This window comes from Gossypium hirsutum, chromosome D03 (genome assembly GCF_007990345.1).
Source record: "Gossypium hirsutum isolate 1008001.06 chromosome D03, Gossypium_hirsutum_v2.1, whole genome shotgun sequence".
Lineage (NCBI taxonomy): Eukaryota > Viridiplantae > Streptophyta > Magnoliopsida > Malvales > Malvaceae > Gossypium > Gossypium hirsutum.
Genome location: NC_053439.1, coordinates 21164122 through 21236210, shown reverse-complemented (window position 1 = coordinate 21236210; position 72089 = coordinate 21164122). Strand labels below are relative to the sequence as shown.

Here is a 72089-nt window from a genome sequence, read left to right as displayed (position 1 = left end):
TTAATAAGATTTAATTTCATATTTTATTCATCCTCTAAGTCGATCTCTACAATTTTTGGTGATTTTTCAAAGTTAGAGTACTGTTGCTGTCCAAAACTGTTTTAGTGTATGATGTTAATTACCATTTTTCCCTAAACTTTCAATAAATGATAATTTCATGCCTGCTCAATTAACCTCTCAATTGAGCTGATTTTTCTCAATTAACACTTTATCCCATCACTTTAAACTACTTTATAAGCTTTGGAAATCAGAATTTTAGCACTAGACTTTAATTCCAAACTTTTTTTTACAATTAAGTCCTACAAATCAATTTCTATTGAAATTACCTAATAAAATCATCTCATAAACAAATTAAAGCTTCAATTTCATCCTATTTCATCATAAAATTCCAGTACATATTCATAGCAACTTTCAAATTCATTCATAAAATCAAAAACTAATGAATTTAGTAATAGGACCTAGTTGTAAAAGTCTTAGAAACATAAAAATTACAAGAAAAAGGCAAGTATTAACTCACTTGGTGCAAAAATTATGAAAAACCAGCTTGAAGAAACTCTTAGGACATTTTTGGCTGATGGCAATGCAGAAAAATAAAGAGGAATCTAGATAATTTCACTTTAGTCCTAACTTTTAAAGCAAAATTTGCAATATTCCAATTTTACCCTTAATTCTTCAATTCTCCTAATTTTTCTCAGCGTATGCCGCCCAAAATATCTCTTTTTGGGGTTATTTTCAATTTATGTCCCTCTTCATTTAACAATTGAGCTATTTAACCATTCTAGTAACATTTACACCTTTTTCAATTTAGTCCTTTTCACTTAATTGACTACCCAAACATTAAAATTTTCTAACGAAATTTTAATACCATATTACTAACACTTCATAAATATTTATAAAAATATTTTTGACTCAGTTTTACCAGATTGAGGTCTCAATACCTTATTTTTACCCAATTTCTTAAATACTTTCTTTTTCTAACTAACCACTAAATCGTTAAAATTTTTCTATCGATATTTTCATACGATTTTCCTATCATACCAATATTCATGAAAAAATATTAAAATAAATTTCTCATTAAATCAGATTTGTGGTTACGAAACCACTATTCTGATAACCTTGAATTTGGGCCATTACTTGATAAAGACAGCTGAAGAAGGTTGTGTTTTTTAAAGTCGCCAAAAATCGAAATGAGATTCTGTAACACCCGTTACCCTAGACCGTTGCCAGATTCGAGCTCGAGGCATTACTTTACTTAACTTATTAGTTCAGGGCAGTCACTAAATCATTTATAACTCGATCTACGGAACTCGAAATTTAAATCCGTAAATTTTAACTGAAACTAGACTCATATATCTCCTTACCATAAATTTTTCAGAATTTTTGGTTCAGCCAATTAGTACAGTTTATTAGTTAAATTCTCCCTTGTTTCACCACTCGACTGTCCTAACCTCTTGCCACTAAAAATATGTTTTCTCATTGTAGGATTTTCATATGGTGTTCTCACTTGTTTCTACAGAAAATAGACTCAATAAGGAATCTAGACATATAAATTATAACTCATAACTATTTTTTTACAATTTTTTGGTGATTTTCTAAACTCATAACAAGGGGATTCCAAAAACAGTTTTGACCCTATCTCACCAAAATTCACATATCTCAAAATATAAAATTCCTTTTGCTTAACCGTTATTTTTCCATGAAAATAGACTCAACAAGATTTGATTATATATATCATACATCCCTTAATTCATTTTATAATATCCTAAGTGATTTTTCAAAATCATGTCACTACTACTGTTTGAAATCTGTTTCTTTGCAATTTATTACTCTTTCATGATTTCTATGCATAATTTATCACATAGACATGTATAACAACAAACACCTTCATACTTAGCCGTTTTGACCTCCATTCATCATTAGATATTTACACATCATTCTTTAGCAAAATCATAATACAACATTCAAAATAAGTAAGCCCATATACATGCCATAGTTCAAACATAGTTCATCATAAAATACCGAGTCGTTATGGTTGATAGTGTGGACGATCTCCGGTGTCTTTAGGATCCTCGACTTTGATTAAAAATGCTATATAAAAAGAAAATAAACAAATTAAGCATAATTCTTAGTAAGTTTACAAGTAAATAAATAGCAACATTGAACACAAATAATAATACCAAGTAACATAATCTTTAATTTCCTCTTTACTTAATCTCTTACTCATTCACTTACTTGTATACTTAGATAACTCATAATTATGACTTACTTTTCTCTTGCTGAAATGTTGATTCTCAATGGGTAACGTAATATACTCTTAACTCTTATAACTGACTTGAACTTGCCATTTATGCTTTTAACCGAACTTTCATGGACATAAGTTATTTACTAGCCCGTTGAGCCACATTGGAACAATAAGGATACTTGGGTCTCTTTCTGATAACAATATGCCAAAGCCATGTCCCAGACATGGTCTTACATGGGATGTTTCATGTACTGCAAATTCCATATCCCAGATATGGTCTTACATGGGAGTTCTCATATCGATGCCCATGCCATGTCCCAGACATGGTCTTACGGGGGGACCTCTCATCTCGGTGCCAACGCCATGTCCCAGACATGGTCTTACATGGGACCTCTCATCTCGGTGCCAATGCCATGTCCCAAACATGGTCGTACATGGGACCTCTCATGATCTCAAGGATGGCAATGCCATGTCCCAGACATGGTCTTACATGGGATATCTTTACCAAAATGTCATGACATTTGTATCCAGTACATTCCTAATGTTTCCACGGGGCTTGTATCACTAATTCTCTATCATCTCATACTTGAGTCAACATTAGATAAATTCATGAAATAAATATATAATTGCTGGAAAATAACAACATTAATAATAATTATTAAAATATTACATTTATTTACCGTAAACTTACCTCGATACCAAATATAGCCAAATCTATCACTTAGTCTTCAATCTTATTCTTTCCTCGATCTAACCTCGAATTCCATTCTTCTTGATCTATAATAGCAAATTTAACTTATTTAATACTCACATTCATTAAAACAGCCCTCGACTCTAACTTTAGAAAAATTACAATTTTGCCCCTAAACTTTTACATAATTACACTTTTGCCCCAAAGCTCGGAAATTAAACTTCATCTCTTATTCTTATGTTTTACAACATGCTAAACATTTTTTTCTTCTATGACAACATCAAATTCTCACTCTAACATCTGCTTATGAACATTAGGTATTTTACCGATTATGGAGTTTTACTCGTTTTCGCTTAAAATTGACTAGCAAAAGTTGTTTAACATAATTTCTAGCTTCATATTATACCTTAAAACATCAAAATAAAAACTTTTCACCTATGATTATTTTTCCAAATATAAACTCTAGGTTAAATTATTGCTAGAAAAAGCTAAATTAAGCTACCGGGATCTCAAAAACGTAAAGAATATTAAAAACGAAGCTTGAAATCACTTACTATGAGCTTGAGAAAGTTTGAAAACCCTAGCTATGGTGTCTTTCAAATTTTGGCAGCAAGCTTGTTGGAGAAGATGATATTTTTGCCATCTTTTTCCCTTTTTATTCTTTTTATTATTCAATGACTAAAATACCCTTCATTAAAACTTTAGTTATTTTTATCTATGCATGCTTATTTTTGTCCACGGAAATTTTATGGTCTAATTACTATTTAAGGACCTCTACTTTGATTATGCACTTCAAATAAATCCTTTATCATCTAAAACTCATATTTACCCACTTTTGCAATTAAGTCCTAATAGGCAATTTAGGCATGCAATCAATAAAATTTCTTATCAATACTCTAATACTTATATCTAATCACTCGATAAATCATAAAAAAATTAATAATAATTTCTCTTTAAATCGGATTTGTGGTTACGAAACCACTATTCTGATAACCTTAAATTTGGGCCATTACAGATTCAATAAGCGTATTTGTTGGTGAATTTGAAATAGAAGATCAGTACAATGATAGCTACCCGTTGTGGAAAGCAAATGTTAAGATTGTTTTATAAATTTTCGATTTTAACAAATTCGTTCAAGTTCTCGAAAATGGAGCTTGAAGATGATAATGATAATCTAGGGACAATCATAGCAATTTATTGCCCCTATGATAAAGAATCCAAGCCCGGTTGAGTTGTTCGTAGAGATAGCTGATTTGAAACCTGTTCAAGTTGTAATTCTAGTAAGTCAGCGCTTTGGATTTGATTTTGATCTTAATATCAGCTAGGAAGATCAATCGAGCTGCGAAGGGTCACTAGAAACTCCCGAAAATCCAAACTACGGTGGATGTTCATATAATATCCCAATCTTGTATCCTCGTCTAAAGATTCATCCAGAGGTATTGGGCACCATAGCAGCTGGTGATAAAGGGTCTGATAATAAAGATTAGTCCCACCATGATAAATAAAGATTTTAGTGACTCTGATTTGGATGAGATCCCTAAAAATAAAGACGATGAAGGCATGATGGAAGGTGAAGATGTGCACCTCCATTCGACTAGGAGCATGGGATCTTGTATAGTTATCCATAATAATCTAGGATCCTTCATGTCTGACTTAGATCCTGATGCGACACATGCACACGAGTTCCCCAAATATCAAGATATTATGCCTACTTACCTACTAGATGGAGAATCGGACGCTGAAGAGTTGTTCGTAGGACAACAATTCAATAATAAGAAAGACAGTGTAAATACAATAAAACAATACATCTTGAAGTTGATTGTTGACTACAAAGTCACGAAGTCTACACAGTCTTTATATGTTGGAGAATGCATGAAAGCTTCAAGTGGCTGTAACTGGTGTATTCAGGCTGCATTAATGCCGTGGACTCAGATGTGGATAATTAGGAAAATAGAAGGTCCTCACACATGCACAATCGCTCGTATGTCGCAAGACCACTGAAAATTGGATGTAAAAACCATATGCAACTGCATTATGCCTTTGGTGAAAGAGATGCCCATCATCCCTGTATTAGTCCTTCTTGTAGAATGCAAGCTCAATTCAAGTACATGGTTTCCTACAGGAAGCCAGGGTGGGCGAAACAAATGGCAATGGAGCATTTGTATGGTGACTGAGAGGCATCATACAACAAACTTCAAGGTTGGATAGTCGCTGTAATAGGCCAATTTAGCCCGGGCTCACAAAACAAAATAAACCCAAAATAATAAAACAAAGTCCAAGTCCAAACCAACATTATATCATTTGGCCCGATCGGAATGACCCATTACTTGAAATGTTTGAAGGTCCATCTACAAGCTTGACGCATATGGAAACATAATCTTCAAGGATATGCAATATTAAAAGATATGATTTTGTAATCTTAGAGATTTAATTTGAGGATACCCTTTAATCTTAGTCGTTGATGTAATTGATCTGTAACGTTGGATTTGGGGAGGCTCAACTATAAATAAAGGCCTCTCCCCTCATTGTAAAACACTGGAGTTTGGAGCAATAATAATTCTTAAGAGCACTCACTCAAATTTCCCCTCTCTTGCGTTTTTATTTTTTGTGGCTTGTTCTTATTTTGTTCTTCGTTTCTTTTTAAGTTGCTTTCATTTGAGTTGGATTTTGGTGGAGGAATTTCGTTGAATCTTCATATTGTGAGAGTTAGACTGACTTAAGCGTTTGTTTTAACCTTTCTTATTTATCCATTTAATTGTTTAATCATTAATTATTCTTTTACTTTTATTCGTTTATTTATCCATCAACTTTCTTATTTACATATTGTTCATTCATTTAACCATTCTTATCATTCTTTTATTTTCTTCCATTAATTATATACTTTATTTGTTTTTAATATTATGTCACACATGTTGTTTATTTTTTAAAAAACTCGTGTTATAAATCATCCATTTTAAATTGTTTGATTATTTGCTTTAAATTTTTTTCCATATATTATCAATTGTAAATTTTTTTATACTATCTATTTTATATACCATTTATTTTTAAGATGTTTTGTGTATAACTTGTTCTAAATTCCTTATTACACAATATTTATTTTTAAACTCATTTATATATTATTACTTTAGATATTACCTATTTTCATTTTTATCTATTATTTATTCCAAACTTATACATATATTACCTATTTTTTATATATAATTTATTTATTGATTTGTATATTGTTGATTTCAAATTTCTTTTTCCCTTATTATTCATTTTCAAATTCATTATTTTTAAATTTGTTTATATTTTATTTTGCCTTATTTTTTTTATTTTATACTATTTGTTTTAAATTCATTGGTCTTTGATTATTGATGCTAGTATTTAAATAATTGCCATTATGTGTTTCATAAATTGTTTATTTGTATTTTCATATTGTCGTTTTTTTATCAAAGTTTTTACGCATCATTTTAATATTGCGTCAATTTCCCCAATTTTAAAAAAGAAAACTTTTAAAAATAAGGCAATATTTAATACTTTGGAGCTTTGAGAAAATTGTGCCCTAACTTACTAGGTTTCAATTTTTTTATCCAAATAACCGAATATCCTTTTTAAACTTTAATGCATGAGACAAGCTTAGTTTCGAGGGTTAAAATGGCGTATCCTAACTTACTGGATGTGACATCTTATTACTTCGGGACAATGAGGTCTTAACATCAAATTCGATTTATTCAGGTTTTTAAAGAGGATCGTATTTTAAAATCTTTTCAAATTTTCGACATTAGGACGTTAATTAATCAATTAGGTACTAATTTTTGGGCGTTACGAGGGTACTAATCCTTCCTCGTGCGTAACCAACTCCCGAGCCCGTTTTCTCGAATTTTGTAGACCAAAATCATTATTTTAATAAATCAAAAAGTTTTATTAAAATGATTAATCTCAAACCCGGTCACACCTCGAAAAAATATTGGTGGCGACTCCATTTTCGTTTTAAAAGTCGACCTCGTTTTTCATAATAAAAATGGTTTCGACAGTTTGGCGACTCCACTGGGGACTATAAGAGAGTCAAGTCGTAAATTGATTAATTTTTGTCTTTTTTGTCGAAAGTTGAAATTTTGGTTTTTAACATATGATCCTCTCATTGCATTTCATCTATTTTGAGTTATAGTTTTCATCATGTTTTGTATTTTAAATTTTTATAACTCCACACATTGCATTGCATGACCGTTGGTCACACCCTTTTAAGTGGGAGTGAGAAGCTTCTCCTTCGTGAGGTTTTCACCTTCGTTCAGGATAGTGGATCGCTTTCGGGATACATCCATACCTATGTCTTCGTGAGATTTTCATCTCCGTACAACCATAGGGAAATGTATTCCCCTGAATTGAACTAAGTCCATATGAGCCTATAATGGGTGAGGATCGAGGAATCTGAAGGTTCAGGTACCCTTGCCTTAGAACCGAACATCATATAGAGAGCCCTAAGAACCTACTCTAGGTAAAGCCGCGCCAAACCCTACTGGTCACCCAGATAGGTGTTCTATTCTGTTGTTTATTTCTTCTGTACTGACGTATTTTGTTTTGTTTTGTTTATGATTGCTTTGCATTTTCATTGTAGAAAAGAAGTGTTGGTTCAAATTTGATTGCTAAATAGAAAAGCTTGTCATGGAAAACGAATTTCTTGATAAAGTGGAATATAATGCGATTGACCGAATATGGTCTGATTAAACACAACGAGAGAAGGCTGGAAGTTCATGGAGGAATATACGACTATGCTTCATTTCCTGAGGATTCAAACCGACAAAGATTATTAGAGAGCTGTCACATCTTAAAGAAACTAAAGAGCATCGCGGGGTGAGCAATGGGTCGAGCCTCGGATCAAACAAAAAGGAAATAGAAGAGACAGAGTTTGAAAAATTCGTAAGATTTGATCCTAGCATCTGGATATGAAGAAAAATATCAATGTCTTCGCCTGGAATATGAGGGCAAAGCCGCATATGTAATCCGTTTTATGTAAAGAAATTGACTTTCTAGAAAAGTTGTTCTAATGGAATTGAATTCAGAATCAATACCTCTATTTCTTTTTGCATTCATTCCATGCATTTGCATTACATTGTATCATATGCATTAGATTTTCACAAAAGGACCCTAATTAGGTAAAATTATTTCAGTTAACCTGGGAATCGAAAAAAGTCTATTGACTAAGCATCGTTATGGTACTTGCGCAAGAACAAAAGTAATGGACCAAAGATTGGAAAGGTTAGAACATATTCAAAGAGAAATTCAAGACCAGTTGCAAATGCAAATGCAGGAGCAATTGACCAAAATTCAGTAAGATATGAGGGACCAAATGTTAGAGTCCCAAAAGAATAAGATGGATCAATTGACCCAATTGTTAACCGGGGGGCTAGAAAAAGGGAAAAACCCTATGGTCAATTTTGGAGATGATAATTACGAACCTTCGGGTTTCACCCCAATAATTGCTCAAACACAACCTGAGGTGTACCCACGAGGACCATTTGTTACGATCAGGCCTCAACAATATCAGGCCGGTACCTCTGTACCAATAAACTACCCGATACGCTCAGTTTCTAATCCGAGGAATAATCTAACTAATTCCGTTGTCCCTAATCTCGATGAGGTGGAAGAAATGGAAAAGGCAATGGTAGATCTACAGAAACAACTTAAGAATCGATGTAGATGGCTGGAAGAGAAATTTAAAGCAATGGAAAATGCTGACAACCATTGCGGGGTTGATGCTAAGGACTTGAGCCTGGTCCCAAATCTAGTACTCCCGCCAAAGTTTGAAACTCCAGAGTTTGAAAAGTACAACTGGACTAGTTGTCCTGAAGCTCACATCACGATGTTCTATTGAAGGATGACAGGATATGTTAATAATGACCAGTTATTAATACATAGCTTTCAAGACAGTCTGATCGGGTCAGCAGTAAAATGGTACAACCAATTAAGCCGTGCTAAAATTAATTCATGGAAGGACTTAGCGCAAGCTTTTATGAAGCAGTATAATCATGTAACAAACATGAAACCCGACAGAACTACTTTACAGAATATGGAAAAGAAGCAAAGTGTGAGCTTCAGGCAATATGCCCAAAGATGGAGAGAGGTAGTAACACAAGTCCAGCCACCACTTTTAGAGAAAGAAATAACGATACTTTTCATCAATACTCTGAAAGCCCCGTTCATCACCCACATGTTGGGAAGTGCTACCATGAGCTTTTTAGATATGGTAATGTCCAGTGAGATAATCAGTGGGAAGATAGTCGTAGGAAAAAGCGCCAAAAGATCAACCCCGAGAAATAGGGAAAATGAAGTGAATAACCTGAGCACCAGGCATTCCAAATCAGTCACTGTAAGTCAGCCAAGGACCGTAACTACTAGCTATCAATGCTCTTTAAGGCAGGAATCTAACTCGATGCCAAATACACCCTTCTCGATGACATATAATGAGCTGTATTAGAATCTTTTTATTGTGCATGTGGTGTCTCCGTCCTACTCAGAACCTGTGCAACCTCTGTTCCTAAAATGGTATAATGAGAATACCCAAAGTGAGTACCACGTTGGAATAACGGGTCACTCAATCAAAAACTGCACTACGTTTAAAGAGTTGGTCAAAAGGTTCATTAAAATGGGAATTGCGAAGTTTGACGTTTCATCAGAACCTAATAACTTTGATGAGGCAGTAAATGTGATAATTGAAGGAGGAGACAAGAAAGTTACGACTCACTGAAGAAGTCAAAAGCCCAGAGGGAATATCAGAGAATCTGAACATTAATGATGTATCCGAAGAGGGAACCGGGGAATAAAGTTTCCAAGCCCTTGCATACTTGGGAGTGTTTTGAATAATGGGACTATGGAAGAGATCCATGTATTTTTAGAGATAATCTAGAGTAATATTCCAAACACACTTGTTGCTTTAAAGCCTAGAGGCAATAAGAATCCTTTTGTGAAATAAGCTTGTGTCCAAAATCTTTATTTCAATAAAATTCATCTTTTTGAGCAAAAATTCTTTCATTATTTTCATTTATAGATTCTTTTATTCTTTTGACTCTCTTTTAAATATTATTTTATTCTTCATTCATACAAATAATTGTCCTTAGATTTATTTATTCTTTGGAATTCGCCTTTATACCTACAATAGGTCTTCAGATATCAATGACATTAGCAATGTTGCTACTGACTCAGAATCTCCTTTTGAGTAAGATATGTGTCTAGGGGGATCTCAGGACTTTGAATATAACTAAGATTGTAACCTATCTCTTGATTTGTTAAGGATGGTAGAACAAGATGAAAAAATAGATCCTACCTTACAAAAGTCAGTGGGCAGTGAGCCTAAGAGAAGAGAAAGAGATTGGAGCTTGTCTTACCATCGAAACAAAGCGAAACGTCATTAAATTATTCCAAGAATTGAAAGATGTTTTCACATGATCATATCAAGATATGTCTGGCTTACTAAGACCTGTGGATGCTGTTAAGGCTAAAAGGTCCATAAGTGTGTCACAAGGACACATACTAATGGTTTTACGATAACCAAGTTAATCACGAGGTTTCAGTACTGCTGATCCACCATAGAATGGGATTACATCAGTTATGCCGTAAATACCAATTTGAAGAAGATAAAACCTATGTGCCTCCTCCATTTCTTCATAAATTTTCCATATGTAGGACATGGATGTGATGGGGACAATCTCGTCAAAAGCTTTTAGCCAATATCAATTCATCTTTGTAGTCTTCGATTACTTCACTAAGATGGTAAAAATAGCTTCATATGCCAATGTTACAAGGTTGAAGTCATTAAATTCCAATTTAAGAAAAAAAGATCAAGCGCCGATAAAGAATGCCAAAAAGGACAATGTCAAAAGTTTATAGTCTGTTCATAGATCAGATGCCATAGGCAGCCAAAAAAGAAAAAATAAAACAAGGATCGTGGGAAAAATGACCGAGACTTGTAAAGATTGGCATAAAGAAGTTACCATTTACCTTCTATGCTCATCAAACGTCGACCAGGACCTTTGCCGGGGCAACACCTGGCCCATTGGTTTATGAAATGTTAAACCCAATCAAAGAAAAAAGGGTTAAAAGCTATCTGCCACGGTCAAATGATGCGAGCTTACGACAAAGAGGTTCATCCTAGAGAATTCCACAAGGGGGACCTGATGTTGAAAAAGATCTTTCTTGTACAAAAGGATTTTAAAGGAAAGAGGATGCCAAATTGGGAAGGACCTTATGTTGTAAAGAAGGCCTGTTCTGGAGGAGCATTGATATTGATCGAGATGGATGCCAAAGACTAGCCCAATCCGGTGAATTCAGATTCAGTCAAGAAGTACTTTACCTGAAAGGGGAGAGGCCAAAGTGAAAACCCGCAAAGGGCGCCTTGAGACAAAAAAATCAAAAAAATAAAAAAAATAGAAGAAAGAAAAAGATGAAAGGCCAAGGCGAAAACCCACAAAGGGTACTTTGAGGCCAAAGGGGTTTTGAGTTAAAACCCAAAAAGGGCGGCTCAAATTTTGATTGAAAGTGGGGCATATGGTAGTCTTGCTATGCCTGAATTAACAATGAGGAAGTATGCTACATCTTAGGGCATTGACAAAGTACTCCAGATCCCCTAAACACATATTAAGCTCAAAATGGTCCTCAAGAAGTTCGTACAGAGAAGCTCAAGCTGCGATATTTGGGGCACCTAGTTTTCCATCTTACCCATTTTTGAATTTGCTATCTTTGATTACCTTATTCATTTCAAGATGCGCCCCAATCAATTTCTTTTTATTGTCTTAGCTATCTTTGATTAATTTAATTATTTCGAGCTATGCTCCTAATTAATTTCCTTCTTGTCCATTATTATGATCTTTTTCAAGCATTTTATATCGAAATAACGATTAATGGACTAATAATACTTTTTCAAAGGAAGTTTTGCATATTACTCTAGAAGTTTCTAAATAATACAGGAACTTGAAACATGACTATTGTTTAGAATTCACCAAGTTTAAAGGTTGAAATATCTGAGAAGGAAAAGTCTAAATTAATACTAACTCTTTGGATTTTGTTGTTAGAAGTATTGATTGAACAAAATGACAAGATATCGTGTTGGTGATAAAGCTTCAATAAAAAAGCAAGCAATGATCACCGAGTAATAGGAAGAGGTTTTTTCTTGGAGAAGGAAATTCTACAATTGTGCATAAACATTTGGTATGACACCCTGAGAATGGTGTAAGGATTCACATCCTATATCCTTGAATTGCAGTAGGAGAGGATTGAGAAAGAATCAGATCTTATACTCCTGAGCTACAGTGGGAGGAAAATGGTACAAATTTTATGTCTCAAAAGTGCAGTGGATTGAACCTTGAAGATTACAGTGGGGCAATCTAATTAAGTAAAATATGAGTGTTTCTACGGAAATACCTGCCGAACAAGATGGTGTTCTGACGTGTCAGTGATAGAGCCTTAATGAACAACGAGCAATAACAACTCAAACATTAAGATATCATTTTCATGACATTTTACATTCATGCATACACATCTAGTTAGGAAATTTTGATTTATTCCGATCATAGCATCCTAATCAATAGGCATAAATAGGCCCATGAAATGGATTCTACAAGTCATGTTCCTCAGAGAACAGATCGGTGAAACCACAAATCCTATCTCCCTGAGGTTGCAGTGGAGCAGATTAAAGTTACAAGTCTTATCTGCCTAAAATTGCAGTGGAGCAGACTGAAGAAAGTAAGTCTTATTCCCTTGAAGTTGCAGTTGAGCAGACTGAAGATGGAAAATCTTATCTCCCTGAAGTTGCAGTAGAGCAGATTAAAGCTAATAATCCTATCTCCCTAAAGTTGCAGTGGAGCGGATTAAAGTTACAAGTCTTATCTCCCTGAATTTGTAGTGGAGTAGACTGAAGAAAGCAAGTCTTATCCCCCTGATGTTGCAGTGGGACAGACTAAAAATGGTGAATCTTATCTCCCTAAAGTTGCAATGGAGTAGATTAAAGCCAATAATCCTATCTCTCTGAAGTTGCAGTGGAGCAGATTAAAGTTACAAATCCTATCTCTTTGAAGTTGCAGTGGAGCGGATTGAAGTTACAAGTCTTATTGAAGAAAACAAGTCTTATCCCCCTGAAGTTGCAGTGGGGCAGACTAAAGATAGTGAATCTCATTTTCCTGAAGCTGCAATGGAACAGATTAAAGCTATAAATCATAGATCTTATCTCTCTAAGTTGCAGTAGAGTAGATCATGGCAAATTTTATCTCCCTGAAGTTGCAGTGGAGCAGATTAAAGCCAATAATCCTATCTCCCTGAAGTTGTAGTGGAGCGGATTGAAGTGAAGTCTTATCTCCCTAAAGTTACAGTGGAGCAGACTGAAGATAGCAAATCTCGTTTCCTTGAAGATTGCAGTGTAATAGATCAAAGCTATAAATCATAAAATCTTATCTCTCTGAAGTTGCAGTAGAGCAGATCACATCAAACTTTATCTCCCTGAAGTTGCAGTGGAGTAGGTTGAAAATATCAATCTTATCTCCCTGAAGTTGCAATGAATCAGATTGAAGCTACTAATCCTATCTCCCTAAAGTTTCAGTGGAGTGGATTAAAATGATGAATCCTATACCTCTGAAGTTGTAGTAGGTCGGATTAAATCCCCATGACAAGTTTTATCTCTCTAAAGTTGCATCGGAGCAGACTAAAGATAACATATATTGTCTTCCTGTATTGGCAGCGAAGTAGATCAAAGACATCAGCCTTGCCTCCCTGAGTTTGTAGCGGAGCAGAATAAAGATAGCAAATTTTGTCCTCCTGTATTGGTAGCGAAGCAGATCGAAGACACCAGCCTTGCCTCTCTGAGTTTGCAGCGGAGTCGACCGAAAATAGCAGATCTTGTCTTCTTGTACTAGCAGTGAAGTAGATCAAAAACACTACCCTTGCCTCTCTGAGGTTGTAGTGGAGTAGGTTGAAGGTTGTAGATCCTGTCTCCCTAAGCAGTAGTGGAGCAGATCAAAGACGACGAATCTTATCTTCCCAAGGTAGTAGGGAAGCAGATTTAAGCCACCAGTCCTATCTCCTTAAGCAGTAGTGGAGTAGGTTGAAGATTGTAGGTCCTGTCTCCCTAAGTAGTAGTGAAGTAGATCGAAGACGACGAATCTTATCTTTCCGAAATAGTAGGAAGCGGATTTAAGCCACCAGTCCTATCTCCCTGAGCAGTAGTAGAGTAGGTTGAAGATTGTATATCCTGTCTCCCTAAGCAGTAGTGGAGCAGATTAAAGACGGCGAGGCGTATCTTCTTGAGGTAGGAGGGAAGCAAATTTAAGGCACCAGCCTTATCTCCCTGAAGTTGCAGAGGAGCAGGTTGAAATTACCAATTCCTACCTCCTTGATGTTCCAACGGAGAAGATCGAAGCTAGAAATCTCTTCTCCTTGAAATCATATTGGAGCAGATAGAAGCACTAATTCCTATGCCTCTGAAGATGCAATGGGATGGAATGAGACTACTTGAAGAAGACGAGCACTCAAAGAAGTCAGAACCCTGCAAGATCGAGCAAAATTTGCCTTTTTATAGTCTTTGCTCCATTCTCGTTACACGATAATGAGCAAAGAGGGGCAACTATAATAGGCCAATTTATCCCGGGCTCACAAAAAAATAATAAACCCAAAATAATAAAACAAAGTCCAAGTCCAGTCCAAAATAATATCATTTGGCCCAACCGGAATGACCCATTACTTGAAAAGGGTGAAAGTTCATCTAAGCTTGACGCATATGGAAACATAATCTTGAAGGATATGCAATCTTAGATATGATATGCAATCTTAGAAGATATGATTTTGTAATCTTAGAGATTTAATTTGTAGATACCCTTTAATTTTAGCCGTTGATGTAATTGATCTGTACCATCGGATTTGGGGAGGCTCAACTATAAATAGAGGCCTCTCCCTTCATTATAAAACTCTGGAGTTTGGAGCAATAATAATTCTTAAGAGCACTCACTCAAATTTCTCCCTCTCTTGCGTTCTTATTTTTTGTGGCTTGTTCTTATTTTGTTCTTCGTTCATCTTCGTTTCTTTTTAAGTTGCTTTTATTTGAGTTGGATTTTGGTGGAGGAATTTCGTTGAATCTTCATATTGTGAGAGTTAGACTGACTTAAGCGTTTGTTTTAACCTTTTTTATTTATTCATTTAATTGTTTAATTATTAATTATTCTTTTACTTTTATTCGTTTATTTATCCATCAATTTCTTATTTACATATTGTTCATTCATTTAACCATTCTTATCATTCTTTTATTTTCTTCCATTAATTATATACTTTATTTGTTTTTAATATTATGTCACACATGTTTATTTTTTAAAAACTCGTGTTATAAATCATCCATTTTAAATTGAATGATTATTTGCTTTAAATTTTTTTCCATATATTATCAATTGCAAATTTTTTTATACTATCTATTTTATATACCATTTATTTTTAAGATGTTTTGTGTATAACTTGTTCTAAATTCCTTATTACACAATATTTATTTTTAAACTTATTTATCTATTATTACTTTATATATTACCTATTTTCATTTTTATATATTATTTATTCCAAACTTATACATATATTACCTACTTTTTTGTATATATAATTTATTTATTGATTTGTATATTGTTGATTTCAAATTTCTTTTTCCCTTATTATTCATTTTCAAATTCATTATTTTTAAATTTTTTTACATTTTATTTTGCCTTATATTTTTTATTTTATACTATTTGTTTTAAATTCATATTTTTTTATTTTATACTATTTGTTTTAAATTCATTGGTCTTTGATTATTGATGCTAGTATTTAAATAATTGCCATTATGTGTTTTATAAATTGTTTATTTGTATTTTCATATTGCCTTTTTTTTATCAAAGTTTTTACGTATTATTTTAATATTGCGTCAATTTTCCCCAATTTTAAAAAAGAAAACTTTTAAAAATAAGGCAATATTCGGTATTTTAGAGCTTTGAGAAAATCGTGCCCTAACTTACTAGGTTTCGATTTTTTTATCCAAATAACCGAATATCTTTTTTAAACTTTAATGCATGAGACAAGCTTAGTTTCGAGGGTTAAAATGCCGTATCCTAACTTACTGGATGTGACATCTTATTACTTCGAGACAAGGAGGTCTTAACATCAAACTCGATTTATTCAAGTTTTTAAAGAGGATCGTATTTTAAAATCTTTTCAAATTTTTGACATTAGGACGTTGATTAATCAATTAGGTACCAATTTTTGGGCGTTAAGAGGGTGCTAATCCTTCCTCGTGCGTAACCGACTCCCGAGCCTGTTTTCTCAAATTTTGTGGACCAAAATCATTATTTTAATAAATCAAAGTGTTTTATTAAAATGATTAATCTCAAGGTGACCTAATCACTCCTCGAAAAAAGATTGGTGGCGACTCCATTTTCGTTTTAAAAGTCGACTCCGTTTTTCAAAATAAAAATGGTTTCAACTGTCGTGATGTGAGAGTATGTGTGGGTATAGTGACAAATTTGCAAATAGTGCCACATAAAGGTCTGGACGGCGAGATACAACCTGAGAGATGAGTTTTCAGCTGATTCTTTTGGACATTTGAGCCATGTGTTAGGGCATTCCCTCACTTCAAGTCATTGCTGCAAGTGGATGGCACTTGGCTCTACAGTAAATACACACAAATACTCCTAAGTGTGGTTGCACAAGACAGCAACCGGAATATACTTCCTATCGCTTTCGCCATCGTGGATGAGAAGAACTTTGAGTCTTGGGAATAAATATTTCCTGACAAATCTACGGAGGCATGTTGTCAGGCAAGACAACATTTGCCTTATCTCAGACATATCAAATGGACTACTGGCTGCGATAAGGCATTCGGGAGTTCTGTGGTGGTCCGTTTATTATATCCGACACATCGCGACAAACTTCCACAAATATTATAAGAATAAAGAATGGCGTAAAGAACTTATGAACATGAGTAAAAAAATGTTGTTCCAAAATTGATATGTCCATATTTTATTTTTTATACTAACCAGAAAGTTTATCAATGCATGTTTTTTTAATATCTATTTTAAAAAATCATTGGTTCATATTTTATTATTAATCTTTTTTTTAAATTTTATTAGTTTGTAAATTTTTTAAAATAGATTTTCAAAATTTATTAGTTGGCTTTTTTTAAAAAATCCTAAATTTATCACTCTGTAATTTTTTGAAATATTGGTTTGAAACTTTTCGGTTTGTATTCTTTAAAAAGAAATCTCAAAATTTTTCCAGTTGATTTTTTTAAAAATTTTACAAAATTTATCAGTTTTTTTGTGTAATTTTTTACAAAAATTATTTATTCGTACTTGATATCCGATAATTTTTCCAAAATTGCATACGTAGGGTACGAGCTAGAACCATGATAATTCAAGCAAAGGTTCATGAAACTTGAAGCTCAGATGACGGGGTTACAAACAAATCTCCGGCAGTGGTTAGGTAGAATGGAGCATTGGCAGCGGACTCAAAGTTACGATGATGGATTTGGTTATGGTCAAATGACGAACAACCTTGTAGAGGCAGTTAACTTCGTCTTGAGGCGTACACGTCATTTGCCAATTTTTGTAGTTTTCTTGGCAACATTCTATAGGCTTTCCACATTGATGCCAAAGATAAGGCTAAGACAAGTAAAATAGATAGAGGTCGGGTAGGCCATCCAAAAGGCCATGGCAGTCAATGCTAGAAGGGTGCACACAATGAATGCAAAATTGTATTCTCGCGACTTGGAGTCTTTCTAGGTTCAAGAGTACATCGACCATCGCCCGGGTCTTCCGCTTAGGTCATATGCAATTGATCTACAAAATAGGCCTTACAAGTGTGGTAAGTTCTAGAGTATTCGATATCTATGTGCCCATGTTCATGTAGCGTGTGCGAAAACTAACCTAAATGTCGAACAATTCATAAACGATGTCTACATAATGCAACGTACATTGCGTATTTAGAGAAACGAGTTTCCCATAATGCAAATCTCTTGAAAGTACCACCACCTGCTTTCGAGATGCTGGCAGATCGCAGTCTCTGTAGACATCTTAAAGGTCGACCACATATGACGAGGATTCGTGGTGACATAAATGTCAGGGAGACTGGCAAACCCAAAGATTTTGGAGTGTGCCGAAGATTCGGCCACAACCGATCTACTTTACCACATCATGTCTATTGTGTTGGCCCATTTGGACCCGACCGGTCCAGACATTTCGCGTCGCCCATGTCGTACGGGTGGCTCCAACCCCGTCAGGTTTGGACCTACACCTTCCTACGCGTGAGGCAGGGTTACAAGCTTAGTCATTCAATTACCCTTATAGAAAGTTCACATATATAAACACATCTCACACTTGGTATCTAACCAATGTGGGATCTAAGCCTTTACTTTTCCTCAATAATATTTCCAAGTAGCTTACTTTAAGCATCAATTTATCACTCATCACTCAACATTTTGAGCATATGATATACCGTTGTAAAGGTCCCATGGAGTAGAATATGAAACCATAATTTTACGATTCAACTCTCCACTTTTACCTATCGAGAATATGCCTCAAAATTCCCATAAAAGAAAATTTTCCAATAATCCCCCACATAAATGAAAATTGATAGTTTTATCAAAAAACATTGACTCGATGTGGTGATAGAATCTACGATCGTTAGTTGCATAGGATATGTACGTATCCACCCTTGAACCTTCCATTGCGAAAGTATATTTACTTTACTAGCTGACCAGTAGACATGATGTCCTTAAACTATTCTGCCTTTTGTGAAATCGATGATATACCTTACACAACTACCTCATTGGCAAGGTTTCAGTTCTCATGGGTATGTTCATAAAGCCGTGAGCATCTCCTGGTTCTGCAAGAGTTTGAGAGAACTATGCCCCAATAGTCTCCTTAAAGCGGTCCCACTTCACTCCCACATAGGTGACTTATGTTGTTCGGCTCATCGAAACACACAATGGTCATTAAAAGCATTACTTAACCTATCCCATTTTTAATCATTGTTTACATCATAGGAACAGACTAGGGATAAGTACCCCCACAGTAACCTCACAAGGTTTATGCAATTAGGTTGTCCCTTTGAACCTAGATCTTGGGATCTCCAGTCAACTAGGTAGGGTTTTCCTTCACATAATGCCTTTAATTTTCATGGGATTTAGTCCCATTCCTTTTGATGTTTTATCAACATGATCTCATTTTAAGCCTTTAGTTAGCAGATCTGCAATGTTATCTTTTGATTTTCCAAATTCAATAGAGATAACTCTGTTTGAGATCAGTTGTTTTAATGGTATTGTGTCGACGATGCATATGTTTCGACTTACCATTATACGATACGGTAGTAAGACACCCCTAACACTTTCAAGTGGTTGTAGGATGGTTTTCTACCTTTCCATAACTCATGTGGTGTCTTGTCCCTTTTCTTGTGAGGTACCTTATTTAAAAGGTAATTTACTCATAGAAACACTCCCCCACATTTCATGTGATAACCCAGATCTTTTTAGCAGTGCATTCATCTTTTCCTTTAGAATCTGTTTTTTTCTCGGTTACTCTATTTGAGGAAAGGATGATGGTGTTATTGAAATGATTCAATATATCCATCACCATGATCACTTAATCTTTTTATTAAGTTGGTTTTCAACTTCTTGCTTATAGAGAATAAATTCTCTTCGTCTTAGCTCTTAAGCAAATATACATAGCAATGAAGGTAATAAACATTTTTATTCATTCCTCTTGTTTAAAAAAGCTTTACAAGCATTGATGTGTATTAGATCAAGTGGTTTTTTACCTTTATTAATTTGCCTCAACACATGTTTCACATTTATAATTATAATTATTATGAAACAAAGGAATGTGCTATAAGTTAATTAATGTACCTAAAGTACCATAAATAACATATCTGAGCCTACTATGCCATAATTTAAATGGCTTAAGCATATAAACAGAAAAAGAATAACAGTTTTATTCATAGTTAGGCACATAAGTCCATATCAGACACTTCTTTGGAAATTTCTTCCACAACATTAGCCCTGTTAGCTCTAACTTTCTTTAGTATTCTACAGTCGGATGACTTGTGCCCCATCTTGTTGCAATTGAAGCATTTTCCTTGAAATTTTTGCTTATTGGAAACACCACATTTCGGTCCCAATTTAGACCCATTCTGCGATTGTTTTCCCTTCTTAAAGTCTTTCTTGACTTTTATGACGTGTGGCCTAGCAACATTGTCATTTGCTGCTTTGTTGAGCCTTTTTTCCATACCTCTAAATTCTTTTTCAATCAGAAGTCTAACAATTAGGTCTTCCACTAACGTTTCCTTTCTTTTGTGCTTTAGGTAATTCTTGAAGTCATTCCAAGCAGGAGGCAACTTCTCAATAATGGCTGTCACTTGGAAGGAATCACTTATTATCATCTCTTCAGCAAGAATTCTATGAATGATCAGTTAAAGTTCCTACACTTGATTAATAACTAATTTAGAATCAACCTTAACACCTCTATACCCAACTTGATTACTGGATCAAGTATAGAAGTGCCATTGGTTTTCAGATACTCTAATAATAATATCTAAATAAAAATAACATTATAATTTGTACATATTAGTTTCATTGTTCTAGTATATTGATTATTGGTATTCGAGATAAGTTGAAATAAAAATTTTCAACCATTTCTACATTTAGAACAATATATTAAAGTGAAAGAAGGGTAATTGTGAAAAATAGGGAACATGACTATGTGGAGTTCAGTAACTATGTTTAAATTTGAAATTCAAGGGATAATTTACCAAATTAATTCCTAAAGTTTACCTAGTTTAACCCTTGTTCACATATCAAATTTTAAGGCAATATAGTTCAAATATAAATCGTAATTAAGTATTCTAAAATCTAGTTTTCTTATATCACTTAATTAACTAACTTTTAAACTATTTCATATGAATTAAGCAAACATCGAGTTTCACATTTAAGTCCCATCACATTCAACCTTAATACACACACGTAGGTACATGCCATTTACTAAAACAATAGAAATTAATACTTTACCCCTTTCTCGGATCCACTGATGTGATGAGATGAGGTACTTTTAATCTTCAAAGATCCATTTTTCCTCTAGTTTTAACCTACGCGTACAAACACACGTTAAGCTATTGCTAGCTTAGTAAGTACAACTAATATTTAGATCATAATCTATATTATAAATTATAACTTATTTATTATTACTACACAGAATCATTTAAATGACCAATTTGTATTCATCATACATAATTTACCAATCGATTCACTTATTCTTACAATTAGGTCCACTTTTATTATTATTTACTCATTAACACCAACTAAACATATTGATTTAATTATCGTCTATATAATACTAGAATCACATGATTTATTTTAAAATTCTCATTTGCTCCATTTAGCTAAAATTTCAGATAATTTACTCTACTTATTTCAACCATATATTTTCTTATTTTTCTCAATTTCAAATATTTTCAACACATATAATCTATATAATTCAATAATCACTAAAATAATTCTGTACCTTTTTCAGAGGCCCAGTAGACTAAACAGAATGCTTAGGATATATGAAACTGATACAGAGGTGCAGTAAAGTGCACTAACAGAACAGTAGGCACCGAAGTGCAAATCACTAAGTACCAAAGTGCAAAACAGTAGGCACTAAAGTCCAAAACGATAAGCACCGAAGTGCGAAACGGTAAGCACCAAAGCGCAAGATGATAAACGCGCTAAAATTTCCTTAATGGCATGCCATATATATCCCAATAGTTCTAATCTCGTCTACTTGGGCAAATTATATTATGCACACATATCACTTTTACACTTTCGCATAATACTTTTACATTTTCTACCATTTAATCCTTATAACAATACTTCATATAATTATATATTCCTCTTTCATTAACGCATGTAACTTGTCTCAATATTTAATAATCTTCCATAATTTCACTAATAATTCTTATTATAAATTTCACTGATCACTTTTACTTATTTTACAATTTAGACCTCATCATGACATTTTATGTAACAATATCTTTTTCTTTCAATTTCGTGTACAACATATTTCAGTTCTCTATTTAATTTCCATATTCCACCATAATTTCTTATCACATTCACATTCACATGTCATTTTTGTTTTTATTTTCTAAATTTTGTCTTTGAGGCATCAAATCCACAAATAAAATCTACAATTATTTTTAATACATGTAACATGTTTCACCAATTAATATAATTTCCATAATTCATCACTAATATTTATTTTTTTTCATGTTATTTTACGTTTTTAACACACTAATCCTCGTCTTTCATTTTTTTTCATCAAACATGTGTACATTATTTCACATATTTCTCTTCATATTTACCTGCACCCATATTTTGGTGCTGCTTGTGGTAGGTCCAACACCCATATTTCTGCTTTTTTTTTGTACCATTTTGGTAAATAAAAAATAAGATATAGCATTTTGGTATTTTTATTTTTTTTTGAATTATTTTAGTAAAAAACCCCAAGAAAAGATTTTGATAAAAAAAATTAACTTAATAGATGTTCATTTTTAATTTAGGCTATACTTGGCGGGCTCACTTGAATATTTTGTAATTATTATATAAAAAATAGTTTTTTAAACAAACATGTCATTACACACAAAAAAAAAAAACAGGTTTGATCCATACAAGACAAAACGCACAAGCTAAAAAAATCCATAGAAGACAACGCAAAAATATTAGAAATTCGTGTAAGAATCGAAGGTCAGCAATCTCAAAGTTGAAATCGAAGGTACCAAGAGCATTCTTTGTTGAATCAAACGTTCATTGCCAATCATTAGTGCAAAAAGAGACTCATGCTAGTAATAAAGGAATAGCCATCACGGCAAATTAGAAAAACCATGATGGGAATATGTCTCCCTTTTAGGTCCTCACTTACTCAACAATGGATTCACCTGTACTAGCTTGACACAAAGGTGAAAAAGCTTAAAGTTAAGCACAAACAAAACTAGGAAAGCTTGAAGGGGGCCATCGAAAGTTACATCTCTATAATCGATGCCATCGGCACCCACAAAAGCACTAGAGCCCCACCCCCAATCAAGGGGAAGGCCAAAGGCATCGTCATTGACCATAAGGCCCCCTCCATCCAAACTCCTCACCTAAGATGCAAGTCCAATTTGTTTTTATGGATCCGAATACTGCTTATTCAGATAACAAACTCGGATGTCGGAACCCAAAATCTGAATCTGTGTTGCACAACAGGTGAGGTTTTCTTCTAAATCAAGTTGGCTTCATTTTTGTGTTGGTTCTTAGCCAAATGTAGGTTGAACAACGGTAAGCGTGGCATTAGTACTGTTCAGGCGGCTCTGTACTTTATTTTGAACATATTAGCTTTTTGTTTTGAGAAAAAAGAATAAAAGGGCAGAAGAGAGTGAAAAAGAGGAAATGAGGAAAAGAGGAAAAAAAATTAAAGGTTTTATTCACGTCTTTTAAGAGGGTGATGTGGATTTAGAGTTTAGAAAAAAAACAGTGACACATCAACATATAGTCCGCATCAAATTTCTGTCGTTTTGGGGTAAATTACTGCGCGAAATGAGGTATGTTTCGGGGGCGAAGTGCCTATATACCCATCAATTTTAATAGGTGATATCTCTGGAATATCATCTTTGTAATACCAAATAACTGATTAAGATTCAGGATAAAGAGAACTAGCGTATTATTATAAACTGGTAGGGTTTATTCCCAAGCGGAATGAGTTGAGAAAATTATACAAATAATTTAGTGCAAAAAAGGCTAGACTTAGGTAAACTATGTTGACTTGATTCAGCTTTTGTAGCGACGACAGCAGAAATGCAAGGCAAGTAACACCGCACAAAGGGGGGCAGGGAGCAAGCAACAACACCCTTCAGAGCTCATCCTGAAAAACCACACAAATGACTTGTTATTGGATAATCTACCCGATTCTGCAGGTTGTCTTCAATCATACATACAGTCATCACATAAACTGGGGACCAGATTCGGAATAAACTGATTGATTTTCGATAGAAAAATAGGTAAATGGAAAAAAACAATTCTGATTTACTTCTTCAAGAAATTATAAGATATCTAGGGATTGTTAGGAACGGAAGGGTTAAAGTCATGAAGTGATAATAATTTGGAAACATTCCCGTACAAGATAGCATGTTATGATGAACAAATAGGTCAAGTAGAGGTTGATACTTACATGAAACTCATCAATATCACGTGGATGCTGCAAAGAAAACATCTCTGTTAGAAGTTTGATTGAAAAGTTGGATAAGATAAGCATTCAATATCAAATTACAAAATCCAGTTGAATTTGTTTCTAATATCCACTTTCATCTCCCTATTTTAAGCACATGCACATATCAAAGTATTAGAACATTAATGATCTTGAAAGGAAATAAGGTTTTAGGGACATCATTAGCCGCAATTCGAATCTCCAACTACCATATTCTCTATGGACAAATTCACAGGCCCTGCTACATTTATGTGATCCCAAGCTATCAGGATGCTAGTGCTTCAAAGTTAAAAAAGGCATCTGAAGTGCCTGAAAGATTACTCAATCAGGAGGTTATCCTATGTGATATCCTCGAAAACATTGTGTAACACCATAAATCAATCTCTAGAACATCATAAATGCTGTGTAAAGCATGTCAAGTGTTTCAATTGTTAATGCCACACATTAGCAGAAAAATAGTTTAGTAACTATCAACTAGAAAGATCCATGACATTAAGGACGATACAATAAGCCCTTCCTGCCCTTCCCTAGGAAACTACAAGAAACTAAGTGAATGAGGGAAAAATTCTCCATTCTGAATTTCTATTCTCCAAATCTCTGGTCTCCTTGGATATGTAAAACGATTGGTTTAATTTCAGCATCAATCATCCAAGAGAAATATCTATCTTGTATTACAAAGAGACATGTATGTGCTGAAGCAAAACCTTAATTTTGGGCCTACACAAACACTTAAATCCAGAGAAACAACAACCAAATAAAACCCACATGAATAAGGTCTATTTCTGAAAGTTTCACCTAGGTAGTAGTCCTGCAAGGTTTCCATATTTTTCTAGTTTGGAGACTCAAGTTTGGCAAACAAGCTTGAGAAAAGAAATTCAGAAATGTGAATTTGTTGCCTGATTTATTTTAGTTTCTTGGTCTTTTTAACATTGTTGTGAGAAGAACAAAATAAAAAGGTTATAGAATGAGAAGAATACAAACCCTTCGGTATTTGTCTCGATAGCGATCACTGTATCGTCTATCATAACCCCTCTCTCTTCTTCTTCTCTCTCCTTCCTCTCTAGCTCTTTGAGCTTCCTGTAAATGTTTGATGCAAATCTATTTAAAAACACAATTCAAGAAAACCAAGTGCATAGTAGAATTTATGGATGAATATGGGGAGCAAAGGTCTGTCAGTAACCTCTTCCTCTCGTGCCTTTCTCACTTTCTCTGCTTCTTCAAATGCCTCTTTTTCCACCTGAAAGCTCAAATTTAGAAAACTACCTTCTAGTAAAAGGATAAAACTATCCTCTAGTAATAAAAGGAGAATGAGAAGGGCACACCTCCCGATTGGCAAACACTTCATCTACCACTTGTTTTGCATACTCTGGATCATCACAGATCAATACATTGTCGAAAACTGAACCAGCCTTCACCTGCACAAAATAATCCAATTTGCATCATAAATCAAGCTATCCCAAATTAGTAAACTGATATCTATGAATGTTAGAACTACCTGCCAAACTTCAATGCCCACATATTTGATTGGCTTGAGCACATACAGATCAGGATCATCTTCAAACTCTGGAGAGAAAACAATATCATTCAATTTTTTGTTGCAAATTCTTCAATTAAAAGGTTCTTGTCTTGAACAGATATATGGAAATATAAAGATTCATTGCGGAGTACCTGGATTGTCAGTATAAGGAATCTTCCATTTCCCTTTATAATTAGGATTCTTGATTTTCTGTAGTGAAAAAGCAAAGACTGTATTGATGAGAAGCAGCTGTCAAAAAATTAGGCCTCATATTTACTTGTTAGAATGAAAGCAAACCTTAGGTTTCCATGGTCCTTTGTATTTTGGATTCGGTACCTTTGGTGCTTTCCAAATACCATCCTCTTCTTCATCCCAATCATCAGGCTAACCAATGAAAATACCATGAATTGATTGTAAAACCTTGAAATATGAGAAAACATGGAAAACATAGGAGCACATGGCTAATGGCTTAATATTTTTGCTTCGTAGGTAAGAAACTAACCTCTTTAGCTTTAGGATCAGGAATTTCTTTTGGAATCGAATCATAACCCTGCAACACCAAAAGATGCTTAGTTAGGCCTATTTTGCATTTATATATATATATATCAAATGAAAAACCGTTGAGAATAGAGATGAAATAATGACATGAAAAGTTACCTCAGGTTTCGTGGCACTGGGATCTTCAATGTATTCTCTATCATCCCAGTCCGCAGGCTGCAAAAGATGGAAATTTACAGGTTTTAAAATTTGAAGTTTAAGAAAACAGACCTTAAGAAGTAAGCCTGAAAATCATAGTCAATATTGGAAATTAGATTCTAACTGAGACAGTTTAACAATGTACTGTTCAGTCTTATGGAGAAATGCTGAGGTCACAGTCAGTATTGTATCTAAGATTTTCTAAGGAAAAAAGTAACACAGGTACTAATAAAATATAGGAGGCTTCTAAGTGCAAGTTGCAACCTTTGTAGCTTTGAGATCTTTGATTTTACGGGGAGGAAGAATATCCCAGTCCGTATACATGCTTCCAGAATCCCTTTCACGATTATCTATGAGGATACTATAACTTGCATCTGGCCTAAGAATGAATGTGTAGAAATGAGTCAACTTGTCTGTTTCACATTCCAATTCCTTCTTAATAGGGTAATTCTGGCCCTGGTAAGAAAGTATAACATGGAGCTTCTTTGTTTGTGTGCCACAGATATCTGGCCCAAACATTAAGCTGCAGGGTTAAAAAGAGAGATTAGCCGAGTTTACTCAAGTGGCTGGTAAGAAAAGCTTCCTAGAACAATATCAAACCTATATGGTGTGTCCCCTCCAAATTTCTTTTGATTGACAAATCCGGAGAGAAGCTTCATGTAACCGCCACCGCATTCAATGTCCTGCTCAAACCTTATGGAATACTGGATGACCAATGTCCTGTTTTTATTTGTAAACTCAGGGATCTTTGCGGATATTGCAAAATGTTTAGCATCACCAGACGTCTGAATACCTACAGAATTATTTATAGTCATTGTCAAAATGAAGAGACAACCGGGCAAAAGTTAAATTTATCAGCGAAAAAAAGCATCTCAGGTATCATTCTGTTGAAAACTCTTTTCATCCTCAACTTGATCGCAAGGTTGACACGATTTAAGTTCATTTATTCACCAAAATTCTCTGTTTTTTTTTCCAAACAACACAATCAATTTGGAATAAAGCAGCAGGAGCTAAAAGCATACCTTTATCGTCAGGATCTCCAGACCACTTTCCAGGTGTGTGCTTAAACGATCCTGCTTTTCCTTCACTTTTTTTCCAGTCAGATTTTACCCAACGACTTTGCCATCCGTCTGTTCACAACATCAGGTGTTACCAATGTAGTTAAAAACCCATACGAGTTCCATATATTGCAAGCCAACTGAGAGCAAGTAATATAAAATCACAGAAAACTCGTTACTTCAACGGATGTAGAATGACACCACTTAACACTCACGTCAACAACCTCAAATGGGTAGCCAGAAACAACCCGGACTCGATACCATATTAAACATCCATTGTAAAACCAGTTTATAATATGTATCCATCCAACTAATTTTAATACCTTTTGTTTTTTTGTTTTTTCTTTGTTTTTTTTTTCCTTTCTCTGTTTGCTTGAAAACTTACAGCAAGAAAAGACCAAAAACCTAACAATCTTACCGCACTATCCATTAGGCTTATCACATCTGAGGAAGGCTGCAAAATAAATAAACCAACTACAACTCAAATAAGTTTTGATTTGGATAAATTTTTCGAGTTCAATTTTATTCTGATTCAGGAGATTCTTATCATTTCGGAAAAAATTACACTCTAATTCAATTTTTTTATACAAGTTTAAATTATAATTTTTTATAAAAATTCAGTTGACTTTTAAAATTTTTTGGTCTTCCTTTTCGGTGTTCTTTGGGTGTCGAAACAAACAAAAAGGGAACCCTGTCATAATATTCTTGTCTTATTTCTTTCCCTTTCGCATTAATCTATAAAAGAAAGAGTTCAAGGAAAATCATTGAGCTTTTATAAATTACAAGTAAGATTGAATGATTTGTTTTTTGAGGACTGTTTATCTGCAATAGCAGATCAGAAGAAACGATCAGAAATTAAAATTTTAACTTCAAATATATTGGTTGACTTACGCAATACCTTAGTCAATGTCTTGACATATCTACCGAAGAAAAAACAGGAAAAAAATAAATGTAAAAGGGTGTCGTATTTCAATCCCAACTACATTTTTACTTCAAAATTCCCATATCTTCCCACAACCAAGCAGAAAATAAGGGGAAAAAATTACTGCAGTTAGTTAACAACCCGACAAAGATTTTCAGTTGATGACGTGGCGAACTGAATTCATAAAATTTTCTTTTAAGGAAAAAACTTTAAGAGATGTTGCAATGAAAAGCATGCAGGGAAAGACAGTACCTTCGAAACGCTCTTCAAAAATGATCTCTGAAATAGAAAACCGAAACAAAAACAAAAGTATAAGCGGTTTAAGCGTGACAATAGAAGAAGAATGTCGCGCCATTAGTGGGGGACGAGATACCACACACTGCCTGCCTACTGAGAAAGCTTGGGATAGTTATAGAATGTTTGCAAAATTATTCACCCTCACTGTTTCAATTATTTACGGTGATGGCATGCATTATTTAATTAATTCCAAATGCTTGCTTTTTTAGATGAATATAGGAGGGGAGGATCGAGGCCAAAAGACAGCCATAGCCATTGTTTTCCCTTTAATTACGTTAAGACCCCACATTTTTGTAATGATAGCCAATGAGAAGTGAGGACGACGTTGCAATGTCCAATTGTCTTACAAAACGCTTAGAAATCTGAACAAAAAATAAATATATCACATCACTTTCAATTTGATGGTTTTTTTATATTTTATATTTTACAGCTGTGAATAAAAACAAATTGATTTTAGTGCTTTAAATCCATTATAATGCTTCTTTATAGAGGTTTTATAAGTACAATTAGAGCTAAAATACAAATTTTAGAAATACATAGTTTATCCTTTTTCATTTCTCTTGAAAACAAGTATCTTTGATCTTTTTCATTTCGTTCCCTCACTTGGAGGTTTGAGATAGAAAATTACAACTTTTTAATTAAGCATGAGGATGTAAAATTGACATAATTTTTAACTTTAATTCTCAAATGGGTGGTTGTTTTAGTCATACTATTATTAATAATAAGGTTTAAGAAAGAGCAAGAATTCAATGACATGAGCATCACAAAACTCGTTTCTAGGAAACTACACTTGGGAGAAGCAAATGTTCCAACTTTCTTGTGTTTTTCCCACGTCCCAACCCAAAGGAAGGGGGCAACAGGGGCATTTTTGAAGATTCTGGGAAGTTCAAGGGCAACACTCCGTTCGTGGTCTTTCCTTGTAAATGGGTTTATACTTTGTAGACTATTCATTGACTGACTCCTTCAAAGTCAAAGTCTCCCCTTGGGTCTCTACTCACCGTTGATATTAGGAACAAATAATAGCCACTCAGTTTATACGTTAATATATGATTTCTTGTAACAACTTCAAAAAATTTCTCACTTTTAAAAATAAAATATTTAACATTATATTTTTAAATTAGTATTTTTAAATATTAAAGATATAAATGGTGGTAAGGGTGTATTTAATAAATTAAAATTTTAAGTACGGATTATTTAATGCTAAATTTTATAAGTATTGAATTTATATTAGAAATTTTTTTAGTAAATTAGTAAATATAAGTGTTGAATATAATCATATTGTTTGATAAAAGTAGGTATTGATTTTTAAAATATTAATTATTTTTAATTTTAACCTTATTAATATGATTTTTTTATTTTATTTTAGATAGTTTTAGATGAAAGATAAATATGATAATTTGAATATCTCGTTTTTAAAAAATAATTTATTTCAATTTTTAATAAAAAAATTGACTTAATATTTTCTACATTAAGTGATAAGTAGTTACATACTTTTTTTGAAATTATTTCAAATTGGGCTTTTATTAATAAGATAAAACATCTGTACAAAATAAAAATATATACCTATTATCCTAAGAAAAACGGCCCAAGATTTCAGATGGCCAAAGTTAAACAAATATCTAGATATTATTAAAGGATACTCTAGAAACGACACTTAATGTGCTGAACCATTGCCCAATCAGAATTTGCTGAAATCTGTCTTCTCCTCTTTCTATCATTTTATTGCCCAGTTGATGATTTCATTTTTCAAAACTTTCCTTCTGAAACATTTCATTTTCTTTTTTGTTTTGAAACTTTCTCTCTTCCATTCTTCATCTCCTGAAGCTTTCCTAATCTGGTTCACACACTCAATCATACCTTTTTTTGCTCTTCGGCATACTCAGGGACCTCCATTTCCAGGTATATCTCCTCTTTTCTTCTTAGAGTTTCTGTTGCAAGAATATGTGCAAGATTATTTGCAGATCTTGGTGTATGTTGGAATCTGATATTATTGGAGCCACTTATTTTCTGTTGGATATCATAAATATATGCCCCTACCAGTGCTCGATCTTGACCATTTGTGTTGCATTTCTTTATTATTGCGAGGGAATCTCCTTCAAAGATGATTGACTGCCATCCCTTTTCGACTTCTATTTGAACTACTTTCCAACAGGCTATTGCTTCAGCAGAAAATGCAGAAGTTATGTCATTGTGGATCTTTGAACAGGATAAAAGAACTTTTCCTTCCGCATCTCTAGCCACAATACCTGAAGCTGAACGGTTCTGACTCTCATTGTATGCACCGTCGAAGTTAATCTTAATGAACTCACAATGTGGGTGCCTCCATCTTTTATTTTCTGTTATTATTACCGATTTTCTTTTTTCAAAACCAGTAAGCTTAGTAATGTAGTTACTGATAAAGTTTGCAATTTCTTTTTCATTACTGATTTTGTCCTCGTGTATTCTTTTGTTTCGATCTCCCTATATGGCCCAAAGTGCGCGCAGAAAAGGCGACCTTGACAAGGGATGAGATGCTCAAACACCCAGGTAAGCCACTGTACGAAGTCCATGCTCTGATTCATTATAATATTCTGAAGTGATAGTGTTGTCCATACTTCCACTGTAACAGGGCATTCTCGAAATAAATGGTCCATTGTTTCAGCTCTTTCTCCACATCGGGGGCAACTTGTGTTGATTGATAACTTCATGTATTGCATATTCACCTTTGTAGGCAAATAATTCCATGATAGCCTCCAGATTGTAATCTTTATTTTTGTTGGTAGATTCAGGCTCCAAAGTTTTTTGTAGAATTTTTTGTAGATGGTTTGTAAAACATAAGCTCTAAGATTTTCATCCGAACTCTGTAATAGTTTATAGGCACTTCGGACCGTGAATTCACCCGACAATTCACCTCCTCAAATGAGGAAGTCCTCATGAGGTGTTCGTGCCAAGGGGATTCGAAGGATTCTTGCAGCATCTTCTTCTGTGAAGGTACTATTTATCAGCTCCCTCTTCCAAAGTCTATTCTTACTATCAATTAACTCATTTACTTTAAAATCACGCATAGAATTGGTCGTTGTTGATAATCTAAAATTAATTGCATCTGGAATCCAAGCATCATCATTAATGGATATATTAGTACTCGTACCAACCCTCCAGCATAGTCCTTTTGCCAATATAGCTTTAGCTGCACAAATACTTTTCCACACATAAGAGCAAGAATTTCCCAAACGGGAATTTAAAAAATGGTCATTTGGGAAATATTTGGCTTTAAATACTAGCGTAACGAGAGCATTCTGGTTATTAATAATCTTCTATCCTTGTTTAGCTAATAATGATATATTAAAATTGAGCCATATTCCTAAAACCCATACCCCCTCATCTTTAGAACTGCACATAGCTTTCCATTGGCACCAGTGAATTCCTTTCTTTCCTTTACCTTTTTGCCACCAAAATCTAGCAAAAATATTTTCAAACTCCCCACATAGTGATTTTGGTAGAAGAAAGCATGTCATAGCATAAGTTGGTATTGCTTGAAGTACTGATTTTATGAAAACCTCTTTTCCCCCTTGAGATAGAAATCGTGTACTCCAATTTTTGATCCCCTGCTTAATCCTATCCTTGAGGTTCTGAAAAGATTCCTTCTTTTTCCTTCCTACCACATTAGAGAGTCCTAGATATTTCTCCATATTTGTCGAGCGTCTTATTCCCATTTCAGTCGAGATGTCTTCTTTGTCCCTTTCCACTGTATTAGAGCTAAAGAAAATCATGGATTTATTAAAATTCACGTATTGACCAGAGCAAATCTCATATTCCCTCAAAATATCTTTTAAAATCTTTATTCTACTCTTTGTAGCTTCGCCAAACAAAATACAATCATCTACAAATAGTAAATGTGAAATCGCCAAGCCCCTTCTGCTAGCCTTAACTCCTTTTATCAAACCCTCTTTTGTTGCTATCCTGAGTAAGGACGAAAGTCCCTCACTACAAATCAGAAAAAGAAAAGGACTAAGTGGGTCACCTTGTCAGAGTCCTCTAGTAGGTTTGAAAACATTGCCTCTCCTCCCATTGATGGTTACTACGTAAGAGACTGTAGAAATACATATCAGAATTAGTGACACCCATTCCTCTGCAAAACCCATACGAAGTATCACTTCCTTCAAGAATGCCCACTTAACTCTATCGTAAGCTTTACTCATGTCTAGCTTCACTGCCATGAATCCTTTTTTCCTCGTTCATTTTTGGCGTAGTGTATGTAGAATTTCATAAGCTATCAACACATTGTCGGATATTAGCCTTCCCAGAACGAACGCACTTTGAGCATTGTCAATACACCTTCCAATAAATTCCTGAAGACGATTAGCAATAGTTTTGGCTACAATTTTGTATATAACTGTGCATAGACTAATGGGTCTGAAGTTAACAAGATTTGTGGGGTTGGAGATCTATGGAATAAGTACTATCTCAGTTAGGTTTAAAGCTTCAAAATCCTTGCTGTCATTCAAAACTTTCAAGCAAAAGGTTTCAATATCTTTACCCACAATGTGCCAGTATTTTTGAAAAAATAGTGCCGGAAAGCCATCGTAGCGTGGTGTTTTTGTGGGCCCCATTCCTTTTACTGTAATAAAGATCTCTTCTGCCATATATTTTGCCAATAGGGTTGTGTTGATGTCTGAAGAAATGCTATTGTTAATGCCTGTTAAAAGATAGGATAGATTCCCTACTCCATTGACGAAAATAGATTCTGGAAGTACTTTGTAGCAGTCTCATTTATTTCTGGTTCCTCAAAAATTTTCTTTCCATTATCTGTGTCCAGTCTGTTTATTGTGTTGATTCATTTCTGCATTGAGGCATATTTGTGGAAAAATGTTGTATTCTTATCCCCTAGCTGAAGCCAATTGGCCCGTGCTCTTTGTTCCCAATACATTTCATATTTATCAATCTCCATATTCAGATTAATTCTCGTATCAATTATCTATGTCATTATATCATCATCTCTTTCTTTCTCCATTAAATTTTCTAACTCTTTTGTGAGCTTGTTCGTCAACCCCTTTCATATATTCTTTATTGATCTTGCCCATCTTGACAGACTGATCTGTAGTCTTTCAATCTTTTCAAAAATAGATCCATTTAAGGACTCCCATGATTTCTTAATCTCCTCTTCAATCGACTCCTATGTGGTCCACCATGTTTCAAATTTAAATATTGGGTTTCCCTTGAAACTATTTTTATTAGTTGTGCTGATAAAAAAGGGGCAATGATCTGAAAGTAAAGACGTTAAATGATGTATATTGCCTCTTGGAAAGAGTTTCATCCATTTTTCATTTGCAACACCCCTATCCAGTCTTTCTTTAATATTCGTTTTCGGTAGATTCCCTCTCTCCCATGTATACTATGCTCCCGTATAGCCCACATCTATAAGTTGGCATTCTTTTAAGACTTCACAGAATGCTATCATCCTTTTCTCCTCCCTTAGTTGGCCTCCCCTTTTTTCGAAAAAGTACATTATTTCATTAAAATCTCCACTCACTAGCCATGGGTGATCTTGTTCCTGACCCAAAATTCTTAGTAAATTCTATGAGGCATTTTTATTGTGTATATAAGGTGACCCATAAAACCTAGTGAATCTCTATTCTTTACTAACACATTCTTCTTTGATCAACAAATCAATATGACTCGTCGAGAAAGATTTTAGACTAACCTGAATCTCCTCTTTCCATGCTAGGCAGATCCCTCCTCGCGTACCTACTACTCCTACATCAAACCCATTCATAAAACCACACCTACTCTTAATTTTCTCCATACGTCTTTCATTAACTTTAGTCTCCATGAAGAAGACCATTTGGGGGTTATTTTGCTTCAGTAAAAATGAAGCCTTCGCACTGCCCGTAGACTCCCCAATCCACGGACATTCCAGCATATAATTTTCATTGCATCTGATCGGCTTGCCTTTTGGCAGCCGCTGATCTATTTTGGTTGGGGTTGTCTACCAACAAATTTGTTTCAGCCTCATTTATTAAATCCTGTCCACCATATCTCATCCTTTTTGCTCATCTTCCCGAGTCTCTTCTATACCGTAATCATCATATTCAATCTCTGCCAATTTCTTTTTCTGCAATTTACTTTCTGCTCCATAATATTTCATCACTCCCGCTAGTTCAATTCTTTTCCAACTGGATTTCCTGACTGGTTTCAGTATATCTTCGTCTGTTTTGCTTCTCTCTGTCTTTTTTTCATCGATTTCTCCTTCCTTTTGCATCTTTATCCCTGTTCCTGTTGCTGTCAACCAAGAATCCTCTTGTACTCCTTGAATCATATCGCTGCTTTTTTCACTATATAAGTACGTTTCCTGGTTCTCCTTGATACTTCCTGTATACAAACATTGTGGTTGTAGTTTTTTTGATAGAACATTAAACTTTAAACTCTCTCTTCCAACCAAATTTAATTCTGTTTTTAATGCCAAAGAGAAAGGTAGATCTTTTCTAATTCTATTTTTTTCTGAAGGTTTTATTACTGTGCATTCTTGGACACCATGCCCTAATCTTCCACAACCAAAACAAAATATCGGTAATTTTTCATACTTGAAAGGGATCCAAACTCTATTCCCATTGCCTATTGAGACAAATATACCCCTACGAAGGGGTTTCTGTACATTTAATTTAATTCTAAGGCGACAGAACTCACCATTAACTTCAGATCTGAGAACGCCTCCAAAAGTGACCCCTATAGCATGCAAGAGGTCTTGTTTATCAAATTCTGGTAAGCACAGCCCAATCTTAATCCAAAATGGGGATAAAGCAAGCCTGATTTGATCTTTTTCCACCGGTTATCAATCGATCAAAGATAACTAATTTTTTCCTGAACAACCATGGCTAACCTTCCATAACAGTTTCTAAATCTTCCTCCAATTCAAACACAATCAAAAAAAGGTTTTGCCCTACCGATTGGATCTCAAACTTTTTCTTTGTTTTCCAGATGCTTTTCATCTGCGCCTTGAAGCTATCCAGATTGTAGGATTTCTTTGTCCAAATAGTGCAGATTAGAGTTGGTTTGTCGTTTGGTTCCACCATCGAGCTTTTGACTGATAGCTGAATAAGTTCCTCTGCCAATAGGGAGACCTCGTCTCTCCCAAACCCGTCGTTGCCACCACTTTCCGTCATCCCAAGCCGCAGCAGCCACTGTTTTCGCTAGGATACCAGGGATAGCACTCTTGGCTACTAGGGCACTTTCTAAGTAGTTACATACTTACTCATCTTATTCAATACTCTTTTATTGAAAATTTTATATAAAGTAAAAAAATTAAAATAATTATCAAACACATTTAAATAAATCCTAAAATCAAACAAATCCTAAATATATAAAAATTTTCAATGATTCCAAATATATATAAAAATTCTAAAATAAAAAAATAAAAAAATTATAAACATATATAAACTCTAAATATATATATATGAAATAACTAAATTTTAACACAAAAATTAAAAAATTGGGTAACTTCTGGTTTTCTTATTCATCGTGCTCTTCAAATCTCTTTGACGGTATTAGATAATGCACAATATTCTCAACATTTAATATTAATTAAGTTGAAATTAGAAAATGGTGAACTGAAAACCCCATACAGTGCAAAACCTCAATTGAAAAATGACGACAACAATTTTATGAAATAATGGAAAGTATTTAGATGAGATTCGATTCGAAAAAATTGAAAAAACAAATTTAATTTTAAGTTAATCGAATTGAGTTATTCGAATTTCAAGTTTGAGTCGAGTTAAATTTTACAATTCGAATAACTTGAATAATTCGAATAATGGATTGATGTAAATAGGAGTGAGTAAAATTTTATTCAATTGGAAAAAATTAAAAATTTCAAGTTAATCGAATTGAATTATTCGAGTAAACTCAAATAAGTAATTCAAGTTTCGAATTCGAATCGAGTTGAATTTTACAATTCGAATAATTTGAATAATTCGAATAACAAATTGGTGTAAATACCACTTTGATCTCTATCAATTTTGAAAATGAACAAATTGGTCTCTCTTAACAAAAATTATAAAAAAAATTCAAATTAATTTTTAAAATTCAAAATATTTATAAAATTTCTAAAATTCATATTTTTTATAAAAATATAATAATTTTAAAAAATTCTAAAGAATATATAAAGAAATTTAAAAGTTCACAAATATTCTAAAATAATAATTTTGGAGACCTAAATAAGTTCATTAATGATTCAAGTTTATAATAATAAAGTATCTTATTTTTTATTATTTTGCTTTGAAAAAGTTTTTATATATATATGGTTTTAAATTTATGTCCTCCAACATGGAATTAGTTATATTATAACAAGATTTTAATTGTATTTTTGTAGCTTAATAAACTATAATAAAATAAATATTTTATCTTGTTATAACAAGATCTTAGTTATATAATTTTTTTAATTTAGCTCGAACAATTTCATTTGATTCAATTCGACTCAAATTTTATTTTACACAACTCGAAAATATTTCAAATCGAGTTAGGATGATAAAATAGGACTCGTCAACTCAATTAACTCAAAATTTTGTCACTTGATTCGATCAAACGCTCACCCCTAGGTGTAAATACCCTTTCGGTCCCTGTCAATTTTGAAAATATGCAAATTGCTCACTCTCTCAACAAAAATTTCAAAAAAAAAAAATTCAAAAAGATTTTCAAAATTCAAAATAATTTTTAAAATTAAAAATATTTATAAAAATTCCAAAATATATATGTTTTAAAAAATTATAAAAAATATATATATAAAGAAAATTTAAAAATTAAAAATTTTCTAAAATAATAATTTTGGGACCTAAATGAGTTAATTAATATTTAAGTTTATCATATTAAAGTATTTTTTTTTCTTTGAAAAAGTTTTCAAATAAATATGGTTTCAAATTTCTGTACTCTAACCTAGAATTAGTTATACTGTAGCAAAATTTTAATTCGACATGTTTAATTTTTTAATTTAACTCAAACAATTTCACTCGATCGGATTTAACTCGACTTGAATTTCATTTCACTCGACTCGATTCGAAAAATTTTTAAATTGAGTTAGGATAATAATATACGACTTGTCAACTCGATTAACTCAAATTTTTTTCACTCGATTCGATCGAACGCTCACCCCTAGCTTGAACCCAAAGAAAAGAAATTTCATGGTAAAAGTACCGGGAAAGCTTGTACTTAAGGGTGGATTGCATTTTGACCCATTTACTAAGAATGGGTAAATTAGACCTTATACATTTTAAAATATGCAGAGCCCCTCCATTAAATTTTTCTGTTAAATAATGACGTGGAACATGCTGAAAATTATTTTTTTTATGGGTAAACTATAAAAATAGTCACCCAACTCTGACTTTAGTTCTATTTTGGTATCTCAACTATTAATTTTTTGATTTAGTCACTAAACTTTTCGAAATTAAATATTTTAGTCACTCTAAGCTGATGTGAGCTTTTTTATTGGTGTAGTAACAAAATTAGCCCTATAATATTTTTACATTCTATCAATTCGATTCTAAATATAAAAAATTCAACAAATTTAGCCATCAATGTTTACAAATTTTTTTTATTTTAGTTCTAATTCTAAAAAAATTAATAAATTTGGTTCTCAAGATTGACAATATTTGTCAATTTAGCCCTCAATGTTTAAAAAAATTATTTTTAACCCTTTATAATCCATCGATTAACCCATATCAAATATTAAAATAAGAAAAAGAGCACACTTTTTCAAGTCACTCGCAACAATAATGTTTACTATAATTTAGGATTCACATTGGACTAAACCAATTGATTTGGAACCTATCTGGGATAAATTACTACATTACTCACTGAACCGATAACATTTTTCATGTCATGCCCTAAAATATAGGGGGTTAATTGTAAGGAATAATTAAGAAATGACCTAGGTTTGATGGTTAAGTTGTTAATGCATTTATTAGAGATTATAGGTTTAAACCACTTCTCTCCCCATTTCTTTATTTTTAATTTTCAACAAACTTGGATGAAAACCACAATGAACAAGTATTATTTGGAGTAAAAACTAAATAAGAAATAGGTCTTAGGCCTAATGGTTAGCATGTCACTCCTCCCCTTAGTTTTCCCAAGTTTGAGCCACTCCATTCTAAAAAATGTTTCTTTTATTTTTCTTTTAATTTTTGACCCAAAATTTTGGGTTATTTACCGTTGTCGCCCGCCCCTAGGATTTCAAATCCTAACTATTCAATCATCCTTTTCCTATTAGAATTAGATTTACTTCTTTATAAATTTTAGTCAAATTCCTTTCCATTTTCTCTTTATATTTCTTTTTTTTTCTTTCCCCTTTTCTTCACATCAAAATTTCCATCTAAATTCTGAAAACTATTTTGCTCTCTCAAATCAAATCATTCACCGTTCTAACGCTTTTTTCTATCGACTTGTAATTAACGTCAACAACACCCCTAGCTTTGCCAAAAATTGGTAAGTACATCTCGGTCCCGATGAATAAATCCCGAATTTTTATAGAATTTTTATTCGACGATAATCTTTCAACCCAATTAAACAATCTTTTTCAGTTCTTGACAAATCTCTCGATAATCTTGATAAATCTTGAAATAGATTGTTAACTCATGTAAAAATGTTATTTGAAGGACATGTTTTAGGTACATCAGATCAGATTTGAACATGAGGGACGTTGTTCAGGCTTCTAGTGAAAGGTGTGTGTTCTTTTACAAGTAAATTGAGGCAAACCATGTCTAGGAATAGGGATACACAGTTTTCCACATGGGTGTATGGACCACACGGCCCACCACACGGCCATGTGCCCTAGAAACCCTAGTGTAGTTCGTGAACCACACGATAGACTCTTCCACACGGCTGTGTCTACCCTGTAGGTTATTTTTGCATTTTCCATATGGCCATAGCCTGTTACACGGCCTAGCCACATGACCTATTGCCTTCCACACGACCATGTGACCCTTGTTTTATAAATTTTCTAATTTTTCCCAGAAATTTATATGTTTAGTTTAGCCCTTGTATATGCCTTGAATGGTTCTTAAGAGTTTTTATTTGCTCAATTAAGTCCTTGATATTGTGCTACTCAGAAATTTGTGATTTAATTATTGAAGTGCTATGGTTATATCTTATGTGGTAATAGCCCGTTTTCAGTAATATCAGAAACAGTGGTTTCGGGACCATAATTTTGACAAGTGAATTATTATTTTATTATTTATTTATTGTCTACGGGATTATATTTAGGTTGTATTAAAATTTCGTTAGAAATTTTGATGTTTAAATGATTAGTTAGGTAAAAAAGGACTAAATTGTAAAAAGTGTAAAAGATGAGTTGTATTAGTTAAAAGGGTCAAATGGCTACGGAAATGAAGGCTAATGGACGTGAGTGATAAATATACCAATTAAAGGGTTAGTGGATGTGCATGGACAATGTTTTATTGAAATTATTGATAAATGATAAGAGTAAAGTGCTAATTTAATAATTAAAAAGAAAATCAAGTAAGAAAAAATGAAAACAAAGTTATCCTCTTCATGATTTTTTCATTTTAGAACTGAAATTCACCATTGAAGAGGAAAAAAGCTTCGGTTTTGATTTCTTCTTGCATGGTATGTGTAACAGCCCTTTTTTTTGGGTCAACTCAGAACAGTGGTTTCGAGACCACGAATCTGATGTCAAAAAATTTATTTTATTAATTTAATAATTAAAGTATGATATTATGATTGTGTAAAAATTTCGTGAAGAAATTTTATCATTTGGGTGCTTAATTTGATAAAAAGGATTAAATCGCGTAAAGTGCAAAAGTTGTGTTCTATAAGCTAAAGGTGTCAAATAGCTATAGAAAATTAAAGTAAAGGTTTTTATGTGGCAAATAGCCCATTTATGAGTTATTGGATGATAGTAGAGTGACATTTGGTGTAGTTACTAATGTTTTTAAAGGTTAATTTTGGTATTTGATAATAAAAGATAAAATAAATAAAACAAAGTTAATTATCATCTTCTTGCATCCAATTTACAACCAAAAATGGAGTTTGATACAGCCATGGATGAGCTTGACTTTCGGCCATGGTATTTTTGCTCAAATAGGTATGGATTTTGATCTGTTTTTAATGATTTCTACATTTTTGATATCGTTGCAACTGGTACTAGCTAGCCCGTGTCTTCGATTTCAAAACTATTAAAGATTTTGATGGTTTCCATTGATGAGCTTATGTTTTCTTTGATGTTTAATGGTGAAATATGAATATTTGATGTTAGATTTTCATGTTTTATAAAGTGATTTTTTGATAAAAATGCAAATTAGGGATTACATTGTGAAATATTGAAATTATGTGGTTAAAAGTGTGATTATTTGGAAAATGTGGGCTGCTAAGGCAATAAGAAGAATTCGGCTAAGCATGGGTAGGATGAAATTGCATGAAATTGTGATTTTGTGATAATGACTAAATTGCAAAACTGTGAAATAATGGGGAAAAAGTATAATTTTGCCAAAATATGTAAATTGTGTTAAATTTAATGAATTAATGATTAAATAAGCAAATTTTGTTATTATATAGATTGAGAAAAATGAGATTCAGATCTAGAACGGGGGAAAATAAAGTATTAGATTAGTCGACCTAATTCGTCGTTACAGCGAATGAGGTAAGTTCGTATGCTAATAATGTATTTAAATTGTGTTATAAATGCTTAATTATTATTGAATTGAATTGAATGATGAATGGTCATGAATACGAGTCGAAATTGACAGAGTTACGACGTCCAAAAGCCTCGTATGAACCTTAGGAATAAAATAAGATACAAATGTCATGACATTAGGATTACTGAGAGGTGATAACATGTAAGACCATGTCTGGGACATTGGCATTGTATTGTGATTACGTGTAAGACCATGTCTAGGACATTAGCATCGTTATATGATTTCGTTTAAGACCCTGTCTGGGAAGTGGCATCGATATGTGATAACATGTAAGACCATATCTAGGATATGACATTGTATGAGCTATTATGATTTCTGAGTATCCTTAACGATTTCGAATGGTTCAACGAGAAAAGTCAAGACGAGAATGAAAGTACAATCGAATTAAGTGATACAAATACGTACAAAATCTAAATGAGAATCAAATGAAGGTAATTTGGTAAGTTCTTAGTGTATCATGTATATGAAATATGATGTGTTATGAGGATGTATGGAAATGGAAATGAAATTTTATGAAATATATGAATGAAATGCTATGTGAGTTGAATGCCAAATTGAAGCATTCATGGATGAAATGTTGGTTATATGCATATTTGAGACTCTAACCTATTGAGGTGTATGTGTGATAGGCATTTGAATATTCGATTTGGACATATTGATTTAATTGATTAAATTATGCAATGTGGTAAGTTCGTATAATTAGAATACTTTCATTTAGTTGCAATTGTATGAAATAAATATGTATACATATATGTGAATTGAATGGTTGAAAAAATGATATTGAATTGCTTAATTTGAAATGTACTGAGTAATACCGAACCCCGTTTGAACTATAAAAAATTGTAAGATAGAAGTGACATGTTATTAGGGTTACCGTTTTGGTCGAGCTCCTTTGTTGCGGACTCACCACAACTCATATGAGCTTACCGATATATAAGCTCTTATGAGCTTACCGTTTCAGCTCGATAGAGCTTACCATTCTTCAGTTCGGAATGAGCTTACCGATCATGGCTCGAAAGAGCGGAAATGATAATGAATTGATGGATTACCGATTAATGCACATAATGTGTATCACTCGAGTATCCTTTGATGTTTCATTAGGTTCAACGAGCATTATACTGTTACCGATTATATGATTGAGAATGAATTGGAATATAATTTATTTGAATTGTATAGATGATATGCGAGATATGAGTTATAGTTGTTTTAACTAAATATACATATGGCACATAGTGTGCGAAATATCATTATTTGATGATAATTCACTTGGCTAAAAAAAAGGCAATGATTATTGAATTGAATAAAGTATATATGTAATTGCTTATGCATATGAAAATGTGAATGAATTGATAAGAAGTATTCAAACTATACGTGTTTTGAATGAATAAACTCATGAAAATCTGGATTAAATATGTGCATGAATTTGAAATAGAATGGTGCAATCATATGAATTATATCATATTTTGAATAATTGTTTTAAATGCAGTTATTTAATAACATGAGTTTATTTCCATACGAGCTTACTAAGCTTTATAGCTTACTTTGTTTTCTTTCCTATGCTTATAGAGTTTTGGAAGCTTGCTCGGGTTAGAAGTCGTCGGAGATCTCATCACACTATCCAGCTATGGTTTGGTATTTATAAGCTTTGTGATATTGGTTATATGGCATGTATAGGCTTGAGTCTTTTTGATAAAGGTTTTGGTGATGGTTCAAGATGACCATTTGGTCATTTGGTATATGATGAGTATTTACTTATGAAAGGCATGTTTTAAATAGGTTTGAATGTGAAAATGTGTTGGTTTCCATATTAATTGTAAATTGTTTAATAGGTTCGGTAATTCTCTATAACCCTATTCTAGTGACAGATACAAGTTAGGGGTGTTACAGTATGTGTATTTGATCCCATTTTTAATGATTTTTATATTTTTGTGTTTGTTTTAGCTTAATCTAACTAGCCCAGGGGTTATTTTGCAAAACTGTTAAAGGTTGAGGGACTTTCCATGAATGTTTTTGAATAGGTTTAGATGTTATTTGATGGATTTTTTTATCTTTTTTTTTGTAAAATAAACAAGTTTTGTTAAGTGATTTTTTGTGAAATTGAATTTAGGGATTTATTTGTGAAAATAGTAAAATTTCATGTTAAAATTATGAAATGTTGGTTTAAGTGAGTTGGTATAAGTCCCTATGAAAATCGGCTTGTTAGTATGGATGATTAAAATGGTTAAATTTCAAGTTATGAGCTTAAAGACTAAATTATGAAAAGTTAAAATATTAGGGGCAATTTTGTAATTTTATATAAATATGGACTATGGATTAAATTGAATACTAGAAGTACTTAATTGATTGAAATTATCTATTTAGATCAAGATAAACCACATTTGAACTTAAATCGAGGAAAAGCTAAAGCTTTAGATTAGTTCGACTATACTACTACGCCTTAGTTATCGAGGTAAGTTCGTATGAACTGTGATTGTTTTAATGTTAGCTAAATTGAATGTTTACTATGTTTTTTTAATATAAATGAATCTATATATAAATGTATCCATGTTATGATGAATTGACGGATAACGAGTCCCGGTTAAACCTTAAGAATTCTTAGGATACGAATGACATGTCATTAGGGATTTCATGTTTCGAGTGCTGGTCTTGAATGTCTTACCGATGGCTAAGGTCCTGCATTTTTTTTGGATTCTCCATAGCTCGTGTGAGTAGCATCGTGTGGCTTACATTTTGACCCACAGCTCATGTGAGTAGGCCCGTTTCACAGCTCGTGTGAGTAATGATGTAAAGGAAAGGTTACAGTTATATGTAAAGGCACACTATGTGTAAGCTTTTTTGAGTATCCGATGTAATTCTAGATGGTTCAACGGGTACGAAAAGGAAAATGAAATGGTAAGAATGCAAATGGAATGAATCATGATCTTATGGCAACATTGATGAGTTAAATGTTATGTATATATGGTAAACTACACATCTTATGGTTGATTTCATAAGTATCATGAACAAGTATACTAACTTGTGAATTTGATGATGTTGTATAGGTTTTTACTAAGCTTATGGCATTGGTTATGATTTATACTTAATCTATGAATTGTATTATTGAAAGTGGTAAGTTATGTTTAAATTTTATACGAGCTTACTAAGCACTTGTTGCTTACGTAGTTATTTTACTTTGTTTTATAGATTATTAGAAGCTCGATCGATTGGAAGCTTGTCAGAGACCTATCACACTATCTAGCAGTCAATTTGGTAGATTTTGTGTATTTTGGCCAAGGTTAATAATGACATGTTGTAACGCTGGGGTTTGTGCAAGTGTACACAGTCGTTATCAAGAAATAAGTATCGAGTTATCGTCTCCACAAGGATTGTATTTGTGCTAAGTCACTTAATTTGTAAAATTATATTAACAATTTGGTAAATTAAAAAACACAATATAGTTGAGAAGTGGTGATTAAAATATATTAAACTAAATGCAATGATCCCTAATGCAAATTATCCTAAGTATGCAAACTATATGAATGAAATAGATTTTAGTAAAATTAAACACAATTTGCAACAATTATAACATAAATAAACTAGGACAATTACTTTAATTAAAATCAATTTATTATCAACATGCTTAATAACATTCGGAAAAACATTCCATGGCAAGTCGATCTTTCATGAGTTTGGAAACCACATTAGGTGCTTTCAGAATCCTTTACTTAGTCAATACACATTTTATTGATCCTTATTTACTAAGGGTTTCTTAGCATTCGTGTGAGTTAACAGGGACGTGTTAGGTTTGAAACAATTTAATCACATAAATCTAAAAACTATGCAGATAACAGAGCTTGGTTAGAGTTGTTATGCAACCTACAATTCAATCGGGTTAGGATCTAAATTGAGCATGCATATTTCAATTATGCATCCATTAGCCGTCGTCTGGTTAGGATCGCTTAGCTAATTCAGGTGCATTCCAATCACGTATGAACAAAATACAGACTTGATTTTAATTGAAAACATGATCGATTGAGGCACAAACATTATAAGCATGAATCAAATAAATATTATTTAATCAAAATAATAATCCTAGCTTAAATAACTTTAAGCTATCATTGTTGTAAACAAGAACAAAGAACACATAGCAAACATCTTTAAATTAAATTTAAAGAAAAGAAAGATTAAACCCAATTCAGAGTGGCTGTCACCCAAGACTCTGACTGACGAGGCTCATTCGCTTCTTTGCATTGCTCCTTTACTGATGGCTCTCCAAGGTGGCCGACCAAGGGTTCTTTAAGAGGCTTAATTGCTAAATTCCTTATGCAAGGATGATGAAGGGGAAAGATAGCTAAAAGAGTTGAGAGAATGATGAATGAGTGAGAGATGATGGGATGAGGGATGATTGAAAAAGTGAGAAATAAGCTCTTATTTATAGGTGAGGCAAGGGAGCTAGTTTGCTAAAAATAGGAGTGTCCATCCTTTGAAACTTCCTCCAAGAGTGGCTAGCCATGAATTGAGGAAAGGTGGCTAATTTTCCCTTGATTTTTGGTCAATCTGAGTGCCACAACAACTCAGGACTAAGACTCAGTCATTAACAAATATTTGGGAAAATCTCTGATTTCTTTAACTCTTCAAGGACTTTGTATAATTAAACCAAAAAATGGTTTATGACATCCATGTGCAGTCAAAAATTGGGTTGACTTGGTCCCCAATTTGGACGATTTTGTAATTAGAAGAAAACTCTCAGACCTGTCCAAAAATAGTAGATAGTTTAGAAGACCAAATAATATAATTTAACCACTTTAATTAGTCAATTTACTTAATTAATTAAAACCTAATTTATTAATGAAATATTAAAAATGAATTATTAAATATAACTTTATATTTTATTATTTAATTTAATCATGCATGACCCACTTTATAGCTTAAAAATATAATATGCTCAAATTAATATAAAATAAGCCATTTTATGCATGAAAACTATATAATAAAGTATAAAATCACATTTTAATAATTTCTATGTCCTAATTTCATATTTTCGCTTATTTCATTAATTTATTAAACAATTACTTGGTTTAAACAACAAATTTAAGTAAAAATGTGATGAATTATATAGGAAAAATTCTATATTTTTTTTCAGTTTATACATGTATAGGTTGTTTTGTAATGGTATTTTGAAAATGTGTAAATGGTGATTTGGTCTGTTTATGCTTTGAAGTTTTTGGTTGATTTGGTACACTTTAATGCCTTACCAAGCTTTGTGAAATTGGTCACTTTTAAGTGCATGTATATAAGGTTCTTTTGGTATGTTTGTAATGGCTTGATAATGGTCTATTGTGATATGTTTGATAGTTAATTAAACTAGGCTAATATGCTTGGAAATATGCATTCTTGACTTGTTTTGGTAAGTGATGTTTTTGATATATTTGTGGTGCCTTTGAATGGCATATTGGTTAGGTGAATTAGGTTGTTTGAAATGGCATATCGGTTTAGGGACAAAATGCATATGAATGAATGGTTTATAATATGTTTAGTTTATTTAAATGATATAATGTTGATGGTTTTATAATATGTTTAGTTTATTTAAATGATATAATTGTTGATGGTTTTATGATTGTATGGTAATGCTCTGTAACCCTAATTCGATAACGAATATGGGTTAGAGGTGTTACAACCGTCCTTGTGAAACAAATTAATCGTTGGTGTTAATATTGTCACCACCAAATTGAATATCTGTTAAAGTATGTGAATTGCTAAAGATGAATCGAGTACATGTTAAGTATGATTACTGTTAGTGTTGATTTATTCTATTACAAAGCATGCCATATTGCATTGCATGGGGTGGAATGACATGTACGGAGGAAGAGTGATAGTTTAATAATCTACAAACAGTGTTGTTCAATCACGAGCCAAGTGGTAGTTTGTTTAATATGCAAATATGTTATACACTCACAACAAGTGGCAGTAATTGAAAATATGTTTTTGCCACAAATATTGGTGGTTTACCCACAAATTTTACACCCAATGATAGCTTTTATCTGTAATTATTTTGTGTATCCACAACAAGTGGCATTTTATCTACAAATCAATGGTGGTTTATCCACAACCCAGAACTACAAGGCTGGATGAGTTTTGGGGAACTTATAGTGTGGTGTGTAGTAGTGGGGTAGGACCTTTTTCTAATAAATTGCAAGTGCATTGCCATTCATGAGCATGTGCATACATAAACTATGAATTCTGAAATATTATGATATTGATGTGTTGATCTAAAGAATTGATACTCTGAATCACTATATGAGTGTGATCGTTCTGAGACTTACTATATTGTATGAGTCATCTATTGTTTGCATTGATTTTCTTATAATGGAACTCACACTTAGCTTCATGGTTCACTCCCTTTTTATTTCCATCTCTATAGATAACTCATCGAGTTAGGACGTGAACATGATATTCAGAGGGTCTCGGCTCAGTTTCGTTTATTAAAATATTTTTGACATCTTTATTAATCAGAGACTATATTATTTTATTTTAGACTGTGCCATGAGACTTAATTTTAGGGTTTATTTAGCATGCATGGTATTTGAAGTAAATTTAAGATAATGAAAAATGGATTTAGAAATTAAATTTGCATAAAGTTAATCTTGATTTTACTTAATTAAAACTAAGTTGAAAATCACTTTTCCACTGCTAGATTATCAATAAATTTTGGAAGAATAATTAAATTGGAAATTAACTAAGTTTTCAAAAGTAGTCACGGTTACAAGGAAAATGTTTTACTTAATCATTTTTTGTTAACTCGTGAGTTTTTTCTAAAAATGTTTTAAAATGACTATTTTATAAACCTCGATAGCTTATTGGGCCATTTCGGTGGCCAATGTAATCTTCCAAATTCAGGCCTAATGTTTAGGCTGGGTTGGGAAGGTTACATTTCATGTCTTTATTTTCTTTTATATCTTAATTTTTTGTGTTTTATCTCAATTTTTTAGAGTTCTTTTGCAAGTGACTTAAAAGAGGGTATTTGCCCAATAACAAGGTTGAAGCCAAAGCAAATCCAAGCAAGTTTGAACGGGACCATCCAAGACTTCGTTACCAAGGCCCTAGATGCGCACACGATCGAAAAAGAAAATCAAAATTCAATTTCTTGTTTTCAAGAAAATCAAGAAACCGAATCTTGGTCCAATTTTACTATTTCGAACAACTTCAAGAATCAAGAAAATTAAGATTTCAAATCTTGGAAATCTTGGTCCAAGAAATTGAATCTTGCAGCCAAGGCGCATTGGATTTCATGTACGAGCTTGAACGAGCCAATTTCGAGAGCAAACGAATCACAAGACCAAGTTCTTGAAAAAATGACCCATTAAGATGTCTACAAGCCCATCTTGAAGTTTGAAAAGTAATTTAATTAAATATCAGGCCAATTTATCAAAGTGACCCAAATTGTAAACTATTTAAACTATAGGTTCAATTTTATTTTAATAGGTGGATCATCATGTAAGAATTTAGCCCAAAGAGCCCATTTAATTCCTTTGCCTGAATTCCCATTAAAATGTCTACAAGCCCATCCTGAAGTTTGGAAAGCAATTTAATTAAATATCAGGTCAAATTATCAAAATGGCCCAAATTGTAAAATATTTAAACTACGGGTTCAATTTTATTTTAATAGGTGGATCATCATGTAAGAATTCACCCAAAGAGCCCATTTAATTCCTTTGGCTGAATTCTCATTAAAAGTTCACACTTAGAATTTTTTTTATTTGATGAGTTGTCATGTTAGTTATTCTATTAGGGTTAGGAAAACTTATTTTGGGGGCCTGTAAGTAACATGGACGTTCACCCTTATACATATACAATTAATATATGTTTTTTTGAGTTAATAACAATTCTCTTTGAGTTTTTCTTCAAGAATTGCCGTTGAGTTTCTTTTAGAAACTGTTTTAAAAATCTTTCAGGTTGTGGGAATCATCTTCAAGCCTTTTCTTGCCAAGATCTCTTTCTTGGAGAGGAAATTAAAGCCTTCGAAATGAGTTGTGGATTTTTAATGTTTCCAGTGCTTCTTATGACGTCATCTTATCTTTTCTATCCTTAATTTATCATTTCTTACTATTTTGGCTTACTAATTTTATTGGTTTTCGTTCTAGGTTAAAGTTGCTTCAAGAAAGACGTTATTCTATCTTGTTCCATCAAGAAACACATCAAAATTAGGAGTTTTAACCCTTTTCTTGTTGTTTCAAGCATTTTTGCACAAAACAGTTTACTTTTGTCTTTAAAATCACTTCTAACAAATCTGTTTGTGTTTTGTTTTTCCAGATCTGGTTAGGGCATTTTCTTGAGGTCCAAGCACGGTTTCTTTCCATTCAAGAAATCCTAATTCATTCTCTATTGGACTCTTTACCAACCGGTTCATCTTTCTTTTGTTTTAATTTCGTTTGACTCTCTTTTGTGACAACTAATCTGTTTTTGTTATTTCTCGTTTCAGTTTATATTCGTCTAGAGATCTAGGATAAATCTGCGACTTTGACAAACTTTACGATCCGCTTTCGCATTCATCCACATCATTATTTATTAGTACTCTTTTTCTTATTTTAATATCTCACATGTGTTACTCGTTGATATGGCAAAAAATCCTGAATCCAACGGGTTTCGAGCCGATCTAACCCGATAGGGCCAATTTTTTTTATTGAAGTCAGTGGTCGAGGCTAGGCGAGTTAATTTTTAGAAACTGTTTTAAAAATCTTTCAGGTTGTGGGAATCATTTTCAAGCCTTTTCTTGCTAAGATCTCTTTCTTGGAGAGGAAATTAAAGCCTTCGAAATGAGTTGTGGATTTTTAATGTTTCCAGTGCTTCTTATGACGTCATCTTATCTTTTCTATCCTTAATTTATCATTTCTTACTATTTTGGCTTACTAATTTTATTGGTTTTCGTTCTAGGTTAAAGTTGCTTCAAGAAAGACGTTATTCTATCTTGTTCCATCAAGAAACACATCAAAATTAGGAGTTTTAACCCTTTTCTTGTTGTTTCAAGCATTTTTGCACAAAACAGTTTACTTTTGTCTTTAAAATCACTTCTAACAAATCTGTTTGTGTTTTGTTTTTCCAGATCTGGTTAGGGCATTTTCTTGAGGTCCAAGCACGGTTTCTTTCCATTCAAGAAACCCTAATTCATTCTCTATTGGACTCTTTACCAACCGGTTCATCTTTCTTTTGTTTTAATTTCGTTTGACTCTCTTTTGTGACAACTAATCTGTTTTTGTTATTTCTCGTTTCAGTTTATATTCGTCTAGAGATCTAGGATAAATCTGCGACTTTGACAAACTTTACGATCCGCTTTCGCATTCATCCACATCATTATTTATTAGTACTCTTTTTCTTATTTTAATATCTCACATGTGTTACTCGTTGATATGGCAAAAAATCCTGAATCCAACGGGTTTCGAGCCGATCTAACCCGATAGGGTCAATTTTTTTTATTGAAGTCAGTGGTCGAGGCTAGGCGAGTTAATTTTTAAAAATAGTGGAGTCGGGTCGAGATTAGGTTTAAAATGAAACCACCCAACCGCACCTCGCCTTGAGATATTTACGAAATTACTCTCTATACATATTTAACATTGATTAGATTAAAAAATCCCTAAATTTTATCACTACTAGTCTTATTCTAGCGTCTCTATACTAGTCCCCTTTCACCTCTGTAAGATTATTTCTCCTATTTTCTATCTTTTTAATTTAATAATTTATTAAAGGAACATTTGTTCCTTAATTTTTTTTGTGTGTGTGTTGTAATCACAACATGTGTGTAAATATACATTACCACACAACTCCATAGATAAATCATTAAACAAATCTAATAGAAAATTGTGCCAAAAACTTTCATTTAAAAAATAATAATTAATCACAAATTGGGTCGAATTGGATCGAAGTCTAGTATACTATTAATTTTCAGTTTCGAGTTCGAAGTGGGTTAATTTTTTTTAAAGTCGAGGTTAGGTCGGGGCGGGTAAAAAATTGCTCAGCCCCATTGCCATCACTAGTTAGCCAATGGATTATAAAGGGCTAAAAATGAATTTTTTTAAAAAATATATATTTTATAAAATTTAGAGTTAGGACTAAATTGGAAAATTTTGTAAATGTTGAGGGCCAAATTTATTGTTATTTTTTTAGAATTAGAACTAAAATAACAAATTTTGCAAAAAATAAGGACTAATTTTGTTGAATTTTTTATATTTAGAATCAAATTGATAGAACGCGTAAACATTAGAGGGCTAATTTTGTTACTAAACTAATAAAAAAGCCCACATTAGTCCAAAGTTATTAAAATATTTAATTTCGAAAAGTGTAGTGACTAAATTGAAAAAATTAATAGTTGAGTGACCAAATAGAATGAAAGACATAGCTGAGTGACCATTTTTATAGTTTACCAATAAAAAAATAAATTTCAGCATGGAAATGCCATTATTTAATAGAAAAATTTAACGAAGAAGCTAATTCATACGTTTCAAAATATATAAGGGTTAATTTATCCATTTTTCAGTAAAAGGGTCGAAATGCAACACACACATAAATATAAAAACTTCCTGATACTTTTATCAAATTTCACTGGTTGTTAAAAATTCTTCCATTTTTCAAATCTAATCTATACTACTTTACAATTAGAAAGCAAAAACCCAGAAAAGCTTTAAATCATGTATCATGAGACGCTACAAATTAGTACAATGAGGAAGAATCTTACCCTTACCGTTTGTCATTCATCTTTCATGCAAGGCTCTGCAAATCCAAATTAAAGAACTCACAATTCAGAGCAGACATTGAATTTTGTTCGAGTTTAATTGTTAGGTTAATTTCTTTTAAATGAAATGAGAATTTGAAATTATGATTTTAAGTTTTGGTAAGTTAATGTCTAAATTGAATTTTAGCCTTTTTTTATTATTTGGGTCATGTTCTTTTGATATTAAATGTTTTTGGGCTTTGACCCATTTTATTTTATTATACAATTAAATATTTATTTTATTATAATTTATTAAACTACAAAAATAAAAATGGAGAAAAAAACTTCAACTTTGTAAAAATACTAATCGACAATTTGATCCATATTACTAGCTTATTTGTCACCTGCCCCATCACTGCCATGCTCCTACACAGTACCACCTTCCATTATCCCATCCACCACGCCCCTAACCTTGTCACACCGCCCTACTTTGCTAGCACTACCGCCCACCCTCATTCCCTTTAAAAATTTACCATCTTCACCATATCAAGGACCCTCTCTATCTCTGGACCCTTTTCATTCATCTCACACGAACCAATCAACCATCATCACTTTCACCCGCTCCCCTACCATTCTTCTCTCAGCTCTCAACTTTCTTACCCTTCCCCACTCACTCTCACTAACCATCCAATCCTCACAGCCACTCACTACACCACCTCACTCAATCATCGTCTAACCAAACACATCCCTCTTCGCCATCACCATTTCCCTTGACTCTTATGCACCACTCCCACCTTTCCAAATCCCATCAACAGCCAATCGACCACCTCACCACACTCAAAACCATCACTCATTCGAAGCCATTCAACTAAAACCATCCTATGGAAGCTATTATAGTAGGCAAATTTCACTAGAGGTAAGTACCTCTCCCAACTACTTTCAAATTATTATACAACTATATAGCATGTCCTCAAGAATCTGAATCATTCTCTTAGATTAGTCATCAATCTGAAGGTGAAAAGTTATTTTGGAATTCAACTTGGTATCCAACACTTTGTATAACTTGCCCTAAAACCTAGAAGTGAAACTCAAATCCATATATGAAATTATAGAGTAGTCAACCCTTACCAAAATAAAATGAGCAGACTTTGTCAATCTGTCAACAATAACCTAAATTGAAAATTTTTTTCTTGAGATCAATGGCAAACCAACTACAAAATTCATGACCACTCATTCTCATTTCCACTCAGGTACCGAAATGGGTTGCAACAATCTTGAGGGAATTTGATGCTCAACTTTTACTTGTTGACATACCAAACACTTAGCTACGTACTCGGTGATGTCCTGTTTTATTCTCGGCCACTAGTGAAATGGCTTCAAATCATTATACCTCTTGTTACTTCCCTAGTCGATAGCATAAGAACTATGGTGAGCTTCTCAGAGACTATATTGTTTCAACTCCATATCATTCGAAACACGTAACCTCTTTTGGAAGTATAAACTTTCGTCTTCACCTAAAGTGAACTCACAAGTCTAACCTTCCTCAACATTTTTCCATTTCAACAGCAATTTTCAACAAGAGCATAGAGAAAAACACAATAATTTTTAAGACTAAAAGTGAAGAAATAGAGAATAGAAGAAAAACTAATTAAAGGATAACCAAAATTCGTTTGTAGATACGCACCTACTAGTTGATATTCTATACCAACAACTTGAGAGTTGCAAGAAAAATTTTAAATAAAAGAACATCTGGACAGAAATGGAGCAACGAGTATTCCATGGCACTAGCCTATATTATTCATGTCAATTTTAAATTTATGATTTTGTTGAATAGAGGAATATAAAAAGTATTTAACAAAAAAAGAATGATTAAATCCAATGAACAAAGGTAAGAAAAAAATTTAGGAAAAAATATTTTCATGAAAGTAAATCCTTCGAAAGAAAAAAAAACGAAGATATTCCTCTGTAAATGACAGTTGTTACCCGATCTACTGATAGAAAGACACGATCTACTGATAGAAAGACAAAAATTAGACAAATTGAGGTAATATTGCAAGAATACTATTTTATCTATTCCTTCAGGGCATGAATAAGCCACTCATCAGGGCTATGTCTGCCCGTCCGTAATAAGCAAAATAATAAGCCAAACAAAGGAAAAATAGTTAGCCCAACGAATAAGGTTGGAATGCATAACCCATTACATTCAACCAACACAACTTTCCAAATATCCAACTTATTTTAACCATTAATGCACAACAAAATGCATTTATAATTATTTCCTTCCAATATTCAATGAACCAATAAGAAATCCACTTCACCTGCCATGAGAGGAGGAGAAAACTAGCCCCCCATTCTCATTGTTGACTCTACAGAGGGGAAAATGGTTAACCAATATGTATAATTTACAGGCAAAAGCTCTGTCTCTAAATGATTTATATAGACATTAGAAGGCAATGTTTCAGTCCAGGTAAAAAAGAGTCACAATTTTTCTGAGATTCTTGGCTTCTTGGCATGTTTCCATCAACAACTTGCTATCATGGAAGGCAAAGCAAATGACTTGCTGTACATGTGAAATGATGTCCCTATTACACAGCCTGCAAATTTGACCATAGATATATATAGCATGTAAGATGAATTTTTGTCAGCTAATCAAGATTTCCCAATTGCAAGAAACTATAGCAACTCATGCCATGAATGTTTCTTGCATGTAAAACTTAGGTATACCTTAGTTGGCTTCATCAATTCACAAGCAAAATGTTAGCTCAATAAAAGACGGTGCATGTGAAAAGCTGGATAGTCTTCAAGCAAGTTACTGAAGAAGTTTTGCTGACTTAAATCAGACACTGCTTGCACTGATTGATTTACTTTATTTCTTGCACTGTTTTATGGGTTGATATTTTGTATTTATGTTAGGTTACATATATAGCCTTACCTGTTTACCAAGTACAAGACAATGGAGGGTGATGTCTGCTATTATTAGTTCACCGCAGCTTATGATGATGAACTGAATATCACTGAAACTTACTTCTCTACGCCTCTAACACATTACAGATAATTGTTTCTCTATGCCTCTATTGTTCCTCTGTTCCACTCTTGCTTCCCTCTTTTCCATCCAAATTATATCCAGTTGCCTCATTTCTCTCACTCGCTACCCCTTCATCCCATGGCACCAAACTAGGTGTATAATGGCAATCTATAACCCAGCAATAATAATTTAGCACAAGCTAGCACTGAATTCTCCAGTTTCCCATTGGTAGTCCATTAGCTTAGAAAAATATCTCAGCTGTCTTCATATACAGGCTTGACCTAAGTCAAACAGAATAGCGACTAAGCTAACTTGACAGAAGTCAAAATGATTGGCGACCTACATAGTAAAGATTACTGTATCACATAAAGTGAAGTTAGAATCGGCAGAATTATGGGCTTCCACTAGTTATCCAATGCTTACCAAAGCTTTCAAGCTCGGTATGAATGAAACCCGGTCACAAGAACTGCTTAGAAAACCACTTTATCATGCAACCATGTAACAAAGCATCTCACGAAATTACTGCCTTTAAGTTAATAGAATGTCCTCTATCAGCTTCCATTGAGATCTTATCACAATGTCATTATTATTAACTTGAAACCTAAATCAATGACCAGTTCCACCAGGAGGAGTGCTGAAAGTATGATTAAAAGAATAAAGTTATGACAAACCTGCTGGCTTCTATCAAAGGTAGATGATCATTATAGGGCTTCTCTATCACAGTTTGCACCTGAAAATTTGAGAAAAAAACATCAAACCACCCCTAACAGAAATATGCAATGTCAGTTTTACCTTCACAATTAATTTGAGATCTTCAGTAGCAAATGTTTGAAACATCCAATTAATAATGTTTAATGATCTAACTGTGCAGAAGGCATTGAAACTCTTCATTACAACCACTGGCTCCCAGGGTTTGGAGCATGGTGGCCACAATCTTCTATAAAGCAATAAAATCTGGGCAAAAGCAACTTAAAATTTTGTTTAGCATCTATGCCCCATCACCTAAGCCAATATCATAAAATGAACTTGTCCAATAAAAATTTTGAACACTAATGACCCTAAAGAACTAAAGTTTTCAATATTGCATGCAATAATAATTTATTACATGGTGCTCGATACAAAAGCAGTATCGTCATTAAGTTACTTCAAGCCTAGGACTGGAGAAATACAGTCAGACTAAATACTCGAGAAATGAACTGTGGCCACAATCCACATTCCACACTGGCCACTGGGAGTGCAATAATTCAACCCAGTATAAGACTGTTTTAGAATGACACCAACAGCAACTCGACTTATAACTTTCAGTGATTGACCAGCAGTATCCCATCAGTAACCCTCAACATAAGAACTGAACATGTTACAGCTTGAGCAAACTGAGTTAACAGCATAGCCTCTTAGGTTACAAGAAACTGGTCATGAATTTTCAATAGAATCTGCTATGGATATAAAAAGCAACATGTTTACTTATTAGACAAACAGATCTAACAAAATGCAAAGGAATTAGCAGTGTCAGATGAAGCCATAACAAACCAATGGCACAAACAAGCTTCTTAAGAATGGCTTAAATGCTATTATCACATACCTTTTCCAACAATTCCTGACTCTCAGGAGGTTGTTTCTTCAAGCTCTGTGGTAATATTACTGTAAGCAACTCTGGTTTCTCTGCTCTTAAAGCACCTCTGATGACAGCTGCATTAGTACCTGATGCACCTGATGTGAAAATATGGTTTTTCTGCAAGCCATGTTAGCAGCAAGGTCAAAACAATTCTAGGAGGAAAAGTGTATATTTTCTGGGAGAAAAAAGACTGTGAGACTTGAATATTGCAGCAAGTATCCATTGTGTTGTGCGACTTATAGTAAAGGATAAATAAAAACTAGGATCATGGCACTCACAGTTATAACTAATGCATAACTAAGAATCTCAATGAGCTCTTGGTGCATAAATCCCATATTCCGAGTTCCAAAAAACCCAATAGATCTAGGCCCTTGTTGCTGAATTGCTAATAACTCCTGCATAGTTGCATGACCACATATAGAAGTTAGCAGTCAAAACAAATTCCAAAATACTAAAATCAGTAAATGTTTTCAAGCTGCAGCGAAGACCTTGGCTAAGGCATGAATTACATATCATTTATGTAAAAGGCCAATATTAGATAGCCAAAGATCCTCGGATCATCAAGTTGTAATTAAATCAGATACATTAAGTTAAAGAAATAGTGTAACCAGACTTTCATTTCACAAGCTATCAAAGTTTCTTGGAGAGCTGTATATCATAAAACAAGGCTCTCAGAAAGGTATGCAGGTAAAAACATTTGTAAAAGATCCATTATAAGCACAGGCAAAGTAGTGGTTGTACAGGCTCAGTTTTTTACTGGAATCTACATAATAAAAATGCGTTGAACTTAAGTGCTATTTTCCTGCATAAAAATCACATACCTGCAAATAATCTACATCAGGAACCGGTTTCAACTTTGAAACCGTAACTGCCCCTGATCCTTCCACAATAGATTGGACTTGTGTAGGAATTTGCATCCCAGTATCTTCATCAGAACTAACTAAGCAAACTGCATTCTCCTCTTCATATCTATAGCCATCCATCTCTTGATCTCTTCTTGTATGCACACAAATCCACTAAACCAGTTCATAAAAACAGAATCCCTGGCAGTAAATCATTAGTGAAAACTAACTGCCCACAAAGAGTGGTGATCAGCCATGAGCTCAGACTATAATTTTGAGAGATTCTGAAAATTGAGCATCCTTCAATCAAAATTAGGGTAGAAAGAGATGCATTTACATATGGCAGATCATTCAATTTTAACAGATTCAACAACTAGGATGCAATATCTGCTGTCGAAAACTTCATATGGAAATTTCCAAAACAAGAATGTGATGTAGATTGGATTGGAGTAACCAGATACAACTAATATAACGAATACAAAAACATTGATCACTTAGATACAAATTTTACAAAGTTAAGGACCGAATGAATCCATAAACAGTGCAAACATTTCTTGCCCTAGCAACTTAAAGATCGGCTTTAACAAGCAAGAACCTCATGGGGCATTTGCATAAACAAATTAGGGTATTGGTTTACTCTTCATTACCTTATTATAGGATCTTAATTAAATACAATATGCAAGATCGATGCCTAAGAAATATCCTCTGTCAAGCAAATGAAAAATTCCTGACAATCTACACCCAGGATTACACATGTTTTTCTGTAATTCATTCGGAGAATATGCAAATTTAGAGGCAATAATCACATAAGAAAGTAGCGCTGACAAAAATATTTTGCTAGCCTGCAATCAACCACAAAATTGCTGACAGAAATAATTTTCTCTTATTTTCACAGAAAGAATGCACTTCTCTGCTTTCTTTCTCAATATTTATCTTCCTCTCAGTGAGATACTCCACATTACAACCAACCTTAAGTAATTACCTTCCAACAGAAACAAAAACATTTGGAGTGGAATCGAATCTAATTCAGTCCTCGATAAAGATGCCACAAACGAATAGAACCAGTACGGGATTGTACAAACATATCTGCTGACCCTTTCCAACCAAGTTTCTATTTTATTTGAGGGGCAATTCCTCACGCTCCCCAATGGTAACCGACCAGCCCGCCATGTTGAGAAAGAAATGATATTATTAATTATCACCAGAAGAGCAGATGATTTTGTCCCCAATATTAATAGATATAAATTTTCTTTTGCTTAAAATATTTTGACTTATAAAATTACCAAATTAATATCTGCGTAGAGATACATCATGTAAAAACATGTATCAAAGGTAAAAGCTAATAACAAATCTAAATAGACCTACCTTCATTGAACACCCTTGCAATTTCCCACCCAAAAATACAACTATATATACATCAGAAGCAGAGATCTATGTGAAATCACATTCATTGACAACCCCTGTTCGGGTTGGAGATACTAATATAACCTTAGTGTTAATAACTTCTTTTTTTCTCTCAGGAACATATTACCATTCTCAGACAGACAATGCTACTTCCTCGCCATTTTTCAAAATTCTCTTGAGCGGATAATCAATCCAAATGACATGTCCAGAAATTACATGAATGACTCCATAGATTCATAATTCAGCCAGTCAGTTAGGATTTAAATAAATAACAAAACCTTCGATAGATATCAATTTAAAGAAAGAAGGAAGCAGAAAATTGAACAACACAACTTCCAAAAAAAAAGTTAATATTCCAATGAAGAAAACAGAAATAAGAACTTGAAAAGAGAAAAACTTCAATGAGAATACCTTTTTCTTGGAGAAAAAATGTGGGTTTCTTCTGAAAGTACGTGAGTGATGAGAAGAAGAGGAGAAAGTAAAATTAGGGTTTGCAGAAGAGAGAAAAGAAGTGTAATAAGAAGAAGATGGAATTCTGGTTGGAGTTGTTAAAGGCAATAACAACTTCATTGGTAAAGTTATGCTCATTTGCTTATTATTAGCTGATTATTCTGATTGTTTCTTTCCTTCAGTATTTCTGGGCAGCCTTTTCTTTACTAGCCTTTAATCCTTGAGATTTTCCTTTTTTATATATTTTTCCTCATAGAAAGTTTAGAGAAAGTTGGGAAAAAGAAGAAAAAAACCGAAAGATTTTCTTTGGGGAAATTAGATTTAGTGTGGAATAATAATTAAAATTACTGTTTTGTGTGATTTCTATAACTTATATCTTTCAAGTGTACTAGGTTAGATATTTTATTCATGACGTAATATCAAATGTACCTCACATTTATACTTTTGTCAATTTCACACTAATTCTTTTTTTAACTAAATTTAGCTCTCATCAGTTAAATTTGAAAATCAACATTTAAAAAAAAATTATATTGATTTTTTATTGAAAATACTTACTAAAGTATTTGTTTTTTAAACATGGCAACTCATATGACAATTAACGTGTACTCTATGTTTATTTTTTTGAATTTTCATGAGCTTTTTATAATTAATTTTAATTTTAAAATTTTAAAATTTTTATATTTTTTAATTTATTTTTTGACAGTGACATATAATAGAAATATTTTTATGTTAGCATGAATTACACGTGGATTGCTACACTAACATCATTAAAATTTTAATGTTTTAATTAACATTTCTGTAAAAGAAAAGCATTTTGACTTCTTTTTTTTTTTTAAGTTTATGATCAAATTTAGCTAAAAATAAATAAAACTAAATTGATTGAAGATATAAATGTTGATGGTTAAATTTATCATTCTACCTTATAAAAATGTTTTTTAAAGAGTCTTCTTTTTTTATATTTGTTTTAGATATAAAATCAATTTTGGTCCCTAAAATTGGTAACTTTTACTATTTTGTCTCTGAATTTTTTTTTTGTCCGCAGTAGACCTTAAACATGGATTCTATCAAATAATTTAGTATTTTTTTAACATTGTCTAGAGGTGATAAGTTACACTCTGAGATAGTGTCACATCATTAATTGAAATTAAAAAATTTAAAAACATATAAAACTTGAAAATTATAAACATAAAAATTAATTTTCTTACCCATGCGATGCACGAGTTTATTGTTTTCAACATCCATACTATTATTAAAGACCAATTTTTAACAAAATTATAATGAGGTTGTTAAAATTTTTTACTAATATATTTATTTTTAAACAAAAAATGTTATACAATTTATTAATTTTTAATTTTATAAGAAAACCATTAAAAGGATAATAATCGCTAAAATGTTTGCAAATATTATTATTATTATATTTCAAAATGGTTTAGAAATCTAAAGTAAAATTTCATGTTGAAGGTGTAACATTATCATTATTTGACTTGTTTTTTTAATAAATATAAAATTTTGACTAAATAGTAATTAAGAATGTTTAATAATATGCAATAACATACTCGCAAATGAGTTTGACAAGTGTAAATTTAAATTCTAAATAAAACAAAATTTTGCTTTTCTAATACCAATTGCTTTATTGTGAGAACATAAAATATTTTTACAAACTTAATTTTTCTAAAAAAATGCTTTTAATGTGACATAACTTTTTTATAAAAATTTTATTTAATATAAAGATATTTTATAATATTATAATTTTACTTTTTAAATTGTTATTTATTTATTATTTTGAAATTTTAAAATAGTTTTTCAGAAATATATTTTAAGATTAATGTGTATATATTACAGTAAATACTTATTTTTTATTTTTATAAAAATTATTATTTAAATAATTAATTTTAAATTCAAATTTAATTTTTTATTATTTTAAAATTTTTTATGATAATTTTATATTAAAAATATGGTGCTGCTTAATTTCAAAGCTTATATTTGGATCATTATTTTCAAATTAAAAAACTTTAATTATTTAATTATATTATAGAAAAAAAGGTTTTTTTTTAAATATGTTCTAAAATATATGAACCTTTTATTTTAGAAACATGTTTTTTTTTAAATTTTCCTTTCGTAATTTTAAATCAGATTGAAAAAAATATCAATCTTTTAATTTCAAAATTTCCTTTTTTTAATCAGTATTTTAAATATTCCTACAAAATAGTATTTGAAATAATATTTTAAAATGTTTTAAGATTTAAATATTGAAATATATTAAGAACTAATTTTGCTTGAAAAATAGTCTTTAAAATATTTAAATTGTTTGAACATGATCTAAAAAGAATTCAATCATCTTTCACAATTTTTTAAAAAAATTCTTGTTACTTGTTTATATAAATCAAAACTTAAAAATACGAATACAAGATCAAAATGTAAATTAAACCAATATCTTAAAGGTTAAACACGAAGTTGATTTGAAGTTACAAAGTTAAGAAATTCTTTTATATATAAAAGTCAATTCATATATATAATAACAAATTTTAAAAAGTTTTAATTTAAAATATTTAAAGGATGGAAGATTAAAATGTGTGTTACTATCTAAATCGTAAAACCTCTTTTTTTCTTTACTCGATTTGAGAACATAACTTGGATGATTAGAAATTAGCATTAACATCTTATCATCGTCTCGTAAATAAATAAGATTTAATGTCTAATATAATAATTTGATTTTAATTTTTTTAATTATAGATGTCATTGTTCGTTTTATGGTCTAAGGCCAATTCTGTTCGAGTAATGGTGGTATTTAAATAAAGTCTTCTTAACAAAGACGATTCAAGAATTCAAACTTGTTTTAAATGCTTAGTGAAAAAATCTATTTCCACTCATTCCAATCACTTGATGATGTGTTAATAATATAGAAAGTTAAATGTCAACAATTTGATAAATGATAATGATTTTATGAACCCTCATTTCCATGTCATTCATGGTCCCTGCCAATTAAAAAATAAACGCATTATCTTTTTGCACATTAAATGTATAGTTGGTAAGGAAATATTATGGATGAGGTGAAAGAAAAGATGATGTGTTTATTTAATATAATTAAAACATAATTAGATAAAAAAACAGATTTTAAAATTTATTTAAAATGAAAAGAATTTTTTTTACTTATAAACTTTTAAATTTTAAAAAATAATTTTTAAATACTTTTATAAATTCAAAATAGCATAATTTATAAATATTTTAAATATAAAAATAATTATTTTTTAAAACTAATTTAAATATTGTGTTAGACAAATTTAAAAAAAAACATTTTAAAATTTTACAAAGTCAATTACATATTAAAACAATGATTGTCTTATAAAAAATATATTAATATACATACGACGACATATGATGATTGTACGTTGGATGGAGATTTTTTCAGATTATTGTGTTGATACGAGTCATAAAGGCCCAATCCAAGTTCAAGAACGTGATGGGCTCAAATTGCCACAAGGCCGAATAACGAGATCAAAGGCCCGACAAATGCGGTCCAAACTAAATGGGACCATTCAAGAGCTTGTTAGCAAGGCCTTAGATTCATACACGAGAGAACAAGAAAATCAAGATTCACTTTCTTGTTTTCAAGAAAATCAAGAAATCGAATCTTGGCCCAATTTTGCTGTTCGAAGAGATTTCAAGAATCAAGAAAATCAAGATTTCAAATATTGGAAATCTTGGTCCAAGAAACCAAATCTTGCAGCCAAAACACATTGGATCTCCATTACGAGCGTCAACGACCCAATTTTGGTAGGAGATGGATCACGAGCCCAAATTCTTGAAGGCGAGGCCCAATAACCAAAATCCAGCCCAATCAAGAAATTTCTTCATACTTAGTTGAAAATCAGGCCAAAATGTCAAAGGGCCCAATTCGTAAACATCCTACTTGTTTAATTTAATTTTTAATCTTTAGGAGAATTACATGTAAAATTCGGCCCAAAACAGCCCATATAAGTGCATGGCCGAATTTACCTTGTTATTTTATTAATTAGGTTTAATTTTTATTAGTTACTTGTGAGATTAAGATTTGTTGGAGGCCTATATAAGCATTGGCCAGCCACCCTTTGTAAAAACATCTTATTATTATTTTTTTGTATCAAATTTCAGATTTGTTGAGTGCAGAATTTTCTTTGGGGTTTTCTCCAAGAATTCTCTCTTGAGTTTTCTTTAGAAGTTGTTTTAACAATCTTTTGATTGTGGGAGCCATCTTCAACCTTCTTCTTGCCATCGATATTCTTTGGAGGGGAGATTAGAGCCGTTTGAAGGAATTTGTGAATTCTTTCGGGAATTCAAGGGTTCTTAGGACTTTTCTTTATTTCTTGCTGTTTCGATTTGTTTCTTTATTCCTACTTGTGCCGATTCATCATCTAATATTTTGCTGTTCTTGTTTGTGTTTCAGCCTTGATTCAAACTCCAAGAACTCTTCATTTAATCGGTTCTTTTTTTGGCCACATATAGTCGACTCAAAATTCCCCAAAATTTAGGGTTCTTGCCGTTTTCTATTTCTTCTTGTTGGGTGAAATTCGGCTGCTGAAATTTGGGCAATTCATATTGGGTGTTCAATTGGACCGAATCGCAACTTAAATTCACTTCTTGAACTGTTCAATTTCACCTATTTCTTTCTTTCCTTTTTTTTGCCGCCCAAATCCCTAATCTTCCAATTAAAAATCTGATTGTTTCAATCTACTTACTGTTTTGGTGTTCTTGGCAGATTCGGCTTGTGGGAGTTCATTCTTGGGAATCAATTTCGTGTTCTTGGTTTCAAGAAACCTCTTTCATAAGTGTTTCGTTCCTTGATTAGATCTTGCTGATTTTTAGGGTTCTTATTCCAGATTTTAATTTTCCAGATTTAATCTTGTTCTTTGTTTGATTTCAGATCTGTTCGTTTAGAGCTTTCATAGGATTTTCTCGTGACTTGGCAACTCGATCTTGGTCCGCGCGCATTCCGTATCATTTGGTATCAGATTTTGGGCGTTTTGGGTGTTCTTGGTTGATTTCTAAACTGATCTCTATTTTTTAAAGCATAAACAGCAGTTTTACCCAGAAAAATTGTTCAAAAAAATTCATTTGAGTGGGTAAACGTTGTCCGATTGATCTGAAATTTTACATACATGTTTCTGGCACTGTGATTGAATATAAAAAATTATTCCCGCAAAAAAATCAGTCAAAAAGTCAAAAAAATCAAAAAATACGAAATTCAATAAAATTTAAAAAAGATTCAGCGGGTTGAATTTGGTGCCCAAATTTCCAGATCAAAAATTCAATATATAAGGACACTCCAGATTTAATTTCGTGATTTTTGGAGATCGGGAACACCTCGAACGAAGTTTCAAGTTACTCCGCAGTTTTTCGGGTTTTCTGTTTTCAGCAATTTTTATTGATTCTTAGCTGTAGGTTTTCATTTGTTTACCTTTATTCTTCCTTTACGTTATCTAACACCTTCTTGTTTCTTGTGTTAGTAGGATTTAAACGTGTGCACAACTTCTTCCTCGGTGCAACACGAATCAATTGGTGTCTCGTCAGTTTTTGGCATCCTAGTGCAAATTAGGATTCTTTGGTAGTTTGGTTCACACTCTCTAATTGGTTGATATAAACTCTGATAAAGAACTCAAAGATTGAATTCGACCTCATTGAGAATTTGATTTTTTCTTTTTGAGTGATTAACGGTGAGGTTTGATAACTTTTATTTTTGAGTGTTGAGTGTTTATTTTTGCAGTTTTTTTGGAAGATGTCTAAAGATGACCATAATGATACACTTATGGAAGTCCAACAACAGTTAGAAGGACACGCTGCTGCAATCGCACAAATAAATGCTACCCTTCAAGCATTGAATACTACTTTGAATGAGGTACGAATGAATCAAGAACTTCAATATCGAGATCCAATCAGGGAAGATAGGAATAACCAGCCCCATAGGCGTGGCCCTCGACGTGTCCCTAGAATGGATGATGATTTTCATGATCGTGGACAACCTTCTTTGGCAAAACTGAAATTTACAATTCCCCAATTTCGTGGTAAGAATGATCCTGACGCTTATTGTGAATGGGAATCTAAGATTGAACTCATGTTTCGGTATTATAAATGTCCGGATGATGAAAAGGTAGCGTTAGCAACACTAGAATTTTCTGATTATGCATTAAGTTGGTGGACTCAACTTGGGGTAAACCGCCATCGGAATTATGAAGGTGAGATTTCGACATGGGATGAGTTGAAACAGATTATGCGTAAAAGGTTTATTCCACCTCACTACTATAGAGAAATTAAAACAAAGTTGAGAAGACTTATCCAAGGTAGTAGGACGGTGGATGAATATTTTAAAGAGATGGAGATGCTCATTCAGAGAGCTAATATGGAGGAAGATGAAGAAACAACTATGGTTCGATTCATTGATGGTTTGAACAGGCCGATAGCTAATACATTGAGGCTACAAACTTACATTGATTTGGAAGAAGCAGTTCACAAAGCCATTGAGATCGAGCAACAATTAAAGGAACAAAGGTTTGGGTCCTTATCTACTTCACAATATTATCGAGGTAACAATTCCAATTCTGATTTTAAGAGTTCAAAACCACCTTTTGTTACTAACAAGTCTTCTTTGAGTAATGGAAGTAAACAATCAGATTGAAAAAAGGGGCTCCTGCAAAAACGCAAACACCTTCTAAGCAGCCCAATTTAGGTGATTCGAGTGCGAAGAGGACTCGTGAGATTGAATGCTTTAAGTGCAAAGGGCGTGGTCATTATAGTAGAGAATGCCCTAACACGAGATTACTTCTTCTAAAAGATAACGGTGAGTACACTTCCGACTCTGATAATACAGATCCAGATATGCCAGAACTTATGGATGACAGTGATAATGGCGACGAGTTGGTCGAACCACCAAAGGAAGGGGACTTTGCTAATTTTCAATGCCTTGTAGTTCGTCGAACCCTTAACATTCAGATAAAAGATGATGAGAGCCAAAGGACCAATATTTTCCATTCTCGGTGTTTTACTAAAGGTAACTTATGTTCACTCATTATTGATAGTGGGAGTGCTCGAATGTAGTGAGTAGTTATTTAGTGGATTCTTTAAAGTTGCCTTGTACCAAACACCCTAAGCCATATCACCTTCAGTGGCTTAATGAATGTTCCGAAGTTAAAGTTACGAAACAGTCCTTGGTCACTTTTAAACTCGGCAATTTTGAGGATGACGTATGGTGTGATGTAGTCCCCAGCATGCGGCACACTTGCTCCTTGGACGACCTTGGCAATTTGATCGCGATGTTACACACCAAGGTAAACTTAATCGATACTCCCTTGTATTTAAAGGCAAGAAATTCACTTTTGCTCCTTTAAATCCTACTGATGTATATAAAGATCAATTGAGGATGATAAAATTTTGTGAGGGGGTAAGGGAGAAAGAGCAAGTACAAAAGACAGAGAGAAAAGAGGCTAATAGTAGTGGAAAAAGTCAAATTTAAAAAGCCCAAAGGTGAGTGATCCTCTAGTGGTAAAATGAGCGGAAAAAATCTTTTGGCAACAAAAAAAGATGTGAAGAGAGCCCTACTTAATAAACAGCCTTGTATCCTTGTGAGGTTTAGGCAAAATTATTTATCTTTATCTAACATTAACGAAAATTTGCCTAGTGTGTTTCAATCTCTTTTGCAGGATTATGAGGATGTTTTAGTGAGGCCCCTAAAGGTTTACCACCTTTACGAGGGATAGAACATCAAATTGACTTAGTACCCGGAGCTTCAATCCCAAATCGACCAGCTTATAGATGCAATCCGAGGAGACAAAGGAATTGCAAAGGCAAGTGGAGGAATTACTAGACAAAGGGTACATTCGTGAGAGCCTAAGTCCTTGTGCTGTTCCTGTCTTATTGGTGCCAAAGAAAGATGGTACGTTTCGTATGTGTGTTGATTGTCGCCCAATCAACAAAATAACGGTAAAGTATCGACACCCAATCCCTAGACTTGATGATATGCTTGATGAATTACATGGTTCAATAATATTTACAAAAATTGATTTAAAAAGCGGTTATCATCAAATTCGAATGAGGGAAGGGGATGAATGGAAAACAGCTTTTAAAACAAATTTGGATTGTATGAATGGTTAGTTATGCCTTTCGGCCTTACTAATGCACCTAGTACATTTATGAGATAATGAATCATGTTTTGAGGCTACATTTGGGTAAATTTGTAGTAGTTTACTTTGATGATATTTTAATTTACTCAAAGTCATTAGATGATCATGTTTTCCATGTTCGAACCGTTTTGGATATTTACGAACTGAAAGATTATTTCCAACCTTGATAAATGCACATTCTGTTGTGATAAACTAATATTCTTAGGTTTCATAGTTAGTGCTCAAGGTATTCATGTCGACGAGGACAAAGTTAAGGCAATTAAGGAGTGGCCGACTCCTAAATCGGTAACTGAGGTGAGATCTTTCCATGGTTTAGCCAGTTTTATAGACATTTGTGAAAGATTTCTCTACTATTGCTGCCCATTACTGAAGTTATAAAGAAATCAGTGGGTTTCAAATGGGGTGAAACCCAAGAAAAAGCTTTTCAAACTCTAAAAGCTAAGTTATGTTCTGCTCCTTTGCTTAAATTACCTGATTTGCTAACACTTTTGAATTGAGTGTGATGCTTCAGGAATTGGAATCGGCCGTTTTAATGCAAGATAAGCAACCTATTGCTTATTTTAGTGAGAAATTGAACGGTGCACAGTTAAATTACTCGACTTATGACAAAGAACTATTGGCATTAGTTCGTGCACTTCAAGTATGGCAACATTATTTGCTGCCTAATGAGTTTGTCATACATACAGATCATGAGTCTCTTAAATGGTTAAAGGGACAAGGTAAGTTGAGTAAAAGACATGCCCGATGGGTAGAATTCATTGAAACATTCCTTATGTGATTCAATATAAAACAGGTAAAGATAATGTAGTCGCAGATGCTTTGTCTAGAGATATACTTTAATAACTACATTGAATGCTAAAGTCTTAGGGTTTGAACATATTAAAGAGTTATATGATGATGATACTGATTTCAGCCATATCTATAAGAATTGTGGACATACTGCTTTTGAAAAATTTTATCTTGTAGATGGCTTTCTTTTTCGTTTAAACAGGTTATGCATACCAAAGTGTTCCATGAGAGAATTGTTATTCATGAAGCCCATAGTAGGGGACTAATGGGACATTTTGGAGTGGCCAAAACACTGACATATTGCAAGAACACTTCCATTGGCCACATATGAAGCAGGATGTGGAAAAGGTATGTTCCAAGTGCATTACATGCAAACAAGCAAATCTAAGGTAATGCCTCATGGCCTTTACACTCCTCTACCGATTCCTACTTCACCTTGGGTAGATTTATCCATGGATTTTATTTTAGGTTTGCCTCGAACAAAAAAAGGAAGAGATAGTATATTTGTTGTTGTTGACAGGTTTTCAAAGATGTCACATTTTATTCCTTGTCACAAAACAGATGATGCTACACATGTGGCAGACTTATTCTTTAAAGAAGTGGTAAGACTTCATGGCATCCCTAAAACAATTGTTTCTGATAGAGATGTCAAATTCCTTAGCCACTTTTGAAGGTATTGTGGGGTAAGCTTGGTACTAAATTGCTTTATTCTACTACATGTGACCCCAAACTGATGGTCAAACTGAAGTAGTTAGTCGAATCTTAGGGACTCTATTAGAGCTGTTGTGGGAAAGAACATTAGAAATTGGGAAGAATGGCTACTATTCGTTAATTTGCATATAATAGATCTCTTCATTCTACAACTGGTTATTCCCCATTTGAACTTGTTTATGGTTTTAACCCACTAACAGTACTTGATCTTGCGCCATTACCTCTTGAACACGTTATGAATTTAGATGGCGAACAGAAAGCTGAGTTGGTGAAATCCTTACATGAGAAGGCTAGACAGCGAATAGCCAAAACAAATGATGCCAACACCAACAAAGCAAACAAGGGGCGCAAAGGGTTTACTAGAACCCGGAGATTGGGTTTGGGTCCATTTGCGGAAAGAACGATTTCCTACAAAAAGGAAGACTAAGTTGGACCCAAGGGGCGATGGCCTTTCCAAGTACTCGAGCGAATCAACGATAATGCCTATAAAATTGATCTACCTGGTGAGTACAATGTAAGTTCTACTTTTAATGTGGCTGACTTGTCCCCATTGATTTTTCAGATTCGAGGACGAATCTTTTTGAGGAAGGGGGAATGATACGAGTAATAAAGGCCCAATCCAAGTTCAAGAACGTGCTGGGCTCAAATTGCCACAAGGCCCAATAACAAGATCAAAGGCCCGACAAATGCGGTCCAAACTAAATGGGACCGTTCAAGAGCTTGTTAGCAAGGCCTTAGATGCATACACGAGAGAACAAGAAAATCAAGATTCACTTTCTTGTTTTCAAGAAAATGAAGAAACGAATCTTGGCCCAATTTGCTGTTCGAAGAGATTTCAAGAATGAAGAAAATCAAGATTTCAAATCTTGGAAATCTTGGTCCAAGAAACCAAATCTTGCAGCCAAAACGCATTGGATCTCCATTACGAGCGTCAACGACCCAATTTTGGTAGGAGATGGATCACGAGCCCAAATTCTTGAAGGCGAGGCCCAATAACCAAAATCCAGCCCAATCAAGAAATTTCTTCATACTTAGTTGAAAATCAGGCCAACATGTCAAAGGGCCCAATTCGTAAACATCCTACTTGTTTAATTTAATTTTTTAATCTTTAGGAGATTACATGTAAAATTCGGCCCAAACAGCCCATATAAGTGCATGGCCGAATTTACCTTGTTATTTATTAATTAGGTTTAATTTTTATTAGTTACTTGTGAGATTAGGATTTGTTGGAGGCCTATATAAGCATTGGCCAGCCACCCTTTGTAAAACATCTTATTATTATTTTTTCTATCAAATTTCAGATTTGTTGAGTGCAGAATTTTCTTTGGGGTTTTCTCCAAGAATTCTCTCTTGAGTTTTCTTTAGAAGTTGTTTTAACAATCTTTTGATTGTGGGAGCCATCTTCAACCTTCTTCTTGCCATCGATATTCTTTGGAGGGGAGATTAGAGCCGTTTGAAGGAATTTGTGAATTCTTTCGGGAATTCAAGGGTTCTTAGGACTTTTCTTTATTTCTTGCTGTTTCGATTTGTTTCTTTATTCCTACTTGTGCCGATTCATCATCTAATATTTTGCTGTTCTTGTTTGTGTTTCAGCCTTGATTCAAACTCCAAGAACTCTTCATTTAATCGGTTCTTTTATTGGCCACATATAATCGACTCAAAATTCCCCAAAATTTAGGGTTCTTGCCATTTTCTATTTCTTCTTGTTGGGTGAAATTCGGCTGCTGAAATTTGGGCAATTCATATTGGGTGTTCAATTGGACCGAATCGCAACTTAAATTCACTTCTTGAACTGTTCAATTTCACCTATTTCTTTCTTTCTTTTTTTTGCCGCCCAAATCCCTAATCTTCCAATTAAAAATCTGATTGTTTCATTCTACTTACTGTTTTGGTGTTCTTGGCAGATTCGGCTTGTGGGAGTTCATTCTTGGGAATCAATTTCGTGTTCTTGGTTTCAGGAAACCTCTTTCATAAGTGTTTCATTCCTTGATTAGATCTTGCTGATTTTTAGGGTTCTTATTCCAAATTTTAATTTTTCCAGATTTAATCTCGTTCTTTGTTTGATTTCAGATCTGTTCGTTTAGAGCTTTCGTAAGAGTTTCTCGTGACTTGGCAACTCGATCTTGGTCCGCGCGCCTCCGTATCATTTGGTGTGGCGTTCAATATACCTTTGGTTCCTATCATAGTTGATAGTGGGTCAAGGTTCCTTTCTTGTTTCCTTTAACCGAAAACACCTAAAGGCCATTTTGAGATTCGGGTCAACAATTTGTTATTGTTGGTTCATTTTCGGTCTTAGCCAATTAATTTGTTATTGTTTCCTCTTTATTTTGTTTATTACCTTTGTTTGAAGCCATTATCTCTATTTGTTTCATTTTAAAACCGAAACGAATCCATCTTATCAATTCACGATTGGGCAACACATACGACTCAAAACATCACGAACGAGTTCGTATCAGGTATGCACAACTTATTTCTCGAAATAGGAATCCATCTTGCTGATAGTACCTGTCATACGCACCTTGCAACATAACTTGTAAACTTCTCCAAAATCAGAATCATCAGCATATAATTCCTTTAAATAAGCAAAATCAAGTAACTTAACATCCAAATAATTTAAAAGAGCATACCTTCGCGATAAAGCATCTGCAACGATATTTTCCTTACCTTGCTTATACTTAATCACATATGGAAAGGATTCTAAGAATTCTACCCATTTGCATGTCGTTTGTTAAGCTTAGTTTGCCCTCTCAAATGCTTCAAAGCCTCATGGTCCGTGTGTATAACGAACTCCTTAGGCCAAAGGTAATGCTGCCATGTTTCTAATGCACGTATCAATGCGTACATTTCTTTGTCATATGTGGGATAATTGAGCGTAGCTCCATTAAGTTTCTCGCTAAAATAAGCCACCGGTCGCCCATCTTGCGTTAAAACCGCACCTATTCCTATTCCAGAAGCATCACATTCTACCTCGAAAATTTGTTAAAATTCGGCAAACATAAAAGTGGAGCATTAGTCAAGCAATCTTTGATTTTAGCAAAAGCAGATTCTTGTTCATCAGACCAAATAAAAGGTAAATTTTTTTTG

At 33.1% G+C, this 72089-nt stretch overlaps 2 protein-coding genes and 1 long non-coding RNA gene across 9 annotated transcripts; 1 reads left to right on the top strand and 2 right to left on the bottom strand.

The window, feature by feature from the left end:
* Positions 1–23612: 23612 nt before the first annotated feature.
* Positions 23613–28841, bottom strand: LOC107949536 (calreticulin-3). The gene is made up of 14 exons (XM_016884217.2): positions 28617–28841; positions 27407–27514; positions 26985–27177; positions 26649–26907; positions 26346–26402; positions 26191–26238; positions 25986–26072; positions 25841–25898; positions 25668–25735; positions 25495–25587; positions 25353–25409; positions 25154–25249; positions 24137–24163; positions 23613–23830 (listed from the first exon to the last, which is right to left on the bottom strand). The coding sequence occupies exons 1-14, from the start codon at positions 28717–28719 to the stop codon at positions 23819–23821; spliced, it is 1266 nt and encodes a 421-aa protein (XP_016739706.1). The 5' UTR covers positions 28720–28841; the 3' UTR covers positions 23613–23818.
* A 1537-nt stretch (positions 28842–30378) lies between these two features.
* On the top strand, positions 30379–43123 carry LOC107950807 (uncharacterized). Of its 2 annotated transcripts, XR_005911254.1 has the most exons (5): positions 30379–30560; positions 30814–30973; positions 31137–31187; positions 31270–31631; positions 42905–43123. It is a non-coding gene; the product is annotated as an uncharacterized lncRNA (long non-coding RNA). The 2 variants fall into 2 exon arrangements; XR_001698215.2 differs by lacking the exon at positions 42905–43123 and having other exon boundaries at positions 30382–30560; positions 31270–31644.
* Positions 43124–54236: 11113 nt separating this feature from the next.
* On the bottom strand, positions 54237–59662 carry LOC107949533 (uncharacterized). Of its 6 annotated transcripts, none has more exons than XR_005911253.1 (6): positions 59317–59662; positions 57481–57675; positions 56938–57054; positions 56627–56776; positions 55468–55774; positions 54237–55383 (listed from the first exon to the last, which is right to left on the bottom strand). XR_005911253.1 is itself a non-coding variant. In XM_016884213.2 (6 exons), the coding sequence occupies exons 1-6, from the start codon at positions 59491–59493 to the stop codon at positions 54478–54480; spliced, it is 834 nt and encodes a 277-aa protein (XP_016739702.1). In that variant the 5' UTR covers positions 59494–59661; the 3' UTR covers positions 54237–54477. The 6 variants fall into 6 exon arrangements, 5 of the variants coding, with proteins under 5 accessions (XP_016739702.1, XP_040945858.1, XP_016739703.1 ...); XM_016884213.2 differs by having other exon boundaries at positions 54237–54613; positions 55716–55774; positions 59317–59661; XM_041089924.1 differs by having other exon boundaries at positions 54237–54613; positions 55716–55774; positions 57481–57702; positions 58484–59656.
* Positions 59663–72089: the final 12427 nt, after the last annotated feature.

Coding starts and splice junctions, on each gene's coding strand:
- LOC107949533 (XM_016884213.2), bottom strand. CDS start 59,493: ATGAGCATAACTTTACCAATGAAGTTGTTATTGCCTTTAACAACTCCA. Junction 56,777..56,937: donor GTTATGCATTAGTTATAACT/GTGAGTGCCATG, acceptor CATGGCTTGCAG/AAAAACCATATTTTCACATC. Junction 54,614..55,715: donor CCTTTGATAGAAGCCAGCAG/GTTTGTCATAAC, acceptor TCAAATTTGCAG/GCTGTGTAATAGGGACATCA.
- LOC107949536 (XM_016884217.2), bottom strand. CDS start 28,719: ATGGCGCGACATTCTTCTTCTATTGTCACGCTTAAACCGCTTATACTT. Junction 27,178..27,406: donor TGGAGATCCTGACGATAAAG/GTATGCTTTTAG, acceptor ATAATTCTGTAG/GTATTCAGACGTCTGGTGAT. Junction 26,239..26,345: donor CCAGTGCCACGAAACCTGAG/GTAACTTTTCAT, acceptor TTGGTGTTGCAG/GGTTATGATTCGATTCCAAA.